The sequence below is a fragment of the Aegilops tauschii genome, chromosome 1 (genome assembly GCF_002575655.3).
Source record: "Aegilops tauschii subsp. strangulata cultivar AL8/78 chromosome 1, Aet v6.0, whole genome shotgun sequence".
NCBI lineage: Eukaryota > Viridiplantae > Streptophyta > Magnoliopsida > Poales > Poaceae > Aegilops > Aegilops tauschii.
The window spans coordinates 497,951,940-498,021,406 of NC_053035.3; the positions used below are offsets into that span (position 1 = coordinate 497,951,940).

General features: G+C 46.8%; 7 protein-coding genes and 1 pseudogene across 10 annotated transcripts; 5 read left to right on the forward strand and 3 right to left on the reverse strand.

The window, feature by feature from the left end:
* Positions 1–3,944: 3,944 nt before the first annotated feature.
* On the reverse strand, positions 3,945–8,074 carry LOC109742682 (uncharacterized). Its single transcript, XM_020301776.4, has 9 exons — positions 7,757–8,074; positions 6,251–6,365; positions 6,054–6,160; positions 5,581–5,706; positions 5,346–5,466; positions 5,157–5,241; positions 4,932–5,045; positions 4,800–4,839; positions 3,945–4,461 (listed from the first exon to the last, which is right to left on the reverse strand). Exons 1-9 carry the CDS (start codon positions 7,958–7,960, stop codon positions 4,309–4,311), a joined length of 1,065 nt encoding a protein of 354 aa, XP_020157365.1. The 5' UTR covers positions 7,961–8,074; the 3' UTR covers positions 3,945–4,308.
* Positions 8,075–14,197: 6,123 nt separating this feature from the next.
* LOC109742676 (protein HYPER-SENSITIVITY-RELATED 4-like) lies at positions 14,198–17,893 on the forward strand (annotated as a pseudogene).
* Positions 15,207–19,553, reverse strand: LOC120966449 (uncharacterized). 2 transcript variants are annotated; one of them, XR_005760191.3, is made up of 6 exons: positions 18,867–19,553; positions 18,212–18,339; positions 17,900–17,977; positions 16,784–16,924; positions 16,074–16,207; positions 15,207–15,982 (listed from the first exon to the last, which is right to left on the reverse strand). XR_005760191.3 is itself a non-coding variant. In XM_045229957.2 (5 exons), the coding sequence occupies exons 2-5, from the start codon at positions 18,216–18,218 to the stop codon at positions 15,884–15,886; spliced, it is 318 nt and encodes a 105-aa protein (XP_045085892.1). In that variant the 5' UTR covers positions 18,219–18,339; positions 18,867–19,553; the 3' UTR covers positions 15,207–15,883. The 2 variants fall into 2 exon arrangements, 1 of the variants encoding a protein (XP_045085892.1); XM_045229957.2 differs by lacking the exon at positions 16,784–16,924.
* A 157-nt stretch (positions 19,554–19,710) lies between these two features.
* Positions 19,711–21,476, forward strand: LOC120972905 (AAA-ATPase At3g50940). The gene has a single exon (XM_040398459.3). It carries the CDS (start codon positions 19,759–19,761, stop codon positions 21,283–21,285), a length of 1,527 nt encoding a protein of 508 aa, XP_040254393.2. The 5' UTR covers positions 19,711–19,758; the 3' UTR covers positions 21,286–21,476.
* A 1,394-nt stretch (positions 21,477–22,870) lies between these two features.
* Positions 22,871–24,814, forward strand: LOC120961825 (AAA-ATPase At3g50940). The gene is made up of 2 exons (XM_020301787.4): positions 22,871–23,991; positions 24,105–24,814. The coding sequence occupies exons 1-2, from the start codon at positions 23,014–23,016 to the stop codon at positions 24,648–24,650; spliced, it is 1,524 nt and encodes a 507-aa protein (XP_020157376.3). The 5' UTR covers positions 22,871–23,013; the 3' UTR covers positions 24,651–24,814.
* A 1,588-nt stretch (positions 24,815–26,402) lies between these two features.
* On the forward strand, positions 26,403–31,921 carry LOC109742677 (uncharacterized). Its single transcript, XM_040398434.3, has 7 exons — positions 26,403–27,393; positions 27,510–28,052; positions 28,593–28,649; positions 28,737–28,883; positions 28,978–29,136; positions 29,797–31,047; positions 31,173–31,921. The coding sequence occupies exons 1-7, from the start codon at positions 26,419–26,421 to the stop codon at positions 31,707–31,709; spliced, it is 3,669 nt and encodes a 1,222-aa protein (XP_040254368.3). The 5' UTR covers positions 26,403–26,418; the 3' UTR covers positions 31,710–31,921.
* Positions 31,922–32,919: 998 nt separating this feature from the next.
* LOC109742693 (lysine-specific demethylase JMJ703) lies at positions 32,920–40,613 on the reverse strand. Of its 3 annotated transcripts, none has more exons than XM_020301792.3 (12): positions 40,248–40,613; positions 38,640–39,001; positions 38,453–38,536; positions 38,304–38,381; positions 37,755–38,186; positions 37,217–37,441; positions 36,923–37,084; positions 36,139–36,507; positions 34,500–36,060; positions 34,195–34,298; positions 33,916–34,113; positions 32,920–33,386 (listed from the first exon to the last, which is right to left on the reverse strand). In XM_020301792.3, exons 2-12 carry the CDS (start codon positions 38,997–38,999, stop codon positions 33,132–33,134), a joined length of 3,828 nt encoding a protein of 1,275 aa, XP_020157381.1. In that variant the 5' UTR covers positions 39,000–39,001; positions 40,248–40,613; the 3' UTR covers positions 32,920–33,131. The 3 variants fall into 3 exon arrangements, with proteins under 3 accessions (XP_020157381.1, XP_073358861.1, XP_073358854.1); XM_073502760.1 differs by having other exon boundaries at positions 40,244–40,530; XM_073502753.1 differs by lacking the exon at positions 40,248–40,613 and adding an exon at positions 39,698–40,106.
* Positions 40,614–57,043: 16,430 nt separating this feature from the next.
* On the forward strand, positions 57,044–58,677 carry LOC120969689 (protein neprosin-like). The gene is made up of 6 exons (XM_040396926.2): positions 57,044–57,167; positions 57,361–57,411; positions 57,503–57,670; positions 57,833–57,886; positions 57,989–58,123; positions 58,249–58,677. The coding sequence occupies exons 1-6, from the start codon at positions 57,045–57,047 to the stop codon at positions 58,606–58,608; spliced, it is 891 nt and encodes a 296-aa protein (XP_040252860.2). The 5' UTR covers position 57,044; the 3' UTR covers positions 58,609–58,677.
* Positions 58,678–69,467: the final 10,790 nt, after the last annotated feature.

Sequence of the window (69,467 nt, forward strand, 5' to 3'; positions counted from 1 at the left end):
CTAACTGTCCATGTTTATAAGCCCTTCCGTGGGATCGGCTACAGATGCTCTAATCGTATTTTTTTTTCTTTTTCTTCTCTCTTCTCAACATCACTCAAATACCCATCAACATGAAAGAGTTCCCTAAAAAAACATGAAAGAGTTGACCACACACCTGCCATATGGCGCTCATCTCTTTTCTGACTAGTACGTTACTAATGGCATTGGAGATTATTCTTTCCTTACAAGAGGTTTTGAAGTTTATTTCGCAAAAGCTTCATCGTTCTCAGAATAGAGTGGCAGATTGTTCAGCAGGTATGGCCGTACCGAATGTAGCACTGTTGTTTGGCTACACGGAGGGCCTCCATGTACGGAGAAGTTCTCGCCTCTGCACTGTAACTCTATAATTTTAGAAGAAGAAAAACTCTTGTCATCCGGCAAAAAAAGAAAATTTAAGAAAACAGAAACAACGCAATAAAAAACATATTCCACTATAATAACATTATATTAGTCTGAATATCCATCCATGATGCTGCGGAGCAAAATTGTAAATTGGAGCGTGCGATCGAGGTCAGCAGTAGCAGTGGCAGTAGTGCAGTTTGTCGCGCCTCTTGCACTCGCCGCCGCGGCAGGCCGACTGGCACCATGCGTCGCACTCGTCCTCCTTCTCCTCCCGCTTGCACCCCTTGTTCTCCAGCGCCTTGCCCCACACGTGGTGGTCCACGCAGCAATGCGGCTCCCCCGACGACGCTGCAGCACGCACAATCAACAGCATGCATCATCAAGCGTTCGTCAGTCCAAAAGGCAGGCGGCGTGTGCGTGTAATGCAACAAGAATCGATCGATGGAAGTAGAACTTACTCGCGGAGGAGGAGGCGACCAGCGAAACGAGGAGAAGAAGGGCCACCCATCGTGCGGCGATACGAGCCATGACGATGATCGTCCGATCCTTTCTTTCGATCTCAAGGTGCGTTTCTCTCTCGGTGCCGATTGTTCTCGTACCATCCATCTGCTGAGTATTTATATTCTCCCGATCGATTCATGCATGCCCTCGTTTTGGATTTTCCTTTCCTTAAATAAAGGAAGTCGATTCGATTTGGTACATGCATGATTTGCTACTGTTTCCATCCATTGATATAGAGATGCTGCAATATATTACCATGTATTTGAAATATCAAAAGTTTTCCAAATATTTAATGTGTGCGTTAAAAATGTACATTGGGTACTGAGAAAAATTAGGCATGTGTAAAAATGAAAAAAGAAAAGAAAACATAAAAGAAAAAACAAATTAGCGCGCGCACGTGAGCGACTGCGCTACTGGGCCGGCCCAATTCAGCAAATACCGGCGAAGTCCTCTCAAGGTTTAAAATAGACCGCGATTAGAGAGTTTGGTGTGCTGATTTCAGGGATTGAGAGTTCGGGGTTCGGTTTAGTTTTCGCCTACAAATTCAAGGTTTGTTTTGGACTTTTCCCTCAACTTTCTCGATAGTATAGAAATGATCCCTCAACCCCAAAACCGGCAAATCTAGATCCCTCAACCTATCAAACCAGATAAGTTTAGTCCCTCATGCCGCTTTTTACGGTTTTCATCCTAGTGAACACGGTTTTGACTAAAACTTGACAAGTCAATGAGGTTTGCCTGCCACGTTACGGAGCTGCGATGGCACCCCACGCTGTGTAAGTGCTCGGCTGTGGTGGCACTACATGCAGGGCACGGTGGCCTGGCTAATGGGATGCTGGACTTTCGCCATGCTCGCTGTTCAAGTCATGCGGCCGGCAGCGGCAGGGGTGCAGGCGCCGTGGCGGTTTTGGGTTGACGTACGTACACAGCAAACTGGCTTTGGATTCTCACGTGAAAAGCTAGCTAACTCATCTGGCTAGACACGAACGTACTTGACGCTGCTGTTCCCTTTGATTTGTACCGGCTAGAACACGCGAACAATACACGTGTTCATGGTGCACGGAGTTGCGGTTGAGCCACGGCGGTGACCCTCGACACGCTTGCTGAAGGAGTTAGAATGAAGGCCCCATGAGTCCGCACGGACTAGCGGTGAGAAGGCAACGGGCAGCAGCAAGAGCACGCGCGAATGGCGCTGCCGGTGCTTGCTCGGGCGTTCTCGCACGCATAGAGGTGCAGCACGTGCACGACGGGCTTGTGCCGTGCATGCAGGCGAGCATCCGTAGCTCCGACTTCTGATCATCGGGGACAAGAGGTGTTCCACCATCCTGTGGCCGCTGCATAGGTACGCCTCCTTCTCCATGCGCGCGGTACACGACGGCGAACATCGGACGGACAATGACGGTCCTGGTCATGCTCCACACGGGGCATGGTGGCATGGTGCTGAAGTGGAAAGTGATGTGGCAGTCAAACCCGAATGACATGTCAATTTTTTAGTCAAAACCATGTCCACATCGGATGAAAACCATCAAAAGTGGTATGAGGGACTAAACTTATCTGGTTTGAGAAGTTGAGGGATCAAGGTTTACCGGTTTTGAAGTTTAGGGACCATTTCTATACTTTGGAAAGAGTAGAGGGACAAAAAAAAATATACTTATCCCTATTTCAGGATTGCTAAATCTCGGTCGACTGACTGAAGGCCTAGTCGATGTCATATCCGTGCGGTTTTACGTGTAGTTCCGTGCGAAATTTCATCTAGTTTTTTTTTCTTTATTTATTTTTATACGTTGTGTCACTTGACTGAGACTTGGTCGATTGAGATCTAGCCACACTCATAATATTTTGTCGGCTAAGCGGCCGGCCATTTGCTCCCACCATAAATATGCCTTTTTGCAATGGAGGTAAAATGTTTTATCTTGTCTGGGCGTACTCATGCAAATCTTTTCTTGTATACCTATTTGCTGTCGATATTAGACTTTGCGTCATATCAACTATTATTGAAGAAATACCCTTTGGCTCCTGCATGTATATACACCCTATATGGGATTTTTTAATAATTAAACAAAAAGTCAAAATAGTTCAAAAGTATTTTTAGATTAAACTTGACTTACTTGCGCATCCGATCCTAAATATAAGTCTTTGTAAAGATTTCACTAGATGGACTATATACGGAGCAAAATGAATGAATCTACACTTAAAATGCATCTATATACATCTGTATGTGATTCATAGTGAAATCTCTACAAAGACTTATATTTAGGAACGGAGGGAGTAGTATATAAATTTTCACAAAAAAAAAACAACGTTGACTTCACAGCGAAAAAGGCAAAATTTATTTGCTATTATAGGTCACTATTCACGCTATTTTGACCGCAAATTTGTCTTTTTTGAAAAGAAGTCAAAGAAGAATTTTCTTTTTGTGAAACTTTTCTCACTACTACAATGAAAGGTCAAGTTTATTTCAGAAATATTTGACTTTTTGTTGAATTGCCAAATTATTTTCCCATATAGGGTACATATGTATCAGGAACCAAACGTTCCCCTCCCTATTATGCGCTTCTAAAGATTTATGTGCCCGTGTGACTTCCGGGGGAGTAGCTTTGAAGAGGCATCTACTTCTCTTCATATGGGTGAGGAATTTATATATTTCTTGTATTTTACGCTGAAGCTGAGTCGAACTTGACCATGTCTGCTGCCAGAGCGTCGTCGTCGTTCCTCCCCAGACCGGTTTGCTGGTTGATCTAACATTGATATCGCCCTTCGTCCTCGGGTCCAAGGATGAATTCTCAGCTACAACCTTCTTCCGCACTTGGCTCCTGGGGAGGATCTTGAAGCAACTATGGATCAAGTGCTTCGTCGACGAGACTCAACCGGGCGAAGGAAGATTTCTCCGCAGAGCTTAGGCCGATGTGGTGGTTGGCCGTGGATCAAGCAAGCATAAACAGTGGAGAATTCTACCAGTGATGACACGGAACCATACAAACTACACCAAATAACCATGTACTCCCTCCGTTCCGATTTACTCGTCGTGGTGGAACGGAGGAAGTATGATACAGTGAACTAAACCATTATAAGGCAAAAGTACTCGGCGTAAATCAGGGACTTCGGTGTGACAGCACCATGATTCGAGTTCAGGCTACTCCAAGGCACCTTCCGAAAGCTCGGCACGGCACAGGACCACAGAGGTACTGAGGATGCATCCGCCTGCCCAAGTCGACCAACCATCTCATTGTCAAGCCTACCGCTCCAACATGGGAATAAACCGCACAACCACGTACATGTCGTGTTTCGAGTCCCGACTTTCGAGCGTAATAGTTTGAAATCACCAGGAAAGGTCGATGCTAGTTAGTAGTAGTAGTAGTAATAGTAGATATATGTTTTTCTCCTCTCCGCCACAGGCCTCGCATGCAAGATTCCTCCGTGTCTCGCTCGCTACCTGAGCCACCACCGCTGGACCATGGAGATGGGTGTCTGGAGGAACGGAGCGTAGCGGTCGATGTAGGGGTTGACGGTCCGCCCGATCTTGGCCCACGCGCTCTGGTGGTAGCTGGATGTCACGGGCGCGCGGTACATCATCTTCAGCACCTGAATAATAACAGACGAGCAAGCCAGGAAAAACGACCAGTAAGCGACAATGCAGTGGAGAAGCAACTATCAGCATAACAAAGTTGCAGCTGCTAAAAGGAAGTGAGTGCCGCTAGCTGAAGACTGATGGTTGCTAGGTGTACAATCAACTATGGCTTGACAACATGCCGCAAAACACATCAAATTGTGCCTCACGCTATTCCCCAGCTATGTACTCCCTCCGTCCCGTAATATAAGAGTGTTGTTTACACTAGTTATATTATGGGACGGAGGGAGTGGTGAATGCATGGAAGTAGTGCAAACATATATAAAGATCAGATGTGCAGAAGACAACTTACGTTCCAGTACATGAATGTCTGGATGAAGTTGCGCCTCCACCTGCAAGATAACAAGGTGTTGCAAGTCATAAGATGCACTAACTAAGATGAAATAAAGTCTCCATGATTCCGAGGAAAGTCAGAGCAACATACGAGAACAGTGATATGATCAGAAGGAACCCCAAGGCAAGTTCGGCATTCGAGCTAAGGAGGCTGAGCGTGGTGTTGTTTGTCTCCACCCAAAGGCAAGGCTCTTCCAAGTATCCCCTAAACGAAATAACCGAAAGACGATGTTAGCCACAGCCCACAGGGCAGTGGAGATTGGTTGCGCAACAAACTACACAAATGAAATTCAGAGATAATTCGACAGGTAACTACCTGTAGAAAGATGAGCGGGAAAAGTTACGCCTTAGGAATCTGGCAACATGATCAAGGGCCCAGCAGAACACAGGTAGCGCAGCAACTGTGAAATAAAAAAGGAAGATCGGAACTTGTAAACATATATGTGAAAGTTTCGGAAAACAGATATCAGAACCACGAACTTGCAAGAGAAAAGCTGTATATTACTCTTTAAGTGCAGCTGAGATGTGACGAGCAACAAAGAGAACATTAAATGGATAAAATCCTTGGCTCCAAGTACTGACTGCAACCAACCCTGAATTGCAGCCATGTTCAATTCTCTTGGTTTCTTCATGCACAACAGAAACAAAAAAAGGTGAATTAGATCAACAGGGTCATCAGGGAAAGAAACACAACAAAAATAGGATGGACCATTCAAGGTCCAGGTAGGAAGGTATTTTACCCCATAAGTATTGTATAAAGAATATCCTGAGGAGAGGACTGTTCCCAGCAACGAAAGCTTGCAAGCTCTGTCTGCAAGATGTTTTGGCAAGATTGGAAGCATTCCCAGACCAGCAACAACCAGTACCTGATCAGATGGAAAAGTTTGGGCATGTCATGCTCAACTACAATATACCAACAAGCAAGAGATAAAGGCAAGAACAAGGGTAACATGCACAAACCATTGTTATAGAATTTATATATAAGAGATGATTTTGCAATGCAGAATGAAGGTATTGATAAGGAGAAGACTAAAAAGAGAGATGCCATGTCAGGATGTCCGCAAGGATCACCGTAATTCTAGGAGCAAACTAGGTTGTCCACAAGGTCTGCCGTAAGTGTAGGAGCAACCAGAACCAATGAATTTGTGCCTTTCAGCAAATATTACACAATTACGCATTCATACTGTGAAGAGAAAGGTGGCTTCTTCCTTACCCAGGCATTTACGGAGAAATGTATAGTCTTTGCATCGAAACGTAAAGGGCTTGCAGCCCCTGCTTGTGGTGCTGCTGGTGGCGGGGCAGCTGATCTGGAACTAGAACCTACACATGATATGCATGAACTCAGCTGTCAAACACAGTCCATGAAATCGTTGGATCTTATGTGGCTAGTAAAAGTGCAGTATATTTTACCTGAATTGCGAGCCCTGACACTCTCAGTGGATGCTGAAGGTGAAGACCTTATGTCTGGCCTGCTCGGCTGAGTGGAACCAGTGGTTGACATAGGCTCAACCACCAAATCACGATCCTATCAAGTCAAGAAGTAAACCAAACAGATTTAGACATTATCTTGCTTTGAAGGATATGGCTCATATCGGTAATTAAAAAAACAGACAAATTCAAGTGGCAAACTTCTGTTCTTCATTTTCTGAACTTTTTGACACAGAGTAACACTAACTCTCCCCGCACAGTGGAAGAAACATTTCCATCTACTTAGCAGACGGTTTGCTTGAGCAATTTAACTAAGGTTTCCCTGCTGACGAAATAATACAGGTTTGAACGAGCTTGAGCTCAAGATGCAGCAACAGAGAGCAGCAGAGGGTTGTGATATCATGTTACAGCACCTCCATCTCATTAATCGGATAGTAAGTAGCAGATGGAAACACCACTTTTCAAACCTATGACAAGGAAGCCTTAGCAATCCCCGACCCACAAATCACGATCTAATCAAGTCAACAAGGAAACCGACCAGCTTTAGACATCACCACCTTTTGCAGGATATGATTCAAACCCACAGGGGGGATTCAGAAATGGCCAGATTCAAGCGGATAACTGTGTTTGACATTTCCTAGACTCTGCGACAAATCCGACATTGGAGTAACAAATCCTAACCCCACAGGCAGAGGGGCAGCAAAAAGGAAATGTCTATATCCTGCCAAACAGCTGGTTTGTTCAAGCAAAGTAATTAGCTAGGCGCAGTCCATGTTGGAGAAAAATAACAAGCTTATCTGGAGCTGAGGCTCGAGATGCAGTAACCGGTCGACCGGGAGAACAGCAGAGGGTTCTACTGTAGCAACAAGCAACAGCAAACCACCTCCCCCTAGCTAATCAGCTAGCAAGTAGCAGCAACAGCCCTGTTCCCAAACCAAGCAACACCTGCATATCATGACTGACTAGATAGTCTGCGCCAAAGCGGTGGTAGCTGTATCTCAAGATGCAGCAAAAGGAGCTACAGCATCAAGTAGCTATTGTAGCAACAAGTGACAGCAAACCACCTCCCCCTAGCTAATCAGCTAGCAAGTAGCGGCAGTTGAAAACGCTAACAACCTGCAGATCGCAACTGAATACAGCCTGCGACCTGCCGGGAGCACTCCAATTCTGCCACCGCAATTCGGCACCAAAGCGAGCAGCCAGATCTCAAGACGCAGCGAAAGGAGCCACAGCATCTCCCTCCCTCCAGGCAATCACATCTCTGCTAGTACTCCTACTAGCAAGCAGCAGCAGCTGAAGACGCCTAGCGGTCCGGAAACGTCAAAACCAGCAGCACCAACAGATCGGCACCACCTGCGGGCGGCCTGCCGCGATCCATCCAGCAAGCAAGCCGCGGCACAAAAGGGCGGCGGCAGATTCGGGCTACTACTAGCTAGGCATATGCGGCAATGAATCGGGGCGAGGGGGGAGATAGGGGGAGATACTGACGATGAAGCGTTGGTAGAACTTGCGGCGGAAGTGGGCGATGACGTCGGGGCGGGCGGCGAGGTGCGGCGGGACGAGGACGTTGGACCAGTAGTCGGCCCACCGCGGGTCCGCCTCGTAGTCGTAGGCCGCCGCCGCCGCGCGCTTCGCCTCCTGCCCCCCCTGCTCCGCCGCCGCCGCCTCCGGGCCCGCGTCCCCGCCCCCCATCTCGGCCGCGCTGCTGCTGGTGGCGTCGGCGGCGACTTGGGACTTGGGAGACTTGGGAGTGGTGGGTGGTTGGTTGTCTTCTCTGGGGAATTTCAGGAGGGCCGCCGCATCGGAAGGCTCGGCGCACCTTTCTTTCCCCTTGGCTCTTTCGCCGTGCTGGTGCGGGCCCGCGGATGGAATCGATCTCGTTGGGCCTGGGGATGCTCCTCTCCTTGGAACCGGGGCCGTTCAGCTGCCAGGCTTGCTGAGGGGGCCTGTCTGTTGTCGTGTCGGCCCTTTGTGTGCCAACTTTTATTTTATTTTTTAACACAGTACAAACGCGACGCTCATGCATCACACACATACTACAGCTTATTCCAGAGACTGAGCCGGCATGTTATCTTGAGGTTGACGTCTCCTCCCACTGAACACACATCGCCGGAAGAGCTAAAATAAATCCAGAAAAATGCAAGCACTGGTGTCAAGTCCAGTACCTGAACACTGGTGGGCTGGGGATATCACTCTCCTCCTAACCATCCAACTACAGGTTGGTTCGATGTGTGGCAACTAGTTTTCTGATTTCCATACGTTTTTTTGTAGCGCCCTTTTTGTGTCCAGGCGATCGTGAATATTCTGAGAACAGTCGAGAACTGAATTGAATGACAAACTTCCAGGGGAGGCTGTTGCGGAACATCCTATTTTTATTTTTATTTTTGAACAAGCGAGAGGCGCCAAATTCATTCCAAAATAAGCTCAAGTACATGCTACAGCATAAATTACAACACCTTTTTGAATTGATGTATGCTTTCATTCTTAGTTTATGGAAGCAACGGCTTTTTTGCTCCCTAGCTTAGATGAGACCGGGCAAAATCAAAAAGTCCACCATAAATAGAAAAAAAAAATCTGAACTTCATCTTAAGAGACGACCGTGAGAGTGGCCTGGTCTGCATCAAGGGCTATTACAATGGCATGGATGAGCAGCTGCTCGAGCAGGCGATGGTGAAGACGAGCATCGACCCAGTGGGGGTGGCTGATGGCGGTGGGATGCCAGGGTGAACGTGAAAGCTGACGAATTCGTTGCAAAGTTCTACACGTAGATGAAACTACATCGCCAAGTATCATTGCTGCAATGCAACGACATGATGGAGAGGAGCGTCTGCTAGATAGATAGTGTTTAGATTGTATTGTTTATCTGCTCAGTTTGATTCAGTTTTGGAGAAGCCACCGGTTGTGTATTGTACCATGTAACCAACTATAATGTCCCATGAATTTAATCAACTTTTATCTCTACAATGAATTTGCCTACACCATTATCATTTATGCAAAAGGTTCAAAAGGTTCTCAGCTACATATGCACATGTCGTAACAACCAGAACAAAATCCCATAGACGGCGCGCCAGCTGCTAATGTGCCATTGCGAGTGCCGCCTAGCCAGCTCTGTCGCGAAACCAAACTCCAGCCAGGGTCTATATAAACACTGAGCCCTCCCATGCTAGTTGCAGGATCACTTGAATTAGCTATGCATTTTCTATGGGGTGGAAAGGGGGCCCATGCCCCCCCCCCACCACCAAGTTGTAATACACACGGCAATTCTAGTGTGAATAATACCTCCTGTTAGTGACAACTTTGTATCACCCTGTAAGGTACCAGGGTCTTACAATGGATACAAGCTTTGATTTAAGGTACAGGCCATGGGGACAAGAAGAACAGAGGAAAGGGAGAGAGTTGGAGGTAGGAGGAGTTGTCGTGCCGTACGGTGCCGTGATCCACTGGATGGTCTCGACGTCGCCTCCTCCCAGCCTCTTACCGCCCTGGTGGTTCCAGAACGGGCCATGGCCCCTTAGCTGGCCGAAGGGGCCAGCCCAAGCACGTGATGGTAGGAGGGCTCCTAACACACCCACAAGCCAGAACAACATGAAAGTCATTCCTTTGCGAAAAATTCTATATGATTGCAACAATAAATCAACTATGTTCCCCAAAAGTTTCAGAATTCTTTGACCTTTTTTGAAACTACTCTTTTTTATATAAAAAAATCGGGTGCAAATGCATTGGAGCCAAGATAGTGTGCTTGAGCGATTCATGGGGCCCGTCAGCTACCACCTTGTGCTTCTGCTCTTTCCTTTCGAGAAAACCGACTCCGACTTGACTCGACTCGTTTCCAAGCAAACTTGCGCCGCACGACTCTCTGTTATCTTCCCCGCGACCGCGGGGAAGGAGAAAGTTGTGCGACCCCGAAGAAGAAACTAACTTGGACGCCAAGGAAGCAAGCAGAGTATGTTTGCTTTCCCTTCCCCCGAGCAGTTTCCCGCGCTCCATCTGAAACGAATAACCCACAGATATTTTTTTACTAAATTAAGTAGGTGAATCAGATGCAAAATGCTTGTTAATTAATTAGCAGATAATCAATTGATGCCTCAGTCAGTATCAACAATCTACCTACAAGTGGAAATAACCAATGCTCAAGGTAGTAGAAGGTAGAAGTTGCCTGGTGATGTGATGCCACTACCTTTTTCTAACCAATATTTCTCTCGCTGCTATGCTAAGTGTGACTGCAACCTGGAAGACCATGCCAACCCCATTTCTTATTATTTTTTGAATTGTACATTTCTCATTATTCATTCACATCTCTTCCTTTCAAAGGAAGAAACATCACCCGGGTCAACACCACCCACCCCAATTCCATCGCCTATAAAGAAAAACTTACTCACCCCCACACCTCGCTTCATTCAAGATTCAACACAAACACCCTCGCTCACCCTTTCGGCCACCCCTATACCACGGGAAAATATCAGATGATACCACCCTTCACATGCTACCATGCTCCAACTTTTGAAAAGTGACATTTAGATGTTTAAAAAACTCTGAAAAATTCACAAGACATATGTCTATAACCCCTAAAAAATTCAGATGAAAATTCGAAATGTACATATGGATTTGTCTTTTTGTGTTTCTCAATGTGCATTTTGAATTTTGATCTGAATTTTGAGGGGTTATAGACATACGTCTTGTGAGCATCCACAATTTTTTTCAGAATTTTTTAAAACATCTAAAAATGAATTTTCAAAATCTGTATTATGGGAGCATGTAAAGAGTGGTTTTCACCTGATATCTACCCCCTATACCACATCAGGAACAGAGGAAAAGGAGCACCCAACCCAGCCTCACACACACACGCCCAAACACAGAGTCCAAGAGAGCTTCAAGAGCCACGGAACCGTCCTACGACAAGACCATCGCTACGGCAGCCTCCCTCACAGCGTCCCTCATGCTCGTCCGCAGCCTGGCCAGCGAGCTGTTGGCCACCCAGCCGCATGGATGCGTGCACGCGCTGGCGGCTAGCCGCCGAGCAGCGTACGTCCGCTGGAATGCCCGATCTGCAGCCACACAAGCAGCTCGCGCACGTCCGCCGGAGTCGTAGGCGTAGTCGCCAGGACGGCGAAGGCGTCGGAGTCGGACAGCACGCCGGTCCTGACGAGTAGCGTGCAATCCCGGAGGTTGATGTCGAGCCTGGCGCCGAGCACGTCCCCGGTGCTCTGCGTCTGCAGCTTCCCGTCCCTTGGCAAGCCCAGGCACCGCGCCGGCGAGCGTGGCGGCCATGGACTGCAGCAGCTCGCAGCAGTCCATGACAGGCGCGCCGGGAGCGTGTCCAGCTTGGCCGCGGTCACCTTACAGGCTTACACCGACCCGGGAAGCCCACCGCCGCCGGCCGGGATGCATGCAGTGTGTTTGACGAAATATTTGACATCGAAAATGGTCGCCGAGTGTTTGCAACGAGAACAAGCGCAACATGTATCATGTTGTAAACCCCTGAATGCAACATGGTTCATGCTGCATGGTGGGTCGTACGTAGTCAACATGAGCGCGACATGGGTCGTGTTGCAAATGATTGGTCCCAGCCGAATGATCGCGGAGTTCTTGCGAGCGCAATATGGATCATGTTACAAACCCCCCAAGGCCCGAACACAACATGGGATCATGTTGCAAACGTTGGGTCGCGCGGCCAGTCAGCGCGAGAAAAATGGGGCATGATGCAAATGATTTTGGTTGACCAAGAGTGTGTAACCACCCGGAAAAAAAGTGTTTGATAGCGAGCGTAACATAGATCATGTTACAAACCTCTGATCGCAACATGGATCATGTTTGCAAATGGTGCGTCGCAGCTTAGTGACGTCAGATCAGATAGGATGGAAGGGTCAGGAGCCGACTGATTTTCTCCAGAAATCAGTCGGATGAATCCTAGTAGTGGCCGGCTCTGGTGGTGCTGGAGGTCGCGCGTGGATGATGCACACCCGATGTGCACGGTTGGCAGGAGCGGCGCCCACCATTGGAGACGCGCTGGTGCCGTCGTGCGTTGGGAAGTAGCTCGCCGGTTTCTCGTATAGCCAACCAAACACAATATCAACTCAACCAGTCACGCGGCATACAAGCAAGCAAACCAAACACACGTCTCTGTTTCTCATTGCATCAGTAGTACCCAGCTTCTTGGCTTAGCCCTTGATGTTGTTTAAGAACACAGTACATCGGAGGAGGGGTGACCTTGACTGCACGTTTTCTTGGATCAGAGAGCCCTCGATCGAAAATAAACAAGAAAGTGCATTGCTTTGCTCAGAGTGAATGCAGCTTGAAAACTCACCTGGATCGGATCGACACTCTGCTAAACTAGTCAGATGAGTCACGCATGCATGTACAGACAGCCGCAGCGACGTACGTACGGTAGAGTGAAGCCGCATGCGTTTCCTTCGTCTGCTGCTTCTGCGTCTCTCCAGAAATGAAAACACAACCAGCTGCTGTGCTCTTGTCTTGTTTTTCGTCGGAGAAGGAATGAATAAACTGCTGTGCTGCCGACAGCGACGCTTGACGAACCGCCCGTCGAATCGCGTCAGCCGTTCAACGATACCATCTATCACTTTCCATGTCAAGATGAGCATGCATGCTGAAATTCCATTCCACGCTCATCTTTTTTGGCCAAGATGCTAGCCTAGCCTTGACGCTTTCATAAACTAACCGATGGGATGCAAGCAGCAGCACAGTCCACCAGGTGTACAAGCTACAGAGAATTAAATGGTACTAGGAGTAACAAAGAGATATCCATCAGGGCATGCAGTCGACGTACTACAAGACAAAGAGACGACGGCAACGTAGCCTCATCATCAATCATCGCTTCCCACAACAGCAGCCATCGCCCATGGATATGATCCAGCAACTGGGGATCGATAGCCATCCATCCATCCATCCATCGGCCATCTAGTACAGTATTTGGCAATTCTCATTTCAGTTGCATGTACGACGTCCACCATGCATTGCATGCCTTGGTCCGTGCGCCTGACCTTAGCTGGCTACCGTGGAACGGAATTTCAGCACGCACGCATTGACGGTGGGTGCAACGGAAAGCCATTTTCGACCAACCAAAACAGAAAAAAAGGCACAAAACCTGCATGCATTTTCGGCGCCTGTCTTCTGCTCCTTTTGAGAAAGTAAACCGACTCTTGACTCGACTCGTTTCCAAGCAAACTTGCGCCGCACAACTCTCTGCTGTTATCTTCCCGGCGACCGACCGCGAGGGAGGTGAAAGATGTGCGATCCCGAGCAAGAAACTAGACAACTTGGATGCCAAGGAAAAGCCAGCAGAGTTTCCTAACTTCTCCCGAGTGCTTTTCCGCGGTCCATCTAAAATGAATAATCCAGAGAGAAAAAAAATACTAACTAAATTCATTTGATGATTCAGATGCAAAATGCTCGTTAATTTAAGGGTGATGTGGGCTGGTTTGATTCACAACCAATTGGTGCCCCAGTCAGAATATATATACAATACAAATCAGAACATAGTCCACACATGGGCTTTGCTAGACCTACGAAAATTTGGTACGAAAGCTTACGTAAAGGGTGATGTGGGCTGGTTTGATTGGATTGCACCAGACCCCACCCTGAAAATCGGGGGGGGGGGGGGGGGGGGGGGGAGATTAGTGGAATGAGGGAAGGAGACTTCCTTTTCGTAACTAATTTACGTAGTTATTCGTAGGTGTAGCATTTTTTGGTCTACACATTGATAAGTGAAACTTGCAGGCAGCATCAACAATCTTCCTACAAGTGCAAATAATAACCACTGCTCAAGATACTCCCTCCATCCTATAATGTAAGAAAAACACGTCCTGTATTATGGGATGGACGGACGGACGGGCCTATATTATGGGACGGATGGAGTAGTAGATACAAGTTGCGTGATTGGTCATGTGTTGCTACTACAGCAACTTTTTCTAACCAACATCTCTCTCGCTGCTATAAGTGCTACGAGCCCATTTCTTATTACACTCTTATTATTCCTTCACACCTCTTCCTTTCAAAGCAAAAAACATCACCCCGTCAACACCACCCACCCCACACTCCACTCCAATCCATCGCCTATAAAGAAAAACTCACTCACCCCCCACGCCTCACTTCATTCAGCACAAGCACCCAACCCAGCCTCACACACACGCCCAAAACAGAGCCCAAGAGAGCTTCAGGACCCATGGCGCCGTCCTACGACAAGACCATCGCGACGGCGGCCTCCCTCACAGCGTCCCTCATGCTGGTCCGCAGCCTGGCGAGCGAGCTCCTGCCGTCCGAGGCCCGCGACGCACTGTCCTCAGCCCTCGCCAGCCTCCGCTCACGCATGACTTGGCAGCACACCATCGTCATCGAGGAGACGGAGGGGTGGTCCGGCAACCGCGTCTACGGGGCCGTCAAGGCGTACCTGGCCACACGAACCAGCGCCACCCTCTCCATGCAGCGCCGACGAGGAGGGCCCCGACAGCAAAATGGTGGTCGGCATGGAGGCCGGCGAGGAGATGGCGGACGTGTACGAGGGGACGGAGTTCCGAAATCATTCAAGAGAGCTTATGCACCCCGGTACCCTTATCCTGAGCGTCCATGCTGCTAGGGATCTGAGACAGCCTGGTCCGTAAAATGCCACTGCCCGTTACTTTTCCAGGGGATTACAGGGTTAGGCACTCGTGGCCCGCCGCGAGGCCGCTAGGGGCACTGTTCATACTCACGGCACTGTTTCCTCTGACCGCTGCGCACACCAGATAAGACCAAATGCATGTGGACGTTTTCACCTCTTCCCGGCGTACTCACATGGGATCTACATGTAGGGCTCCTTTGATTCAAAGGAATTGCATAGGATTTTTTGAGGATTTGAACCCTTAGGAATTTTTCATGTGATGCTCGTTTGATTCGTAGGATTGGCATTCATAGGAATTTTTCCATAGGATCCATTTGTACTACATTTTGGAGGAAAATTTCCATCCACTCAAACCTCTTTGTAGAATTCCTTTGTTTTTCCTGCGCTATCAAACATCCTTTCAAATCCTGTGGGACATGCCATTCTATTCCTGCATTTTTTCTATTCCTTTATTTTGACAATCCTGCGAATCAAAGAGGCCCGTACTGTTTCAAACTACACATATCCATCATCTTTGACTTGTAGTAATTTGTATGCGTCATGTACGAGGTCCGTGTTTTGTTTTGGGAGAGGAAGGAGCCTGTCGCCCACCTGCAAACAATGAACAGAAACGAACATATACCAACCATTTTGCAGAACCATTCGACCGGCATTCTCCCTCAGCTGAACCTTGCATGTGTAATCACCGCCAGTGCTGATACGGACGACTCGTGGGGCCTTCCCAGGCACGATCTGAGACAGATTGGGAGGAACGACGAGCTTGCTAAGGCCGTCGCCGCAAAGCACGACACTGAACTGACTGAAGTCGTCACGAACGCGCTCGCCACGGAAGAAGCCAACACCTGGCTTTCTCCCTCTCTTCTTTGGCCTTGACGAGGAAGCAGCACCAATATCGGCACCTCCAGCTCCCACGGAATCACGGCGTGCGCCGCTGCCGTTCAGATCGGTCGTGCCATGTCCTGGTACGTCGTTGGCGTTGTCCCATGGATCCTCGTAGCCGTTCAGGACAGGTACACGCGCTCGTCTTTGACCAGCATGTACCTCTCGGACCTCGGCAGGCTGTCCCCAATCTGGCATCTCAGGAAGCCATCACGATGAAGCTGCGAGGAGGAAGAGAAGGCCAGGCGAAAATTTTAGATAAGCTCGAAACAGGAAGGGTACGGTGTACATGTTGCAAAAGCGGGTCAGTACCTGATCTTGCGACGCCGTGGCCGGGCGAGATGCTATGTCGTTTCCCATAGCACGAGTCGAGGAGGGGATGAGGTATGGTGGCTTGGGAGGAAGAAGTGTTTCTGCGGCGTCAGTCACGGGTGTGTGTCCATATTCTGGTGGCAGAAAAGAACAAACATACAAAGAGCCTATGCTCGATTAGAACCCACACGCGAGCCTACGAGCCTAGCGACGGTAACACATTCTGCCACGGTAATCGGTCCAGAACAGCAGGCCTAACTGCTGCACATCTCGAGGTACAGTGCCATGAGCCAAGAGCCAGGATAGGGGGACCCGGGTGCGTAAGCTCAAAAAATCTGCATCCGACGGAGTTCAGGTGGTGCCTGGTCACCCGGGAGGTCAAGGGCGACCCCAACGGCAACGGCGGGGCGCGGGAGGTCAGGTCCTACGAGCTGAGCTTCCACAAGAGGCACAAGGAGAAGGCGCTGAAAGAGTACCCGCCCTTCATCGTCGCCGCCGCCAAGGCCATCAAGGACCAAGAGCGGACCCTCGACATCTACATGAACCAGTACGGCGACGAGTGGTCCTCCATCGAGTTCCAGCACCCCTCCACCTTCGACACGCTCGCCATGGACATGACGCAGAAGCGGGCCATTGTCGATGACCTCGACAGGTTCATCAAGAGGAAGGACTACTACACGAGGATCGGCAAGGCGTGGAAGCGTGGGTACCTGCTCTATGGCCCGCCGGGCACCGGCAAGTCCAGCCTCATCGCCACCATCACCAACCACCTCAGGATCGACATCTACGACCTCGAGCTCATCAGGAGCGACGACGACGCTGATGTTGCCCTCCATGATCTTGTCGAGCTTCTGAAGTTAAAGAAGAGAGATGCCACTGAGATGAAGACTGAAAGTAAGCAGGCGGAGGAGCAGAAAGACCAAGACTGAAAGTAAGCAGGCAGAAGAGAAGAAAGATGGCGATGAGATCAAGACTGAAAGTGTGCAGGTGGAGGAGAAAAAAGATGACAACGAGGTGGTGCTGAAGAATGAATTCGTAGAAAACGAAAGCAGCTAGGTGTGCGGAAACTGACGGTGACCAGCGACTATGCACGTATCATGTAGATAGGTCACACAGGAGATCCATTGGAACATATGTTGATCATTTTGACAGCTAATAGCATTACTTTTTTTTGGAGTAGTTCGGTGCACCTATATTTAACTTAACACAGTGTGCTTCTATAAATAACTATGTAAGTGCTGTTGCAACAAGTTATATCGATCCAAACTTGACATCTTGCATAAGATATTGGCAAGATGATGCTAGCTACTGACAAGCAATGATCGACACTCTACTTAATTAGCCAGATAGATAAAGCAGTATGAGTAGTAGTAATTTCATCACTTCTCCCCAAACCAAAAGGACACGCGTAGCTGTTGACGTATAATGTGTTGCCTAGTCTCTTTCATCAGATCGATCTTTTGGTTGCATTGGCTAGAGCATGCACTTCTACATGATATCGGAGCCAAGAGGTCTTGAGTTCAAGACCCGGCTGACGCAATTAAATTGCAGCCCACTTTAGGTCTTGAGTTCAAGACCTGGGAGTGTTGACGTATAAGCCACCAGAGTCACGAAGCATATAGCTGCGACGGCGTACCTCGGTCGGTCTTTGGTCAGAGCAGGCCGTGCGTGGAATTCCAGCATGCACGCGGAGTTGAATGACGGTTGAATGAAGTTTGACAAACTAAAGTGCGCATAATGTATACATAATACACTGCAGCACACGCACCGACTCACCCCAGCACAAGTATAGTCTATAGAAAGAGCAGGACGCAAGGAGGACGCACCTGCATATTCTTCTTCGGCTTGACCAAGCAAGAAACTTGGATGCCAAGGGAGCAAAGTAGCTTTCCATTCCACGGGCGCTTTACGAATCACCCCAGCCAGCAAAAGAAAAAGGAAAGAATCAATGAATGACTAGCTCAAAATATTGTCATTGACAAGAAAATACAAGTGAGTGCTTGCTAATTTAGCCAAGAAACAATCAATCGAATGCTCTGCCAGGAGGGCGATTTACCATATGGAGATTATTGCAGAGGAATTAATGAAATAATTAATCACTACATCTATTATGTACTTATATATATATACGATGTTACCTTTCATGTAGTGGTTTCAAGTTTGAACAACATGCCTGATCTATCCAATATTATTCAGACATCTTCCTTTGATCAGCCAGTCAACCAAACACCCAGACCCAGTGCGCAACACGAATTCGGCCATCTACCTGAAACGAGACGTCAGAATTCTTTTTATATCAAAAGTTAGCTCGGACACAATCTAATTACTGGTAATTTGGCAAAAGAATCAAGACGCAAAAGAACACGTGCTCCGACGTGGACGGTCAGCATGATGGCAACGTAGCCTTGTCAGTTTCCCCAAACAGACAGCAGTAGCCATCCATCACCCATATATGTGGCACCTACATATACTCCATGCATCATCATGATGCAGAGGCCGGGGTATACCTCCATTTCAAAAATAAAATAAAATAAATACTTCATTTTTTCATTTGCACGACGTTGACCCGTCTTGGTCCGTGCGCGTGACCTAGCTAGCGCGGAATGGAATTCCAGCACGCGCGCAAGCACGCGGCAGCCAACGCGGATGGACGGTGAAGTGGTTTTTTTTTTTGACAAACAAAAGGCATAGTGCTACCAACCGCAGCACAAGTAGACAGACACAAGAGAAAAATGGCAAGTGGTAGTAGAAGAAGCAGTAGGCCAAAAGGAAGATATGGACACAGCACAGCACCTGCGTTTTCGGCTCTGTCATCTTCCCCGCGGCCGCGAGGGAGGAAAAAGTTACGCAATCCCGATCAAGAAAACGAGCACAGTACGTTACACACCGCTCGCTCGCTTTATGATGAATTCCGTGGTCCATCTGAAACGAATCGAAGAAAAATACCACAGTACTCCCTCTGTCCCATAATATAAGAACGTTTTTGGCACTACACTAGTATCAAAAACGTTCTTATATTATGGGACGGAGGCAGTAGTATTCAGTAGGTTATTCAGATGCAAAATGCTCGTGAATCATCAAAGAACCAATTTTGATGCCTAAAAATATACTATATACTAATACTTCCCTCCGTTTTTATTTACTCTACATATTAGAGTTGACTGAAGTCAAACTTCGTAAAGTTTGACCAAGTTTATAGAAAAAAAATATAAACATTTACAGTAACAAATCTATATGATGTGAAAGTACATTCAATAATAAATCTAATATGCGGACTAAATAAAAACGGAGGGAGTACAACCATAACATCAACAATCTACCTTTCTAGGTGGGATTAATTAATTGATGTGGAAGGAAGCCAGTCCAGATTTGCTTAGTGATGTTGATGCTACTAACATTTTCTAACAAAGACCTCTCTTCTTCTCTGTTAGGTGTGATTTGGAACCTGGAAGACCATGCCAAGTCCATTTCTTATTCCTTCATAAAAGGAAGAAACACCTCAACTGTCAATCCCACCCACCCCGCACCCCAATCCATCTTGCACTCCCTATAAAAACACCACCCATCCCCAAACCTCAATTCATTCAACACACATCAGGAACAGAGAGGAAACAGAGCCCCCAACCCAACCCACCCTCACACAGAAAAGAACAAACATACAAGAGAGGAGGAGCAACAGGGAGCCATGGCGCCGTCCTACGATAAGACCATTGCCACTGCGGCCTCCCTCGCGGCATCCCTGATGCTCGTCCGCAGCCTCGCGAACGAGCTGCTGCCGTCCGAGCTGCGTGACGCGCTGTCTTCAGCCCTCGCCAGCCTCCGCTCGCGCATGACGTGGCAGCACACCATCGTCATCAAGGAGATCGAGGGCTGGTGCAGAAATTGTGTCTACGATGCCGTCAATGCCTACCTTGCCACGCGAACCAGCGCCAGCCTCTCCATGCAGCGCCTGCGCGTCAGCAGCGCCGGCGAATCTGAGAAGATGGTTGTCAGCATGGAGGCAGGCGAGGAGATGGCAGATGTGTATCAAGGAGCGGAGTTCAAGTGGTGCCTGGTCACTCGCGAGGTCAAGGGCGACTCGGACAGCGTTGGCGACGGGGCCCATGAGGTCAGGTCCTATGAGGTGAGCTTCCACAAGAGGCACAAGGAGAAGGCGCTCAAGGAGTACCTGCCCTTCATCGTCGCCGCCGCCAAGGCCATCAACCACCAGGAGCGGAGCCTCGACATCTACATGAACGAGCACGGCAACGAGTGGTCCTCCATCGTCCTCCAGCACCCCTCCACCTTCGACACGCTCGCCATGGACATGAAGCAGAAGCGGGCCATTGTCGATGACCTCGACAGGTTCACCAAGAGGAAGGACTACTACAGGAGGATCGGCAAGGCGTGGAAGCGCGGGTACCTCCTATATGGCCCTCCAGGCACCGGCAAGTCCAGCCTCATCGCCGCCATCGCCAACCACCTCAGGTTCGACATCTACGACCTCGAGCTCACTGGGGTCAACTCCAACTCCGACCTCAGGAAGCTTCTCGTCGGGATGACCAACCGGTCCATTCTCGTAGTTGAGGACATTGACTGCGCCATCGAGCTGAAGCAGCGGGAGGAAGACGATGAGGAGCACTCCAAGTCCAACTCTGCAGCAAAGAAGAAGGCAGAAGACAAGGTAACATTGTCTGGGCTGCTCAATTTTGTCGATGGCTTGTGGTCGACGAGTGGGGAGGAAAGGATCATCATCTTCACCACCAACTACAAGGAGCGTCTCGACCCGGCACTCCTGCGGCCTGGCAGGATGGACATGCACATACACATGGGGTACTGCACCACGGAGGCCTTCCGGATCCTTGCCAACAACTACCATTCCGTCGACTACCATGCCACCTATCCAGAGATCGAGGCGCTGATCCAGGAGGTGACGGTGACGCCTGCAGAGGTCGCCGAGGTTCTGATGAGGAACGACGACACTGATGTTGCCCTCCATGATCTTGTCAAGCTCCTAGAGTTAAAGAAGAAAGAGGCCACTGAGATCAAGACTGAAAGTAAGCAGGCGGAGGAGCAGAAAGACGGCACTGAGAAGATCAATACTGAAAGTAAGCAGGCGGAAGAGAAGAAAGATGGCGATGAGATCAAGACTGAAAGTGTGCAGGTGGAGGAGAAAAAAGATGACAACGAGGTGGTGCTGAAGAATGAGTTGACAGAAAACGGAAGCGGCTAGGAGTGCGGAAACTGATTGTGACAAGAGACTGAGCATAGTACTACGTAGATAGGTCCTACAGGAGATACATATGTTGTGATCATTTTGACAACTAACAACATTGCATTTTTTGGATTTGTTCGGCGCACTTGTATTTAACTTAAACACAGTGCTTCTAAATAATTGTGCAAGTGCTGTTACATACATGCAAATTTGACATCTTGCATAAGATATTGGCCAACAGAGCCATGATGATGAACAAACGAGGCATGTGGGTTGTGGCCCATACCTGTCCACCAGAACAGAACGATCTTCATCTTCACAGAACAAGATGGTGTTACTGATAAGGAATGATCGACATTCTACTTGATTAGCCAGATAGATAAAGTAGTATGAGTCGTAGTAATCTCATCACTAGCCCCAAGAGGATACGAGTAGCCAGCCACTGGAGTCAGGACGCATATAGTTGCGACGACATCACCTCGGCCCTCGGCGTACGTCGACCGGTCTTTGGTCAGAGCAGGCCGTGCGTGGAATTCCAGCATGCACGCGGAACTGAATGACCGTGGAATGAAGTTTGACAAACTAAAGCTAGGCGTAATGCATACATGATACAGCGCAGCACACGCACCGACCATAGCACAAGTGGCAGTAGTAAGGCGGCTAGCTAGAGAAAGAGTAGGCCGCAAGGAGGACGCACCTGCATATTTTCTTCTTCTTCTGCTGCTGCTGCTCTCGAGAAGCCAAGTGAAAAAGCTTGGATGCCAAGAAAGCAAAGTAGCTTTCCACACGCGCTTTGCGAATCTGGCAAAAAGGGAACCCTGGCCAGGCAGCAGCACTTGTACTTGGCAAAAGAAAAAGAAAAGAATCAATGAGTGACTAGCTCAAAACATTGTCATTCGCAAGATGCAAGCGAGTGCTCGCTAATTTAGCCAAGAATCAATCAACCGAATGCTCTGCCAGGATGACAAATAATTAATAATGAATGAAATAATTAACCAATACATCTATATGTATGTATATATGCAAGTTGTGTAGCAATGTGATGTTACCTTTTGCTTTTGGTAAGGTTGAACAACATGCCTGGTCTATGCATCATTCAGACATCTTCCATTCGTCAGCCAGTCAACCACGCACCCAGTGCACAACACGAATTTGGCCATCTACCGGGAACGAGTCGACAGAAAAAATAAAAAATAGCTCGGACACATGCTAATTACTCACTCTGTAAGAAAGAAATATAAGAGCGTTTAAATCAAGTGATCAGTTGTAATTTAGCAAAACAACATGTTATAACTGCCAACTACAGACAAATTCCAGAAGATTTATGTACTACGTGTGTAAGCAAGTTGCCAAGTAATGCCAATGTGATGCTACAGTTTACTAAGTAGGGCCACATGATGCCACCATTTTCCTAAGCAACAGGCCATGCGATGCCTACCTTTTTGCTAAGCAAGGCCTCACTGGTGAAGACCAAGCCAAATCTCTTGTTCAGACCTCTTCCTTCCACACCAAGACATCACTCAGTCGGTTCACCACCCACCCCATCCCACCCCACACTCCTATAAAAAGCTTACCCCCAGCTCCCCACCCAATTCAACATACACCATTATTTCCTCACACCCCTGTTCCACATCAGGAACAGAGAGGAGGAAAACAGGAACAGAGAGGAGGAAGACAGCCCCCAACCAAACCAAGCACTCCATCCACCCCCTTCACACACACACAGAAAAAGAGTACAGGAAGGCCATGGCGCCGTCGTACGACAAGACCATCGCCACGGCAGCCTCGCTCGCGGCGTCCCTGATGCTCGTCCGCAGCCTCGCAAACGAGCTGCTGCCGTCCGAGGTGCGCGACGCGCTGTCCTCCGCCCTCGCCAGCCTCCGCTCGCGCATGACGTGGCAGCACACCATCGTCATCGAGGAGACCGAGGGCTGGTCCAGCAACCGCGTCTACAACGCCGTCAAGGCCTACCTGGCCACGCGCATCAACGCCAACATCAACATGCAGCGCCTGCGCGTCAGCAGCGGCGAGGACGCTGAGAAGATGGTCGTCAGCATGGAGGCCGGGGAGGAGATGGCAGATGTGTACGAAGGAGCGGAGTTCAAGTGGTGCCTGGTCACCCGCGAGGTTAGTGGTGACCCGAACAACGGCGGCGGCGGGGCCCGGGAGATCAGGTCCTACGAGGTGAGCTTCAACAAGAGGCACAAGGAGAAGGCACTTAAGGAGTACCTCCCGTTCATCGTCGCCACGGCCAAGGCCATCAAGGACCAGGAGAGGAGCCTTAGCATCTACATGAACGAGCGCTACGACGAGTGGTCCCCGATTGGCCTCCAGCACCCCTCCACCTTCGACACCCTTGCCATGGACCACAAGCAGAAACAGTCGATTGTCGACGACCTTAACAGGTTCATCAAGAGGAAGGACTACTACAGGAGGATCGGCAAGGCGTGGAAGCGCGGGTACCTGCTGTACGGCCCTCCGGGCACTGGCAAGTCCAGCCTCATCGCCGCCATCGCCAACCACCTCAGGTTCGACATCTACGATCTCGAGCTCACCGGGGTCGACTCCAACTCCGATCTTAGGAGGCTTCTTGTCGGAATGACCAACCGGTCCATTCTCGTGGTTGAGGACATCGACTGCACCATTGAACTGAAGCAGCGGGAGGAAGAAGACGAGGAGCAATCCAAGTCCAGTTCTACAGAAAAGAAGAAGGCAGAAGACAAGGTAAACTTTGCAGTCAGAATGAATACCTATCTCTGCTTCTCCTTCAATTTTTGACAGCTTTCTTCCTTACCTATGCTGATGACAAACTAATTTGGTTGGTGTCTGCTCAACAGGTCACACTGTCTGGGCTGCTCAATTTTGTCGATGGCTTGTGGTCGACAAGTGGGGAGGAAAGGATCATCATCTTCACGACCAACTACAAGGAGCGTCTTGACCCGGCACTTCTGCGGCCTGGCAGGATGGACATGCACATCCACATGGGGTACTGCACAACGGAGGCTTTCCGAATTCTTGCCAACAACTACCATTCCATCGACTACCATGCCACCTATCCAGAGATCGAGAAGCTGATCGAGGAGGTGATGGTGACGCCTGCAGAGGTTGCCGAAGTCCTGATGAGGAACGACAACACTGATGTTGCGCTCCATGATCTTGTCAAGCTCCTAAAGTTAAAGAAGAAAGATGCCTCTGAGATCAAGACTGAAAGTAAGAAGACGGAGAAGAAAGATGCCACTGATGACATCAAGATTGAGGGTACGCAGGTGGATGGGAAGAAAGATGGTGGTGAGATCAAGACTGGAAGTGTGCAGGTGGAGGAGAAGAAAGATGACAAAGAGGTGGTGGTAAAGAATGTTCTTACAGAAAACGGAAGTAGTTAAGAGTGCGGAAGTTAACGGTGACGAAAGAGTGCGCTTACCATGTAGATAGATCCTACAGGAGATCCATTGCAGCATACATATGTTGTGACCATTTTGACAACTAAAAACATTGCATTTTTGTAGTTCGATGCATCTGTACTTTTTAACAGTGTGTTTCTAAATAATTTGTATGTACAGTTGCAACAAGTTACATATATGCAACGTAGACGTTCTGCCTAAGATATTAGCCAACAGAGCCATGTGACCCTACACACAGCCACCCCTTGCTGAATGCGGAGGAGGAAAGACACAGGCATAATCACTTGATGCAGAGGCTGGGTGTAATCCTCCTTTTCAAAAAAAAAAATTACCAGCTAGACTACAAGATGATGGAGAACAAGCTAGAATATATTTTTCTGGGACTAGAATTGATGTGCCTGTGAAAACAAAGAACACCGTTGTAGATACCCAACTAATTGGTAGTGCTTAGCCAGAGACTGGTTGCAGGACGGACATAAACCCAATAATATATACTTGATGACATGCAGAAAATTAGCATATAGTGCTCTTAGATTATCCCCCTAGCTATGAAGTGAATTGAGCAGACTAATATGAGGAAAATGGAAGTATTCTCTTGGAATATAGGAACTGACTGACGTTCACTACGAACCATCGGGTGACGCAAAAAAGAAGAAGAAAAAAACACGTGCTCCGATCTGGACGGTCGACACGATGGTAACGTAATTTCATCGTCACTTTCTCCACAGACACCAGTAGCCATCCATCCAGCCACTGGAGTCATCCATGAGGCATATAATTGGCACTTATTGTTTCAGTTACACGACGTGGATGGGCTAGCGTGGACTGGAAAGTAGTAATTGACAAACAAAAGCATAGCACGGAGTGGAAAGTAATGACATGCAAAAATCACAGCACTACATACAAGAAAATGACAGGTAGTAGAAGGAGTAGGCAGCAAGGATGATATATGCAACAGCACCTGCGTTTTCTGTCATGTTGTGTCTCGTGTCTCGTCCACCCTCCATCCAGGAAGGAGCACAGCATCCTCTGCTTCTTTCGAGAAAACTGAATACACTGCAGGAAAAAGACTTGCGCGACACAACTTGAATGCCAAGGAAGCAGATTACATAGCACACACCACTCGCTGTACGACTTCCCGCGGTCCATCTGAAAAGAATCCACGGAAAAAAATATCACATTCAGTAGGTGATTCAGATGCAAATGCTCGTTAACTACCAAAGAACCAATTGATGCCTCAGAGCATATACCACTAGCCTAGTGCACTCGGAATAGTAAGTGCCAGTTTCAGAGTGCATCAACAATCTACCGTGTATGCACACAAGGGGAATTAATTAATATGGAAGGAAGCTACTCCAGTTGCTTACTGATGTGATGCTACTCTGCTACCTTTTCCAGCACCCACGCATACGGCAGCCAACACGCATTGACGGTGGAACGGAATGTAGTAATCACAAACAAAGGCACAGTTCCGTGTATTCATTCACACCTCTTCCTTTCAGAGGAAGAAACACAAGTCAGTCAGTCAGTCAACCCCACCCCACACTCCACTCCATCCATTGTTGCCTATAAAAGCACCACTCATCCCCTCAGCTCATTCAACACACTCTTCCACACCAGGAACACGGAAGAACAGCCTCATTTCCCCACACCACTCTCCCACATCAACAACAGACAGAACCAGAGCCCCCAACCCACCCACCCACCGTAACACAAGGAAAAACAGAGCGTAAGAGACCTTAAGAGAGGCATGGCGCCGTCCTACGACAAGACCATCGCCACGGCGGCCTCCCTCGCGGCGTCCCTCATGCTCGTCCGCAGCCTCGCGAGCGAGCTGCTGCCGGCCGAGGTGCGCGGGGCCCTCTCCGCGGCGATCGCCGGCCTCCGCTCGCGCATGACATGGCAGCACACCATCGTCATCGAGGAGACCGAGGGCTGGTCCAGCAACCGCGTCTACAACGCCGTCAAGGCCTACCTGGCCACGCGCATCAACGCCAATATCAACATGCAGCGCCTGCGCGTCAGCAGCGCCGGCGAACCTGAGAAGATGGTCGTCAGCATGGAGGCGGGCGAGGAGATGACAGATGTGTATCAAGGAGCGGAGTTCAAGTGGTGCCTGGTCACCCGCGAGGTCAGTGGCGACCCGAACAACGGCGGTGTCGGTGCCCGGGAGATCAGGTCCTACGAGGTGAGCTTCAACAAGAGGCACAAGGAGAAGGCCCTGAAAGAGTATCTCCCATTCATCGTCACCACGGCTAAGGCCATCAAGGACCAGGAGAGGAGCCTCAGCATCTACATGAACGAACGCTACGACGAGTGGTCCCCAATTGACCTCCAACATCCCTCCACGTTTGACACGCTAGCCATGGACCAGAAGCAGAAGCAGTCAATTGTCGACGACCTCGACAGGTTCATCAAGAGGAAAGAGTACTACAGGAAGATCGGCAAGGCGTGGAAGCGCGGGTACCTGTTGTACGGCCCGCCGGGCACCGGCAAGTCCAGCCTCATCGCCGCCATTGCCAACCACCTCAGGTTTGACATTTACGACCTCGAGCTGACCGGGGTCAATTCCAACTCGGACCTCAGGAGGCTTCTCGTCGGGATGACCAACCGGTCCATTCTCGTTGTTGAGGACATCGACTGCACCATTGAACTGGAGCAGCGGGAGGAAGATGACGAGGAGGATACCAAATCCAATTCTACAGAAAAGAAGGCACAAGACAAGGTAAACTTTGCAGTCAGAATGAACACCTTATGAGAAACCTCTCTGCTTCTCCTTATTATTCGACAGCTTTCTTTCTTACCATATGCTGATGACAATTTTGGTTGTTGTCTGCACAGGTCACATTGTCTGGGCTGCTCAATTTTGTAGATGGCTTGTGGTCGACAAGTGGGGAGGAAAGGATCCTCATCTTCACGACCAATTACAAGGAGCGTCTCGACCCAGCACTTCTGCGGCCTGGCAGGATGGACATGCACATCCACATGGGGTACTGCACCACAGAGGCCTTCCAGATCCTTGCCAATAACTACCATTCCATTGACTACCATGTCACCTATCCTGAGATTGAGGCGTTGATCGAGGAGGTCACGGTGACGCCTGCAGAGGTCGCCGAGGTTCTGATGAGGAGCGATGACACTGATGTTGCCCTCCATGATCTTGTCGAGCTCCTGAAATTGAAGAAGAAAGATGCCATTGAGATCAAGACTGGAAGTAAGCAGGCAGAGGAGAAGAAAGGGGCCAATGAGATCAAGACAGAGAGTTTGGAGGTGGACGGGAAGAAAGATGGCGATGAGATCAAGACTGAAAGTGTGCAGGTAGAGGGGAAGAAAGATGACAAAGAAGTGGTGGTGAAGAATGAGTTTACAGAAAACGGAAGCGGTTAGGAGTGCGGAAGCTGACGGTGACCAGCGACTATGCACGTATCATGTACATAGGTCTCCCTAAAGGAGACCCATTGTAACGTATATGTTGATCATTTTGACAACTATATAATAGTAGTAGTGAGGCGCACCTGGGCTTGAGACAGTGTGCTTCTAAATAATTTTGTACTGTAAGTACTGTTGCAGAAAGTTAAATATATGCACCTTAACATCTTGCAAAAGATATTGCCCAACAGAGCTATGCGACGCAGAGATTACGGAGAGAACAAGCCAGGATAAAATTTGAGATTGCTAGAACTGATATGCCAGAGTAAACAAAGAGCACCGTTGCATATACCCAACTAGTCGGTAGTGCTTAGCCAGAGACTGGCTGCAGGATGGACAAACCCAACGATTTTCTTGATGACATGCAGAATATTAGCATTTCACATTATCCCCCAAGGCCCAAGCTGTGTGGTGGAAGGAGCAGAGTAATCTGAGCAAAAAGGAAGCATTCTCTTGGAATATACTAACTGACTGACGTTAACGACGATCCATCAGGTGACGCAGAAAGAAAAAAACACGTGCACCGACCTGGACGGTCGACACGATGGTAACGTAATCTCATCATCACTTTCTCCAGACACCAGTAGCCATCGATCCAGCCAGCCACTGGAGTCATCGATTTGGCACCTATTGTTTCAGTTGCACGACGTGGACGGGTCTTGGTCCGTGCGCGTCAGCTGGCGTGGAACGGAAAGCAATGACAAACAAAAGCATGATAGCACGGAGTGGAAAGTAATGACAAGCAAAATCATGGCGCCATATCAAGAATGGACAGCACAGGAAACGGTACACACAGCAGAAAATGACAGGTAGGAGAAGGAGTAGGCGGCAAGGATGATATGCACAGCACCTGCATTTTGTTTTGTTGTGTTGTGTCCAGTCTACGTCCACCTTCCTTCCAGAAAACTTTCCAGGAAAACTGAATAATACTTTCCAGGAAAACCTGCGCCGCACAAGCATCTCTGTATCTTCTTCCCTGGCGAAAAAGCGCAATCCCACAGAAGAAACCAACTTGGATGCCAAGGAAGCAGAGTTCATGGCACACGCCGCTCGCTTTACGACTTCCCGCGGTCGATCTGAAACGAATCCACGGAAAAACACTAAATTCAGTAGGTGATTCAGATGCAAAATGCACATCCATTAGGAAATGATCAGTTGATGCCTCGGAATATATACTACTACTACTACACTCCGAATGGTAAGTGCCAGTGTTCAGACTGCATTAATAGTCTACCATATGCACAGAACGGTGATTAATTAATGCTGAAGGAAGTTACTCGGTTGCTTAGTGATGTGATGCTACCAGTACCTTTTCCAGCAATCACGCGGACGGCATCCAACGCGCAGTGACAAACAAAGGCACAGTACCATATATATAAAGGTAGCAGTAGAAGAAATAGGCAGCAAGTATGATGCATGCACACAGCAACTGAATTTCGGCTGTGTCTACCTCAGCAAGTTTACGTGATTCAGATGCAAATGCTCATTAACTAACAAAGAATTAAAAAACAATGAAAAAGAGCAAAGAATCAATTGATGCTTCCAAATATATACTACTCCTATACTCCCCAGAACAGCACATGGTTAGTAGGCGCCGGTAATTACAGGATGCATGATTAATCTGCCTTAAGCAGGAGATTCCCTTCCGGGGAAATAATTAGTGTCCAAGGAAGCTAGTTGCTGATTAGTCATGTGACCTCTCTCTCTCTCTCTCTCTCTGCCAAGTCCATTAATTATTCACACCTCTTCCTTTCAGAGGAAGACGCCACACACACCTCTGCCAAGTCGGTCAGTCAACCCCACCCACCCCACACTCCAATCCAATCCATCGCCTATAAAAACCACCACTCATCCCACCCCCAGATCCCCATCTCATTCAACACACCACTGTTCCACATCAAGAACATACAGAACCAGAGCCCCAAACCCACCCACCCTCACACAACAAAAAAGCAGAGCTTCAAGAGCCATGGCACCGTCCTACGACAAGACCATCGCCACGGCGGCCTCGCTGGCGGCCTCCCTGATGCTCGTCCGCAGCCTGGCGAGCGAGCTGCTGCCGTCCGAGGTGCGCGACGCGCTCTCCGCAGCCCTCAACAGCCTGCGCTCCCGCATGACGTGGCAGCACACCATCGTCATCGAGGAGACGGAGGGGTGGTCGGGCAACCGCGTCTACGGCGCCGTCAAGGCCTACCTCGCCACGCGCATCAACGCCAACATCGACATGCAGCGCCTACGCGTCAGCAGCACCGAGGAGGACGCCAAGAAGATGGTCGTTAGCATGGAGGCGGGGGAGGAGATGGTGGATTTGTACGAGGGGGTCGAGTTCAGGTGGTTCCTCGTGACCCGGGAGGTGAAGGGGGACCTGAACAACGGCGGCGGCGGGGCACGGGAGATCAGGTCATATGAGGTGCGCTTCCACAAGAGGCACAAGGAGAAGGCCCTGAAAGAGTACCTCCCGTTCATCGTCGCCACCGCCAAGGCCATCAAGGACCAGGAGAGGAGCCTCAGCATCTACATGAACGAGTACGGCGACGAGTGGTCCCCCATCGACCTCCAGCACCCCTCCACGTTCGACACCCTCGCCATGGACCAGAAGCAGAAACAGTCAATTGTGGACGACCTCGACCGGTTCATCAAGAGGAAGGACTACTACAGGAGGATTGGCAAGGCGTGGAAGCGCGGGTACCTGCTGTACGGCCCGCCGGGCACCGGCAAGTCCAGCCTCATCGCCGCCATCGCCAACCACCTCAGGTTCAACATTTACGACCTCGAGCTCACCGGGGTCGACTCCAACTCCGACCTCAGGAGGCTTCTCGTCGGGATGACCAACCGGTCCATTCTCGTGGTCGAGGACATCGACTGCACCATCGAACTGAAGCAGCGCGAGGAAGATGACAAGGAGCATGCCAAGTCCAATTCTACAGAAAAGAAGAAGGCAGAAGACAAGGTAAACTTTGATGTCAGAATGAATACCTTATATGTATACATAAACGTCTCTGCTTCTCCTCAATTTTCAACAGCTTTCTTTCTTACCTATGCTGATGACAATTTTGTGGCTGCCTGCACACACAGGTCACATTGTCTGGGCTGCTCAATTTTGTAGATGGCTTGTGGTCGACAAGTGGGGAGGAAAGGATCCTCATCTTCACGACCAATTACAAGGAGCGTCTCGACCCAGCACTTCTGCGGCCTGGCAGGATGGACATGCACATCCACATGGGGTACTGCACCACAGAGGCCTTCCGGATCCTTGCCAATAACTACCATTCCATTGACTACCATGTCACCTATCCGGAGATCGAGGCGCTGATCGAGGAGGTGACGGTGACGCCTGCAGAGGTCGCCGAGGTTCTGATGAGGAACGACAACACTGATGTTGCGCTCCATGATCTTGTCGAGCTCCTGAAGTTAAAGAAGAAAGATGCCATTGAGATCGAAGGTAAGCAGGCAGAGGAGAAGAAAGACGCCAATGAGATCAAGACCCAGAGTATGCAGGTGGACGAGAAGAAAATTGTTGATGAGATCAAGACTGAAAGTGTGCAGGTGGAGAAGAAAGATGACAAAAAGGTAGTGGTGAAGAATGATTTCACAGAAAACGGAAGCGGCTAGGAGTGCGGAAGCTGACGGTGACCAGAGACTCTGCGTACCCTGTAGATAGGTCCTACAGGAGATCCATTGGAACATCTGTCGATCATTTTGACAACTACAAATATTCCCTTTTTTAGTAGTTCAACACACCTGTACTTAACAGTGTGCTTCTAAATAACTTTGTAAGTACTGTCGCAACAAGTTACATATATGCAACTTGACATCTTACATAAGATCCGACGTCTTGCCATGTCACCCTACACACAGCCAACCCTCAGACACAAGCAGAGGCTGCATAGTTACCTGCTTGTGACCATGAGATGATGGAGAGAACAAGCCAGGATAAATTTGGGACTAGAATTAATATGCCAGACCCAACTAGTTAGTAGTGCTTAGCAAAAATTGGTTGCAGGATGGATACACCCAATAATGTTCTTGATGACTGCAGAAAATTAGCTTACAGTGCCCTTGCATTATCCCCCAGCTATGAAGTGAATAGAGCAGAGTAATATGAGCACATATATGTAAAGATAACTTACATGCCAATACATAAACAGCTGAGTTAGATTGCCAGATTAGATCATAAGCTGCCAACACAAAAGTATAGCTCATAAGCTGCAACTACTCAAACAAGATTAGATCTTCATAATTCTGAGAAAAGATGGGCGGTGATACCAGAAACCAGGACAAGTTGCAGCATTTAAGCTAAGTTGGCCGAGTGTAGTGTTATTTGTCTCCATTCTTAAGACAAGATCCTTCCAAGTATCCCTGAACAAGACATCAGAAAGATAGTATTAACCACAGCGAGTGGAAAACCTCTTGTGGAACAAAATTTAAAGACAAACTTCAAGATAACGAAACATGCAGTTACATATAGAAAGATGAGCTGGCAAAATTACCCTTGGGAAATTGGTGACATAATTAAGCGCCCAGCGGAGCACAAGTAGTGCAGCAACAACTACAAAAAGGGAAACCAGATCTTGTATGTAAAGGTATAAAAGCAGCAAACGGGCATACAAAAGAGAAACTGCAAGAGATCAGAATCATAAAGGAAACATTAAGCGGATAAAATCCGATGGTTCAAGCCTTCAAGGTACAGACTGGAACCAGCCCTGAATTGTTTACAGGTATGGTCCATGCTGTTGGTTTCTTTACGAAGAACAGAGAATTAGATCGATGTCATCAGGAAAGGCAATGCAAGCGAAAAAAGATGAACGGGCAACAGAAAAAATAAATAGAAAGAATTCTCATGCCATTTCAACTTCGAAAGATGGCCAGTACAGAATGATCTTATACATCAGGAAGAGGCAAAGAGATATGCCATGTCCAGTTGTCCACAAGGAGCAACATGCTCATAGAAATAAAAGAAGAAAGAAATTTGCTCTGCCTTCTAGAAAAAATCATGCCATCTACAATACAACACTCTGTTAATATCTACTCTTGTCAGCGCCATTGCTTCGCAATCTCCTCATCAAGCATATGGGTGGCCTGCTGCCTGGACCTATCATCCAGATTGGTATTGCTTGCCAATAAACTTCGTAGGGCTCGCAGTTCATCCGGGCTAGCTCTCTGGAAGAGCCCCCTCAGGACAATACTTGGTGGATTCTGAGGTAGGGTATGTTGATTACTAGTGGCAGCATGAGGCCTGTATCTCCAGTACTCTGTACAGATGCGATCTCTATCCCGAGCCTCAATTGCCTGTAAAGGATTAGAAAATAAGTTTACTGCAAAAATACCAGTGACCTATGGCTCCAACAAACTAACATAACTGGAAAAATCGTCAGCAGTGAATGCCAACTGAACCACTGAGTGCCATTCATGCAAATTAAGCCATCATGAAAGATTAGCACCTGAATTGGGTTTATAGTTTTGACCATTAACTGCAAACTTTTGCATTATCATAGAAGAGCCTGAGATATCACCTACACTGTTTGTTAAGACATTTGTTTTTACGGAGAACCCCGATAGGATTGTTTTATTAATAATAAAATATCATTTTATAAGAATATGTACAAAAAATTAAGGGATTAGCAAGTACAAGGTCAAGCCCCAAAGAAAGACACTACTGACAGGATTAGTGTTGAACTCATCCCTAATTATATGTGACTGCAGGAGCAAGCCTTTCTTAAAACCGGTCTACCAGGATAGGAAGCTGGGGATGACATTTTCAAAATACTGGTATTGGTCCTGAAATTAGTCAAGTGAATGCCAAGCACCAATGTCTCACCCGAACTATTTCTGGTGATAAGAGCCCAAACATTTCAAGACCATCGATAGATCCTGGAGGCTGCAGAGTAGTAACATTAGGCCTTCCCATACTGAGTTGCCTCCGTATTTCCATGTTCAGCCTCTCTCTGACCATGTTCCAGCACTTGGTAGGCGACTCATTAATGAAAACTTCACCTGGGCAGTTCTCTACAGTAACCTGAAAATGCATCAAGTAGTAAGATATCAACGATGCTGAAGAAGAGGTACATAGTATAGTAGGAACAAAACTGGAATTTACCATAAATAGAGGTCCTTGCAACCCAGCGTCTAATATTTCGGAAAAGTAGTATGCCATTTGAATTGGATCCACGATGCTCCAGTATTTTACTCTGCTCCTAAATCCTGCATTTACAAAGAGATGGCATGTTAACAAAAAGCACCAAAACAGATGAAACTGCCTAAGAAAGAAATCATATACAAAGAAATAATATGGATAATCCGTAACATTAATGGGTAAAGGCAGTAGTATATTCAAGAATAATAATAGAAATCCTCCAGCATCGACCAAAACTGAAAGAAGTATCAAACTATTAGCCAACGAACCTTTGGGGAAGATTGCTTGGCCTGAAGACCACATTCTCCCTGATAACACAGTACCAATTTCCAGAGGTTCAACAGAGCATTTGAATCGATGCACGACATTTGCTATGCGAGGACCCCTCTGTGGACCTCCATTCCTGTTGTGCATTTCCAGAGCAGGGTGTGCTATGGCGGGTGGATGGGCATGTTGTGCTACGGCAGATGGATGGGCATGTTGTGGTGCAACAGATGGATGGGCATGTTGTGGTGAGACAGATGGATGGGCATGTTGTGGTGAGACAGATGGATGGGCATGTTGTGCTGCGACAGATGGATGCCCCCTGGCTCTAACCTCTACAGCAGATTGAGATTCAGGTTTTCTTTGAAACCATCCATTGTTTGGTTGCTGATTGAAAGTTAAATTTCCATGATGGGCACTGGCTGAAGGAAAACGCCCGTGTGGATCTTGAACACTAGAAGGGTCTATAGGAACAAAGACGCTGCTTGATGTTTCCTGAGACACACTTGGTGTCCGTGAAACATTTTGGTTAAACTGCTGACTCGACACAGTACGGAGCTGGCTGTTGCCTTTCTCAAGCATTATTGAGGCATTAGTCTCTGGTGTTATAAGTGCATGATCCTTGTCCGAGTGACAGAGAGTTGCATTAGAGTCGGATGCAATCAACCTGTGCGAAGTGTTTGAGCTATCTAAACTGGGCTTCATGTTGGTTCCGTCATGAATCATAGAAGGTGACCTGTTATGATGCTCAACAAGTGATGATCTATATTCTCCAGCTTGCAAAGAAGATTCTCTACTCGCCTTCAATACTGCCAAGCCATGCACACTTTTCGTGGATTCACTTGAAGTATTGAAGGGTCTTGTCACAACATTCGAAGAAAATGATTGGCTGGAAGAAACTGGTAAGACGGGTGCAGAGCTTTTCTGGTCTCCAAGCCCTCCATTATATTGCAATCTGTTGGTGTCATTGTTTGTTGGACAGGATGGCTCATCCTTCATGGAGGACTGCTTTGATGGTGAAACATTTCCCAGTTTCATCTGCTCCACAGAAGGGCAGGCATTGCTAGCCTCTGGGCTAGCTAAGCTCGGCATCTTATTTCCTTTATCTTTCTGTTCATTGCAAACAAGGGAAGGTACCAAGGATACTGTTGACGCCTGTGACATGTAGGACCTTCTTGGGCCATCAGTTGCTCTGCGAACAGTCTTGGAATCCTGGACCTTTTCTCTTTTGACACATGAGCTCAAACTTAAGCCAAGATCAGAGACACCCCATCTGTGAACAGCACTCAACTTGCCCCCCAAAGCATCAGCCAAGATATTAAGCTCATTGACATCATAGCGAAATAGGAAGAATCTTTTGTCCCAGTCACATGAGCAAAGTTGCTTTGCGTGTAACAGGCAAGCATACTTCTCTGGGCAGCATGGACAGCCAGAAGCAGAAAGATGCAAATCATAGTAGCAAAAAGCACACTCCCTATCAGTGGAATCAAACTCAGCATCCATTTTCCTAGATTGAGATGGAGAACATAGATTTTGCCTTTGCGCCAACTCCGTCTCAATTCGTGCCTAGATAGAGAAGTTGTAAAAATATAAGATTCCATTGAGTTTAACAAATTATAAATTATTATTGTCACTGTCATTTACCTTAAGTGATTTGCATATAGTGCTATCAGGTCCACATACACTTTTCCATCTCAAATTATCAGCAGTATTCCTCTTGAGGAATAGGATATCCCACTGAGCTCTGATTGCTTCTCTTGCAGCCCCCAACAACAACTTATCATGGGAAACAGTTATTTTCCGAGCTTGTTCACGATAAAGCTCTACAGCATTCTGTCCAACTGGCAACCAATCAATAGGTGCCACATTAACAGCTTCTGCACAGTTGAAGCCACAATTGAACCCAGCATGGTACGCTCGCGGGAATGTCAGGACAAAGTCACCCTCACGCTGAACACAACGATAGGCTTGTACTCCTTCAGATTTTAGCAGCGATGGTGAAAATTGAGTAACCTGCATGAGAAGGTGCAACTGTCACTAAAAGATCACCTTACTTAAAGCAAAGGATACCTAGGACTAGGAGGGACTAGGTACCGGACTTTAAAGTAGTGGGGGTTCTAACATGAGCTGGCTAGCCAACTATCTGTAGTGCTGCCTAAGCCCCTAGAATCTAGATGACTTCTCAAAGAAACTACCTTACATGCATGTTCTATTGATGTGAGCACGTTTTAGTGTTTTACACAAGGAACGAATGCAAAGCAGAAAGATTCTAGAGAATCATGTAAGTTGGACGCGATTCCTTGATAAGTAGTGATAGCAAGTTTGAAACATAGTCAGAAAAGGATGGATACAATAAAGATCACAGACCTTCTTGTACAGCATAGGAAAAATATTTAACTAATAATTTCCAGTCAAGAGAAGCACTCACCAGGTTGTGAAGCAAATCAGGTTGCTCCTCAAACAAGTCAGGTAGATGTTTCCTCATTGCAGACTCCAGATTCACAGCATCCTTTCCTGGAACTCCATACCACATCTTTGGGGCACCCCAATGCAAGTAGTTTAACGAGTATAAATGATGATCTTCGACATGCTGTTTAAAACACAACATGGCAGAGTAGATCTCAGGGTACAATCATATAGAACCAGCATAGTCTAAACAACAAGCACAACTAGAATACGGTGATGAATTCACGATAAGCAAGCAACATCACAAGCTTCTTACCCAGCAGAATGATGAAAAGCACATGCCAACATACACCCAAGGCACCAGAACACCAGAAATGTCACCGCCCTCAAAAGAAAGAACTGAGCCTTGTAGTCGAGGCAAGTTGTTTAGATTCCAACCAGATTGTGCATACTTATCCTCAACACCTGATTTTGTCTCGGGAGGTAACTTTGGAAAGCCGCTGCCAAAAGACCCTGTCTCCAAATCAGCGCCGTAGATCACCTACACGAAAACACACCTTCCAATAAGTTAAAAAGCAAAATGCAGGGCAAATAGCTCTAAGAACACTTGAGCACTTACAGCGGCTGAAAAGCAAGTGATGCGAATATGTAAGACTACATGCAATGATGCAAACCATGAAACATATACAGCACCACAACACACAACTTAAGTTGGAACTCTGAATAGCCATAATCCATGACACATATATCACACACTTATGATTTACAGCATGCAAATTTTCTGAAGTTTGAGTTGAGCAATGAACTGAAATTCTGAAAAGAACATGTGTGCTTTGGTAAACAAAATCCAATACCTCTATCTCTTCTGTGGGACTTTCAACTATACGCCAATACTCGCCTTCAATATCTTCCACTGATGGTGGTGAATTCATAGATGCATCTTTCTTAAAATACTGCTCGCTGAAGTAATCTGCATACTTCTGAAATTTCTGCAATGTGAGCTCTGGTCCAGGTTCAAATCCAAATCTCTTGCTGTTTTCTTCTGGCTCTGAAAGCTTTCTCCGCTTCTTCATCATTCCACCTCTTGTGCTCTTTTTGGATGATGTACGGTTTTGAAGCTTGTCAACCTTCTGTACCCGTGTAGAAAATGTTGAGTTTTCCCACGTACTCTTCTCTTTAAGAAGGCACGGCGGCTTCCACGAAGGTGGTGGAACAATACGGCAAATCCCATATGGTTCTGCTGTTGGCCGTATGCTCTCAATATATTTAAGGGTATCTTTGAATTCCTGATACACCAGAGGATATTATATCATATAAGACTGGAGTATGCAAATAATAAATTTAGTAAAGCAACAGTACTAGCTAAAGCACGATACAGCAGTTAGCAACAAGATGTAAAGTACCTCCTCAGTAGGATGAAAGACAGGAGCCTCATCAAGAACAGGTCTCCGTGCACCAGCTGGATTCCAACTTGCAACAACCTGCATAATGTGATATCACATAAGCCACAATTTCATAAAAGTAACACAAGAATTTGGCAATGAATATGAACCTTTTGACAGTCACTGCATGCCGCACATCCTCGAAAAACTCCTTTGGGTAACTGCTGTCTGCGTCTCACTAAACTCGTAGCCGCCTGCCAAAAGAATATTATGAGACTGTGAGAACGCGTTAAAATCATAGCAAACTTCAGTTGATTGGGCAACAAGGGTTTTTAATAAAACATTAGCAAGTGCAACCTTTTCTACTACTTCGACATCGGAATCTTCATCCGACATATTATCAAAGCGGCTGTAATCGACTGGAGGCCTGTTCCGCAGCGACTGCCTACACGTATGGCTCCCGGAAGTACTACAGTGCGTGTCGTTTCGGCTCTGAGCTGAATGGGGCTGGCCTTCCAGGGATTCAACATGTTTCTTCTCATTCTGAAACACTTGAGCAGGACTAGGACGAGCATCAGCAAGTTTGGCATCCTTCTGGGTTCCTTGCAATGCATACGCAGCAAACGGCCCAAATCCAGGTGGCGGTCCAAATCCAGGCGGGACTGAGGGTTCAGGATCGTCGCCGAGTGAGGCGGTTATGCACTCTGTTCCCATCATCACTGCATCAAAAGAAATACACTTGAGTCAGGACATATGTTATCTCAGAAGGATCACAAATGTTTGAGCTGACCATACAAACAATGCCCACCAAGAACAACCCAAGGCAATAACCACACAAGAACCTCGCAGCTTTTAATAAACTAAGCAAATCAGGGGTGGTGCACATCTATACGCTCGCATCAAGTTGCTGTTCAGCGAGAAGCCCAGTTAAGGTGTCAAGCACTGAACCAACCACAGCCAAATGAAAAATCAGTACTCATATCCAACAATAAGCCATCAGAGTTGCAGCTGCTGGCCACAGCCAGCATTGCCGACGAGCAGGGAGACACAGGGCTGTTAACCCAGATCGGCCGCCGCAACAGACACGCAACATAGACCATAACGACCCCTACCATAAGAACAACTAAAACTGAATCTATGGCTACTGATGGCTACACACAGAGAGAGATCCTGGTGCATACTGCAAGCATGCATCGGTTCAAACCATCAACAGGCTAGGCAGATTTACTTTCCACAAAGCAATGGAAGCAGGGTTAGTGTCTGGAGGAGGGATGGGATCTGCCATCTGCCCCCTCCAATCCAATTTCCAGCAGAAACAATATAGAAACATGAAGCAAAAGCTAAAGCAGCTTGGAATCGAACAAACCCTAGGGAATCACCCAGATGGAGCAGCGGCCAGTGTGGGTTGGATGTACCTGCCGGATTCGTCCGGAAGGGGCCCGATCCACCCCCACCCACCCCCCTTCAATCCAGATCGGGGGAAACTGGCCGGCCCGATTCGCTGAGAGGCTCCGGCAAAGCCGGACCGGGCAGGGGGCCGCCGGCCGGCGTGGCGGGCGGCACGGCGCGGCGCGCGGTGGAGGCCGGGCGGGGCGAGGCGGCGTGGGGCGGGGACAGGGGGGAGGGGGGATGAGGTGGGTAGTTGACAGGTGAGGGGGCGGTTCTCCCTGCCTGCCTTACCTCAACTCTGTACGAAAAAAGATAATACGTGGGTATATACTTGGACACCACCACCACCACCATGGAACCCCGAGCGAGCTCCGAGAAATTTCCATGGCGGATTCCGGCAGCGAATCTACGCTCCAGATCTACTGCAGAGGATCCCTAATCCAGGCAGGGGAAGATAATATAACCGTAATAAAGAAAATACGCATAAAAGCAAAAGGGGAAGATCCATCCCCAAATCCACCCAAGAAACTGAGATTAAGCATCAGGACAAGTAGGGGATGGGGTCGATTTACCTACCAGTTCGTTCTTGCTGTCTGTCAGGCCGGGTTCAGTGCTCGTTCATGGAGGTTCTTAGGTTTTGGGCTGGCACCAGAACCAGATCGATGGGTGGATCGATGAGGATGATGATGCCGAGTCCGGGGAGGAAAGGGGAGGAAACCCACCCCAGAGCAGAGCAGACCAGAGTAGTTGTAATCAATTACCAGTTGTTTGTTAGTTTTGTTGTGTTCTTTGCTTCGGTTTGGTTTGCTTTCCCCGGCCACAAATCCGCTTGCTTGCTTGTTGCATGCTTGTTCCTCTGGGAGATGGGCAGAGAGGGGTCATTTATGGCAACAGGGAGGGGCTATCCTCTCCCCCTTGGTGGATTCCACCCACACAGCCCACAGGAAAGCCCACAGAAACAGAGACAAATAGGGTTAGGCATTGTTCTAAAAAAAGAAGGTAGGGTTGGGCATTGTCCTGTATAAAAAATGTAGGGTTGGGCCGATCAAAAAAAAATGTAGGGTTGAGCATGTGCCGTGGTTGAGACTAGAACTCGACATGGATAGCCCGGCCCGTTGGCCTGAGTTGGGTCGGTCTTCACATTTGGGCTGGGCTTTTAGGTCTCATTTTTTTTGCCTGAAAAGGTGGTTTGGGGTCGGACTTGTGCTTCTCTTTTTCATGATTTCGGGTCATGCTTACACGTGGAGGCATCGGAGAGTGTCGTTCTGAATAGGCTTTTTGGCTTCGGGCTTGTGTCCGGGCCGGCCTCGAGCTCGAAAAAGGAGTGACTTTTGGGCTTGGGCCAAGATCGGGCTTGGGTTTGAAGGTCGGTCTTTTGCAACCCTGACCTGATACCCGGTCGGACCAATGAAAAGGTTTAATTTTGACTGTAATTCTAATTTGAGTTAACCGTTGCAAAACCACGTGTTCTCAGGATAGGGCTTTTCACGTAAGCACATGTTTTTGAAATAAATTCACAAAATCATGGGTTCTTGCCTAGTTTCTCAGAGAGAACTCGATCAACCGCTGCGTTTGCCACACGGCTAGATCAACATGGTCAGTTGAGTGCCGCATCAGTTTGCTTCTCCTTACTCCTCCTATATCTCTTCATTGTTCATGTGGACAAATGTCGTCTAGGTATAATTGTCGGCGGTTGGGCTCCTGTCGTTCTGACTGGCTTCCCATAACGCTTCCTAGACCCTTTGTTGTTCTCCCTGCCTTTCTTCACTGTCACAAGTAGGGTTGGGCATTGTTCTGAAAAAAGGTAGGGTTGGGCATTGTTCTGAAAAAAGGTAGGGTTGGACATTGTTCTGAAAAAATGTAGGGTTGGGCATTGTTCTGAAAAGGTACTTTGGGTCGGGCTTACATGTGGAGGCATCAAAAAATTCATAAAATCATGGGCTTTTGACTAATTTTTCAGAGAGAGCTAGAACCAATGGTGTTGTTGGTCTTAACGACGAAGCTGGCATCGTGGACCCATTTTGCCACTCGGGGCAGGTCAATGTGGTCAATTGACCGCCGCATGGCCCACACCGGTTTCTTCTCCTTCGTCCTCATATATCTTACAATGTCATCAGGGTACACCAGCCGACGCTTGGCGTCCAACGTCAGGTTGCGAGTAAAGTCAATGGCTAACATCGACTTCATCTCCCAGTTCGGCAAGACATATCAATCTTGGGGGTTGTAGGCGACGTCGAGGGACACGAGGGGCATCATCCTTGGATATGCCTGTTTATCGAAGAGAGTAGCGTGCTACCACCAACAATCTCACGTCATGGAAGACGACAAGGATTCAATGGGATAACTCGAGGAAGGGGCGGGCTTGTGTTCGGTGGCATCGACGAATAATATCGATGGACAGAGCTAAGCTTGTCTACGACCATATTTGATGTGCAAAGAAGCGGGTCAAAGTAATGGTCAAAGTCGTTTGAAAATTCATAACAAATTTATATGAACTCAAGAAAATGCAAATAACATACCAGAATGTTCAAAAAACATCACCCATATTTGCGTCTCATTTTTATTCATGAAAAAAGTATTGTGCATTTTTTTAATAATGTTAATATAATTAATAACCTCGGATAGTTTAACCGGTACTTTTTCCTGAATGCAAATGACATGCACATAAGGGTAATGTTTTTCTTTTCTTTTTTTCGAAAAAGTGTAATGTTTTTCTAAATAATTTAATATCTTATCTGCATTTTTATGAATCCATATGGATTTGCTATTAATTTTTAAAGTATTGGTCAAACGGTTAAAGGGCACTCTGATATTTTTTCGTAAATTAGTCAATGTTTATAAATTTTGACTTAAGACAAAGGCAATATGGATAAATAAAAAACGATGGGTACATCATTTATAACTAGGACTGATACTGGACCCACTCGCCTGCACATTAATTATTCAGTTTTTTTAGCAACCATTAATTATTATTCAGTTTTTTAGCAACCATTAACTATTCATTTAAATGGCGTGAGCTAAGGTACAATTAGGGGTGGGCCCAGGAGAAAGGCTTATTAACTATCGGCTGAGAAACGTGTGGAGACGCCGAGGGAAAAAAAGGGGAATGTGGCGTGCACCTTTTAGTTTCTCTTTTTACATCAGCGTAGACCTTTTAGTTGGGTTTTAAGGGTTTGCTTTGTTAAGCTTACAATTTCTAAAATTTGATCCTATACTATTTTTGCGAGAGCAACTAGTTAACGAGCGCTCCTTCGGGAGCCTCGCAACGATCAGCGCCACTTAGCGCGCTCTCAGCAATTCGCCACGTGTCGCGCTCTGGATGCTCTTTTTAGATTTTGTTTTTTTTTGTTTTTAGCTTTTCGATAAAAAAAATTCGAAAAAAATTATTCACGAAAAATGCGTTTTTTTTTCTTTCGCGAAAGTCACCGTTTTTCTTCTGCGAGAGGCACGGTTGTGCTTTAGCGAGAGTCATGGCTGTGCCTTTCAAAAATGGATAAAAACGCTTTTTCTGTTTTTTTCGCGAGAGTCACGGTTTTGCTTCCACGAGAGGCACGGGTGTGTCTCTTTCGGAAAGGGAAAAAACCGTGCTCCCGGTTCGGTTTTTTCGCCCGGTTTTTTCGTCCGTTTTTTTTTTGAAAAAAAAAGTTCGTCAAAACCTATCAACATGGGATCTAGTTTTGAAGATCTCGTCGCGAGGAATCCAATGGTGAAAACGGTTCGAGATTTGGACGCAGGGTTTAAGAGATAAAACGTTTTGAATAAACGGATCTACGAAAAAAGGGAAAACTTCCAGGTTGCGCGCCACTTGTCGCGACCTGGAAAAGTGAAGTGTTCTTTGCAACGAGTACTCCTTAATTAGTGATTTGGCTACTTTTGCACGTGATTTCTAAATTCTAAACTTAGTTAAAATGATGCGCGCCTGAGTTTGCACGTGTACACTTTTTTTACCAGGCATAGTACTGTTCATGGATGGGCTCTATCCGTGTACAACAATGTCGATGCTTTTGGCCCAATAGGCATTAAACGAGAACACATGAGCCCATTCAATGTTTCTCAAAAAAAAAACATGAGCCCATTCAAAATCGACGCGAACTATTCCTATCTTCAGGCTGCCACACCACCCAATTTCCCTCCGCTCAAAAAACACACACCAACTTTCCCTCTTTTTTTTCCTTTTTCTTTCATTACCACATTCCCCCACTTCTTAACTAGTTGAAGAATTCCAGCTAACAAAATAATCTATGTGGACATTTTAGAATCCTTCCAGACTAGAGATTTTATGTTCCTAATGGAGCCTCTAAATTATAGCATGATGCCACCGTTGTGTACTTATATTTATTTCTATGAGATCTTTAGAATAATACCTCCATAATTATGTTTTGAAGACTTCTTTTCTACACTACATTTTCATGCTAGTTCCTGTTGCATTGTATGCTATTTTTTTATCCACAAAATAAATGTATGCTAGTTTTTTAGTGCATTTTTATATTAAACTTTCCATAGGGAGTATACTGCATTTTTTTTCTAGTTTCTTAGGCAGCCTAGTGCATTTTTGGGCTGGCTCTACCACACTACTCCATTTTTTTTAAGAGAGTCTACCTCATTTTTGGATGGGCTCTAACTAAAATGTTTTACTTTGAGTGGAAAACATGGGACCTCCTATTCAGCGTGATACACACATATAGATGAGGAATGTCGTACGCAATCAGGGACGGAGCCAAAAAAATTGCGTGAGAGGGGCCAATGGAACATGTAGAGCATTGGAAGGGGCCAAACATATAAATTTATAGATTAACTCGACAAATCCATGTATTATATAGGGGTGGCTTGAGTAAAAAATTCAGCATTGCAGGCCAAGGCCTAAGCTAGTCCCCTTGCTCCCTCCGTACACATGGCGTTGTTGGCCGTCCTGTTTACTGTTTTTTTATGCGGTTCTTTGCTTTTTGGCATGATGCGATAGCAGAGATGGGCTCCTCTGACCCATTTTTCACTGTTTTCCCCCTAAAAGTTACTACTTCAGGAATGAAAAAATGTTCAAGAATTATTGCAAAATAATTGGATTTAAAAAATGTTCACAAGTTTAAAAAAGGTTCAAGAATTTGAAAACTTCTTCGCATAGTTTTGCAAGTATTTCAAATTATAAAATGTTCATTTAAAAATATTCCCAATTTTAAAAAAGTCAGGAATTTAAAAAATATCTGTGAATTGAAAATAATTATAATTTCTAAAAAATGTTCATGATTTTAAAAATTATTAATGACTTTAATGCTGTCCAATTTTTAAAAATCTAAATCTTGGATTTTAGTTCACAAATAAAACATAAAAAGGAACCCGGTAAAAATGACATAAAACATAAAAAATAATTTAAAAGCTGGCGAAGAATCTTCCCGAACCTAAGAAAACACTACTACAGATCAGTATACTATTGACTCCTCATCACTAACTGGCCTCTCGCCATGCGTCAGTGATAATGGTCAACATTGATCAGCCACAAAATGCAACGCATCAATTGATTGGGCCAGCAAACTATGTACACGAACGAGTCTCGCATCGATCGAGTTCAGTAAGTAGCGAAGGGATTGCTCGGGTTCAGTAGTAGTGCGAGGGATCGCTCGGGTTCAGTACATAGTGCGAGGGATCCATCGCTCGGGTTCAGTAAGAAGCGAGCTCGATCGCTCGGGTTTAGTAGTCCGAGGGATCGCTCGCCTGGGTTTAGCGTAGTGTGAGGGATCGATCAATCGGGTCCAGTAAGCGTCAGGCTCGCTCGGGTTCAGTTAGCGAAGGGATCGCACACACACGCATATGAGAGAAACATGCAAAACACCACTTCATCCCTCAGACCCGACCACCCATCGTATACCAGAAAATCCCTGAAAAATTCTCCACCTCGCTTCTACCCCAATTTTTTATGTCATGAACGGCACAAAGAATGTCAGGAAAGTGCGCCTCCGGTCCACTCAAGAAAAAAGCCTGTTTTCTGTTATAAGTTTTGGTCATAGAAGAGAGGAGCTCACCATATTTATGATGATGCTTGTTTTTGTCACAATTATCATCATGGAAGTGTCGCTTCCATGACAGAAAATTCATTTGGGCCATAATGTAATGGAGGTGTTTTTTTGTTTAGTGATGCAATTAGTCCAATGGAAACTACTACCACCCTTTCATGTATGGAACTAAGAACACTTTTTTGTAATACTACTATAATAACAAAAGTGCCATGCAAACTAATAAACCTTATGATCAAATTGAAACACAGCCTGAGATAGCTATTGCGAAGGATCTTGTGACTCAAAACCTACAAGCACAAGTTATCCGTTATCTTCAATATGCGGCGGTGTCTCGGATAATGAGACACGAAGGATGAAATCGAGATCTCGTCGCGCTCCTGGACTCGAAACACGACATGTGATTGTGCGCTATATTTTCATGTTGGGCTGGTAGGCTTGACAATGAGGTGGTTGGTCATCATTGATGGGTGGATGTATCTCGGTACCTCTGTCGTGTTGTGCCGAGCTTTTGGAAGGTGCCATGAAGTACCTTGAAGTTGAATCCGTTGTGTACTTATATTTAGTTCAATGAGATCTTTAAAATAATACCTCCATAATTATGTTTTGAAGACTTCTTTTCTACACTACATTTTCATGCTAGTTCCTGTTGCATTGTATGCTATTTTTTATTCCGCAAAATAAATGTATGCTAGTTTTTTACTGCATTTTCATATTAAACTTTCCATAGGGAGTATACTGCATTTTTTCTAGTTTTCTTAGGCAGCCTGGTGCATTTTTGGGCTGGCTCTACCACACTACTCCATTTTTTTAAGAGAGTCTACCTCATTTTTGGATGGGCTCTAACTAAAATGTTTTACTTTGAGTGGAAAACATGGGACCTCCTGTTCAGCGTGATACACACATAATAGATGAGAAATGTCGTACGCAGTCAGGGACGGAGCAAAAAAATTATGTGAGAGGGGCCAATGGAACATGTAGAGCATTGGAAGGGGCCAAACATATAAATTTACAGATTAACTCCACAAATCCATGTATTATATAGGGGTGGCTTGAGAAAAAAAATTCAGCATGGGGGGCCATGGCCTAAGCTCCGTCACTGTACGCAGGGCGTTGTTGGCCATCCTGTTTACTGTTTTTTGTGCGGTCCTTTGTTTTTTGGCATGATGCGATAGCAGAGATGGGCTTGCCTGACCCATTATTTCACTGTTTTTTCCTAAAAGTTACTACTTCAAGAATGAAAAAATGTTCAAGAATATTGCAAAATAATTGGATTTTCAAAAAATGTTCGCAAGTTTAAAAAAAAGTTCAAGAATTTGAAAACTTCTTCGCATAGTTTTTCAAGTATTTCTAATTATAAAATGTTCATTTAAAAATATTCCAAAATTTTAAAAATGTTCATGAATTTAGAAAATATTTGTGAATTAAAAATAATTAAAATTTCTAAAAAATGTTCATGTTTTTGGAAATTATTAATGACTTTAATGTTGTCGAATTTTTTAAAATCTTGGATTTTTAAAAGATCACAAATAAAAAATAAATAGGAACCCGGTAAAAATGACATAAAACATAAAAAATAATTTAAAAGCTAGCAAAGAATCTTCCCAAACCTAAGAAAACACTACTACAAATCAGTATACTATTGACTCATCACCAACTGTCCTCTCGCCATGCGTCAGTCATAATGGTCAACATTGATCAGCCACAAAAATGCAACACATCGATTGATTGGGCCAGCAAACTATGTACGTGAACGAGTCTCGCATCGATCGAGTTCAATAAGTAGCGAAGGGATTGCTTGGGTTCAGTAGTCGTGCGAGGGATCGCTCGAGTTCAGTACATAGTGCGAGGGATCCATCGCTCGGCTTTAGTAAGCAGCGAGCTCGATCGCTCGTGTTTAATAGTCCGAGGGATCGCTCACCCGGGTTTAGCGTAGTGCGAGGGATCAATCGATCGGGTTCAGTAAGCGACGGGCTCGCTCGGGTTCAGTTAGCGAAGGGATCGCACACACGCGGATATGAGAGAAACGCGCAAAACACCACTGCATCCCTCAGACCCGACCACCCACCGTATACCAGAAAATCCCCGAAAAATTCTCTACCTCGCTTCTACCCTAATTTTTTTATGTCATGGACGGCCCAAAGAATGTCAGCAAAGTGCGCCTCCGGTCAATGGAGGTGTCTTTTTGTTTAGTGATGCATTTAGTCCAATGGAAACTACTACCACCCTTTCCTTTTTTTGAAAAGTAGGATTACCCCCGGCCTCTGCATCTGGGCGATGCATGCAACCATTTTATTAATTATTCACAAGGACCTTACAAAATAGTACATCAGGTAGTTTGAAGCCACCATCTTAGCAACAACTGTCGCTACTCCTATTCACTTGATGAAGGGGTGCCGATAGTCCGAGCCTAATACCAAACATACATTGCACCAAAGCCTAACATCTAATGCCGGAGGCCCCAACCGAGCCACATACTGGGTTTGGGGTACAAATCGGTCCGACGCACTCTCATGTGTCATCGCCGCCCTCTTCCACCAATCCATCTTCACAGCAGAAACTAACGCACCGACCTTGCCAGGCCTCCCTGCCATCGACGCCACCATGACGCCAGACAGCGTCCTCCTCCTGCGCGAGTCCATCTCCGCACATCGGATGCCGAGCCTCCATTGCGAAAGATCCTGTGACTCAAAACCTAGGATAAGTTATCCGTTATCTTCAATATGCGGCGGTGTCTCAGGTAGTGACAGACGAAGGGAGAAATCGAGATCTCGCGGCGCTCCTGGACTCGAAACACGACATGTGATTGTGCGCTATATTTTCATGTTGGACTGGTAGGCTTGACAATGAGGTGGTTGGTCATCATTGATGGGTGGATGTATCTCGGTACCTCTGTCGTGCTGTGCCGAGCTTTTGGAAGGTGCCATGAAGTACCTTGAAGTTGAATCATAGCGCATTCGTGTCCACTTGCTGATTTGTGTCAGGTGCGTTTGCTTTGTGTCTTGTATTGTCTAGTCGTTTAGTTCCCTATATGTGATGAAGTTTGTAGAGATGGTTCGGTAGCCCTGGGGACACCGTCGTCAGAATTCACCGGTGTTTATGCTTATATGATCGACATACACATATCATCACCACAAAGAGGGATATTTTCATGGGGGAATCATGGAGATTGGCAACGCAGCATCACATACACATATCATCTAGTAAATGTTACTACTGAAATCTATGCTAATCAGGATGAATCTAGACGAGATTGAAAAAGAGAGAGAATGAATTAAGCGCGCGTATACCAGTACCACACCGACAATATGAAATGGAAACCCTACCTACCGGGACGGGGGTGGGGGTGGGGAGGAGAGAGACGATACCTCGCAGCGGGGGAGTTTGCGGCGGCGGGCGATCCACTGGAGCTGGCAGTCGTCGTGGACGAACCTCATGCTGCCGCGACAGCCGCAGGGGCGGCGCAGGGGTCGGTCCGCCTCGGCGGGGAGGCGGCAGATGCGGCACTCCTCCTCCTCCTCCTTGTCGGCGTCGTGCCCGGGGTCGTCCGCCGGTAGGAGCGCCGTCTCCGGCGAAGGGGTGGCGGCCGCCGCCATCAGCCTTTCCTTCGGGAAGCTTCTGTGTAGGACGGTGGGGGTGTGAGGGAGTGTGTAGGCCGGTGGAGGGCTTACGTCGGCCGTTGGATGCAGATCCAACGGCTCATCAAGTTGATTGAAGTTTATTAGTTATGCACGTGGATATGTTCATCTAGCACGATTTATAGAAGGATAATCACCAAACTGCCAGATGACTTATAGACGGATAATGACCAGATTGTCCGTGTGTTTGAAAAATGTCACGTGATAATTAAGTAATTGGTGTTTTATATTATTTTTGACAGCTCAGTAACATTTAACATTTTCATCTTTCTCGGGAGCAAATATCTTCGCACATCTTTTAACTAGCCATACATAAATTATGTTGTAGTATATATTTCATATATGAATCGAGGAGCCCTGACTTTCTTCTAGTTTCTATCCTCATGAAGGAGGCATGGTTGCTTGGTTTTCACCCAAAATTTGGCGTCCCCAGTTTATTGGCAGGTCTAACATTTAGTAGATCTCAAACTCGCAAACGTTCTGGCAAATTTGGATTTAAAGTCACCAAGACAATTGCTTTGCCAACATTTGAGGGTGTTTTGTATGTTGAGGCTTACTCCGAAAGAGGCAATCACAAATTTCATGGCAACCTCCAAAAAAATGTTTTATTTTCCAAATATAAAACTGTACGTTTTTCTTTTGCGGGAAACTTAGGACTTTATTCAACCAATATCGGCTCCAGTGCGATCAACCATAATGCTGGTCACGATGTAACCAAGGGGGAGTCCATCCAAGAATCAGTCACCTCAAGTGTGCATGCATATTTTGCACACAAGTGCACCGAATTATTGGACCAGTACATGTTGAGTAACAAAAGAAAGAAACGATGAGGCTAGTCCTTCAATTTCTACAAGTAAAGGTGCTACAAGAGAGCACGAGAAATGTCGCGAGTCCCAGAGATTTACCACCTCTAAGCAGTCAACTTCCATAACCACTCGCTAAAGACCATGGAGCTTCGCGAAGATCACCTCATCTCTCATAGCTAAAGCTTATGCAATAAGTGGATCAGTGATATCGGGGTACGGCTTGCTCCAGGCAGGGATGAATGTAGTAGGAGTTCTTGCCAATCGCTCGCATCCGTATTGATTTTAACACAGTCATGCTCAGGAGGTTGCCAACCATAGCCAAGAAGTATCCTGGTTTGTTCCAACGGGAGCTCCAGCCATGCTAAAGTCTCTCTCATACGTTTCAGAGACTGAAGTGGGTGTAGGCCTACCCTATCATGTGTAATATTATTCCTCGAAGTCCATATTGCCCACATGATTGTAACAACTTTCGCCCGGTCCACCTCTGCAATCTGTGTGTTGCATAGAATATCCTTGGACTAGGTATTTGGATATAGATCCAGTAACTTGACTCATAGACAATCTTTTGCTTCTGCCCAGAAGCTTTGGGCGTGAGAACACATGATTAAGGCGGCGGGATCTCCTTCACCCGTTCCTGGTGCAGGGGGCCGCGGGGGGCTTCTCCTTCTCCTCGACTTGACGGCGAGCTCGGTGGCCGGCGCGCCGTGATTCGGCGAGGCGCGCAGGCAGGCGGCGGAGCGGGGCGGCGGAGCCCACTGGTCGGCCTCGGCGCGCTGCGGTGGTGGGTGCTGGCGGCCAGTGCGGTGCTTCTCGTCGCGGTGAAGATCGGGCCGGGCCAGATCCAATCTGGCCGGATGTAAGGGCGTTGACTGGAGCTCGGCTGGAGGCATGGTGGAGCGGCAGGTCTGGCGGGGACAGGCAGCAGTGCGGTGGCGCGGCTATGGTGGAGCCGGTGATGTCCAGAGGCGGCGGCGTGAGCTCATGGTCAGGCAGGTGACGGCGCTGAGATGGCTTGGCCAGAATGGAGTTCTGGCGAGCAGCGAGCTGCCGGTCACCCCTGTGCAGTGCGGCGAACGGCGGTGCGCTCCGGGTAGTGCCGACACAGGAGTTCGTGGTGAGGCGGATCTGGGCTGTTGCAAGGCCGTCCCTTGGAGTGGGCGATGGCCGTCGTGGGCGGTCCTGGACTCTGCCGGAGGAGTGGGGTGGCTGTGGTTCTTTGTCCAGGATGGGTGTTGGTGGTGTGGCCGTGTTTTCCCCTTGCCATCCGTGCGGCCGGTCGTCGACCCTCGGCTTTGCGACTACGTCGACTAGGTGCTGCGGCGGCGGCGGTGTGAGGCTACTTGGACGGTGCTGCCATTCCCTGGAGGTGTGGTGAAGTGCGATGAGCGGATGAAAATCTTGCACGGCTTTTGCCGGGCCGGCGATGGTGGCACCTGTGGTTGTCATTCCTCTCCTTGGAGGCGTCGTCGAAGCGTGTTCGTCATTTCTCTCGCTCTTCTGGAATTGGTGGTTGTCTCCGGGCGAAAGCCTCGATTTGGTGGTGGATCTGCACGATGGCGGCGTCCTCGACGTCGTTCCTCCGTTGGGAGCATGGTGTTTGGAGACATGGCTGCTTCCTCGTTGTTCTCTTCCGGTGTTCGTCGCTGTCCTTCCTTGATCCTCGACGGCGCTATGTACGCCCGTCGCCGGTGTGTCCAAGACGGCGTCTTCTTCGGATTGGATCGAGTCCTGCCATTCACTTGCCACTTCCCCTTAGGCGCTCAGAGTGGATGGTGCGTCGACAAGAGAAGCTCTGCGGTAGTTGTGGTCTTTGTAGGTGACCGGCGTCGGTCGTGACGCGGTGTTGTGCTTCATCTTAGGATAGGCTCTCTGGTGTTGTAGTTTGCTTTGCGGTGGTGCCCGTCTTTGGTCTTTCCCGGGTGTGGTGTGAGCTACACTCGTTGTTCGTAGCGAGTGTTAGTTTTCTTATAATTGACTTTCTATCTTCTATAAAGCTATGGTACGTCTAGGCGTACTCTTGAAAAAAAATTAAGGCATGCACCATGTCCTCATCGGCACCTAAGCACACTTTGCACCGAGCCATGGTTCCAATATGCCTGTTTCTGAGTGTAGGTTCCACCGAGAGAATACCTCGTAGAACTCGTCACCAGAACACACGAACCTTGGGCAATACCTCGTAACGCTGTAAGTATGTTGTTGTCCCACTGCCACTGGAAGTATAATGCGACCTTTTCTCCCGAAAAATGTTTGGCATTGACGTTGCCGTAGACGTGATTGCTGAAATAAAAAGCCGCTCTGTTTCTCGTCGCTGAAAATGATGGGCTGCCACGTATCCCGAGCCTGCGCATGCACCGGCATCAGGGACGCCGCGCCCGCGTTGGTCTTGTCATAGTACGGTGACATGCATGGCCCCTTGTTGCTGTTCGGCTCACGTACAATTTCTTTTGTTCTAAGGGAAGTCCTCCTTTGGTTCTATGTGTTGGACGAGACACTGAGACTAACCCTAGGCTAACCCTCGTTTGTCTTTTTGACGTCAGAGCCGAGACTCGAATACGGGCAGGCTGGCAGCTACCCCAACTGCCCAGTCAACAAATTAACGCCCCGTTCTCTGATGGACGAGACAGTGATGGACGAGGACTGGAACGTGGGATCGGGATCGGTATGGTTGACTCAGTGATATCTTGGGCTGAAAGTCAGTGGTCTTTCAGGTTCCAATCACAATCAGTCACACTTAGCAGTGAGGTCCAAAAGGCAGTATAATCACATCAGTAAGCTACTAGCCTTCTCCCACCGCATAATAAGTGTCTCTATTCTGTTGGAACCGCTCTCTTTCTTTCACTCACACAAACGAAGGTGGAAGATGGAGCACACAATTTTTCCGGCGCACAAACGCCTCCGCCGCACGAACGGCTTCACTTTACTAGGAACATACCCGGGCGCGGCAACACACCGCAGCCTAACCAGGGGAGCTCTCTCACAGCCGACCGGGTGCATACCACGGTCCCGGCGAAGACTACCTCATCTCTGGCTCCTAGGCTCGGCTCATACCGGCGCATCTTGATCAGTACATGGAAGGGCTTTTTATACCCGGACGCACACACACCTAGCTAGCTACCACGTCTAAGGTCATCACGCACGCACGCATGACCCGGCCACCACCGGCCACTAACTCAACTAACCCACGCACGCATGCACTGGCTCTCCTACATGCACGTACGGGTAGGCCAAGCTAACAAACTCTTGACTTGATCTTCTCCTAGATCCACTCTAGGATCCAACCGACTCATCAGACATGCAGCTAGCTAACTTGGCCGACTCGCTCATCACGTCGATCGACGCAACCATGCACCGGGGCCTTGCTCGACGCGCGCACACATGCGTGGCTTAGGTCTAACATTCTCCCCCTAAGCCACGACCTCACCGCGCGGCCTGCGAGCAGGAGCCCCGACTCGTTGTCGACGTCTTGAACGCGTCCGCTCGTCGCTGTGGTGTGTCGCCTGTCGTCATCGTCGTCACGCCCGCGGACTCGACCTTGCACGCTGGCCCCGGTCACCGCCGTGCCTGCTGCACGTCCGCGGCCTCCTCGGCGCGCCGCCGTGGCTCACCGCGCCGCGTCCCTCGTGGTCGACGTTCTCGGCCGCTGCGCCACGGCCGCCGCGGCCTCCATGCCGCCGTGCAGCGCCTCCACGCCGCCGCACCATGACGCGCCGCCGCCTCCGCAGCCTCCGCGCTCGCCGCATGTATGGCGTCACCGCCCGCCGCCTCCGCCACGCGCCATGACAGCCGCAGCGCCGCCCACCTTCATAGGCCGACACACGGCCCGGAGCTCCATCGTGCAGCCGCCGGCGAGCGTCGTCATCACCGGCACGCCTCCGGCACGGCGAACTCCGCCCAAGACAACCAAGCTCATGATACCAATTGTTGGAACCGCTCTCTTTCTCTCACTCGCACAAACGAAGGTGAAAGATGGAGCACACAATTTTTCCGGCGCACAAACGCCTCGGCCGCACGAACGGCGCCTCGGCCGCACGAACGGCTTCACTTTACCAGGAACATACCCGGGCGCGGCAACACACCGCAGCCTAACCAGGGGAGCTCTCTCACAGCCGACCGGGCACATACCACGGTCCCGGCGAAGACTACCTCATCTCTGGCTCCTAGGCTCGGCTCATACCGGCGCATCTTGATCAGTACATGGAAGGGCTTTTTATACACGGACGCACACACACCTAGCTAGCTACCACGTCTAAGGTCACCACGCACGCACGCATGACCCGGCCACCACCGGCCACTAACTCAACTAACCCACGCACGCATGCACTGGCTCTCCTACATGCACGTACGGGTAGGCCAAGCTAACAAACTCTTGACTTGATCTTCTCCTAGACCCACTCCAGGATCCAACCGACTCACCAGACATGCAGCTAGCTAACTTGGCCGACTCGCTCATCACGTCGATCGACGCAGCCATGCGTGGCTTAGGTCTAACATATTCACCTTGTGATTAATCCTTAAACCTTCCCATCTCAGCCAGCCCCAGTGGTTTCCGTAACAAGAAAAGGCCTGGGAAAGTGCATGTCAAGGTGACGGCTCATGCCATGCCACCATCCACTGAGGGGAGGGCACAACTCATCAGATTTTCCTTAAGGAATTGATCCAAGGCTGGGGGAGGGGCAGCGCCCCCCCCCCCCCCTAACATAGCTCCGCCATCGGCGTCAACAACCTATACTCCATGAGTTCATCACATCACAACAGGAGCGCTCTCTCTCTCTCTCTCTCTCTCTCTCTCTCTCTCTCGTTTCAGTACATCGCAACGGCACACGCTGACTCATCAATGGCGGGCCACGACCTTCTCGCACGGGAAGCCCTTCCTCCTCCTCCTCCTCCTCCGCGGCCACCAAACCCATGGGAGGTGCTTGGGCTCGCCTTCGCCGTGATTGGGCTGGCTGCACTGATCGTGCTGCTCATTCTAGGAAGCGTCTACTTCGTCGTCTGGATAAGCCGGTGCCATAGCGACGACGACGAAGAGGCGGTGAAGACGGTGGCCGTGGAGCAGCAACTGGCAGAGCTACCCCCGGCACCGCGCCACGACCCGCACCTCACCAGGTAACCCATCCTGCACCCACCTCTTCACTCCTGTCTACGGTAGCCCATGACGGCGTCGGTCCTCACCGAGACCCCGTACGCGCGTCTAGGCCGGTGGAGGGGTTATGTCGGCCGTTGGATGCAGATCCAACGACTGATCAAGTTGATTGAAGTTTTCTGAGTTTCATTATTATTAGTTATGCAATGGACATGTTCATCTAGGATGATTTATAGAAGGATGATCACCAAACTGCCAGATGATTTATAGAAGGATAATTACCAAACTGTTTGTCTGTTTGAAAAATGTCGCGTACTGATTAAGTAATTGGTCTTTTATCTTTCTTTTTGACAGTTCAGTAACATTTTCATCGTTCTCGGGAGCAAATGTATCCACACATGTTTTTAACTAGCTGTACATAGGCTATGGTATATAGTCATATATGAGTCGAGGAACCTTGACTTCTTCTAGTTTCTATCCCCACGAAGGATGCAAGGCTGCTTGGTTTTGACCTAAAATTTGGCGTCCCCAGTTTATTGGCAGGTCTAACACTTAGCAGAACTCAAACTCGCAGACATTTTCTGGCAAATTTGGATCTAAAGTCGCCAAGATAATTGCTTTGCCAGAAGTTGAAAGTGTTTTATATGTTGAAGCTTACTCCAAAAGAGGCAATCACATAATTCATGACAACCTCCAAATTTTTTCATTTGGAGTCAGCTTTTCAGCTTGAACGGATATGCGGTACTGCTCAAAGCCCAACCGCCTTGCGTGGATCATTTTCCAGCCAACATAGTCGTAACCACTCAGATGGAGTGGACTAGATAGGTAGTTTTGTAATACTCCTTAAATAAATGTTCACACGGTACGCACGTTTTCTATCAATCTTCATTAATACTTCCTCTATAAAGAAATGTAAGAGCGTTTAGATTACTATTTTAGTGATCTAAACACCCTTATATTTCTTTACGGAGGGAGTAGATGTTTATATATTATTCTCCACATTTTATGTAGATTTTCTATCTCAATCTTCCTAATAAGTTTTCATATACTAAGAGTGCATATTAATATAGATTTTCTCTCAAATGTCACTCAATAAATGATTACTAGATATTGATATATCTAAAGAACTCATGCAAGGAGCAAACTTCTCTTTTACATTTTGTTCCATGCATTCGCTTCTATATGAGATGAATGCCTCAGATAGGCCCGTATGCTAGACGGGCCTTCCAAGATGCTTGCCAAGACGTATCTTATTCTAGGGCTGCCTAAGAAAACCTACCTTTTCGTGGTGTGTGGAGATTTCTGCCCGAAGCTTCCTAAGACATAGGCCTTCTCATCGCGGGATTTTCTAGCCCATCTTGAAAGCCTCGACTTTCTTTTGAAAGCCTTAACTTTATATAGCCCATTATGTAGTAGTTGTGTCGTGAATAGATCCTTTCTGAAGTGGGTTGATCCTAACCGTCTCCAACTATGGTGTTTGCCACAGCGTGAGGATGGTAACTTTCATAGTGAAAAGATGAAGGAACCTCACTTAATAAATGATCATATAGCTAATTTGTCCATATATATGTCCATATCTTTGCTAATGAATGATCACATGTTTCTTGCACATATTTATGCAGATTTTCCTATTCAGAATTCATTAATAAATGTTCATATAGTATTACTCTTCACATATTTATGTCGATTTTCTATTCAAAACATCCTTAATAAATGTCCATATACTATGAGCATATATGCATGCAGATTTTCTCAAAATTTCCTCAATAAATGCTTACTAGAAATCCATATCTATATAAAGAGCTTATCACATGAGCAAACTACTCTTTACACCCTGATCCATGCACTCGCTCATCTCATGCATGATGTCTTCACTTAGTCTAGGAACACATATCCTTGCTGTCTATCTCATTTTCCTAGCACCTCAAATTCAAGGAGGCCAGTTTCTTCGGACCAGCAAACAGGTGAACACTTCGATATAGAATTTAATATTCATATCTACATACACACATACACACTCGCCTTACACACATAGACATATATGTTTTTTTTCTCATGTTTTGCATATGAGATGGATTTCATCTTACTATTGATTGGCCAACTAATCAAGAACATTTCTCTTGCATACTCATTTTGGATTATTCCTTTTACCTTCAGACATGGTATGAACATGTACTTGGATCAGGATATGAGAAGGACAACCCTTATGTGAGTTCCCTAGCCTGTTGTTCTGTTTTTCGAACATTTTGCATGACCATTAATTGTAATCAAGATCTTAAATATTAATTCCTTTTTGCAGCACGCTTCACATGTAACAAATGCGGGTAGCTACTTTGGGCTTGTTGTTACTATGGACGTGTATGGATACAATCTCATTCATGGCCAAGTGAGCACAACAACAATTACTGTTGGTAACCTGGAGGGCGACTTCAAATCAAACGAGGACGCAATTTGGGTTGGATGGCAAGTATGTTGTCACTAATTTGCATATTTCCAATTTTCATTCATTTCATGCATGACGAGGCGTTAAAATAGTAAGTGTACATCTTTGTACCATTTCCCTTTATAGTTGGTCTTTAAACTTTCTAAGCAGAAGCTAACTCTCATGTGCCTCTTCATATGCATGTAGGTTTACCCAAATCACTATGGTGATTCACGTACTCGGTTCTTCACACTTTGGACCGTATGTTTTGTTTCTATGAACTCATTTATTTATTTGGCACCAAGTATTGCAACCAAGTAAATATATAGACATTCACGATGATGTGCTTCATGTATGAAACAGAGAGACGCTTATCGTACTACAGGGTGCTTTGACATGGAGTGTCCTGGTTTTGAGCAGACAAGGGGAGCGGGACTAAAACCGGCTGCAGTAATAGATCCATTGTCGCATCATAAGATTACAATCAAAGTGCTTCAAGTAATTAAATGTGCCACGCTTCATACATTTTTTTATCTCTAAAGACACATGAAACCTAATGCACTAACCAAGTGTGAGAAAAAACTGAACCTCCATGACTCAATCTTCCTTTTTCAAAATGGCAGGACAGAAGAACTAGGGACTGGTGGATACATGCCGGTTTTAATGGTTCTACACCAGTTATTGGGCGTTATCCGGCAAAGCTATTCGATAGCTTATCCAGGAAAGCAACTCACATTGGAATGGGTGGTGTTGTTGGAGTGGTTGGGAGTACCCCAACCCCTCCGATGGGCAGTGGGTACTTCCCCTCTCATAAATCTGCTACAATCACCGATATTTCATACATTGGAGAAAATGGCAAACTCACACCATTTTCTCTTAATACAAGGAAAGTAGAGACTAAGAGCAGTTGTTACTCCGTCTCACCTATTACGAATGCCAGGTTCTCTTATGGAGGGCCTGGAGGTTGCTATGCGCATGCTTAGTATATTTATCAACCAATTACATGAGGTGTCCTCCATCCATGTTGTAATAAGACAATAATATAACTTCTATTCTTGTTAGTCCAGTAACTTCATTTACATAATAGATTAGTGAATGGTGGTTACAAAATCCATATAATTTGCTTACTGAAAACATTCAACTTCGAGATTCCTCCATATGTTCCAAAAGTCGCAACTTTAAAATAAACACCCCAAGAAGTTGAAGATGAGCTAGCAAACACCCACCGACACACCGACAGATTCACACAAGAAATACTTATAAAAATAAATCTTATGTATATAACTATCTCCCATGCACGGGGAAAATATTGAGGGCATGTGAGAGTAAAAGGTACACAAATAAATGGAAGAGTAACAAACATTAATCCCGAGTGTGTGTGTGGCAGTACCAAAAACCTTCAGTAGGCTCGATAGGGTAGAGAGTGCGACCGAATGTTCTAGATGGGATCGCACATGGGGAATTCACCCAGGTTCGGGTCCGCCTTACTGTTGCTTTTGTTTTGATTGATTGTGGGAAGATGCCTCGTGCGAGGGGTTACAATATGAGTGAATTGTTGCTACCGAGACGATGTCAAGATGTTGGATGATCCTCGACTACCCCTGGCCTCGCCTTATAAGGGCAGACGAGTCCTAGGGTTACAAGTTTTCCTAACCGACCTAGAGCCCTAATCGAGTGAGGGATCCTTGGCATGCATGCATGATGATGAACCTTCTAGAAGATGGATCTGCTACGGAGCATAGGTCCCATGCTGCATCCTGGCTTCTGGGCACTGAGGCCAGCCTAATGATGGGCTTCCAGCTGAAACATACTTCTACTAGTCAGTGCAAACCTATTTCCCTGACATGCTCATATATTACTCCCTCAATATCTCAAAACAATTGCAAAGAATCCAATTCTCACATTTATAACTATAAATAGTTCATGAACAAATGTCGTGTAGGATACAATACGACCGGTACATAACGCCCACCCTCAAAGTGTCTTTTTTCGCGGGGAAAACTTTCGATCTATTCATCAAATATCATGGTAGTACAAGGAACACCAAAAGTAAAAGAAAATACATCCACGTCTGTAGACCACCTAACGATGACTTCAAGCACTGAAGCGAGCCGAAGGTGTGCCGACGTCATCGCCCCTCCCTCACCAAAGTCAGGCAAACCTTGTTGTAGTAGACAGTTGAAAAGTCGTCGTGCTAAGGCCTCAAAGGACCAACAAACCAGAACAGCAACCTTCACTGATGAAGAGAAACGTAGATCAGAAGGATCCAACCTGTAGACACACAAAGCCGACGAACGAGATTGGATCCAAGAAGATCCACCAAAGACAAACACTGACCAGACCCTGCAAGATTCGTCGGAGACACATCTCCAGTTCTCCATACGCCATCCGAAGATGCTAGACGCATCACCGGGACGGGGCTAGGCGGGGAGAACCTTATTCCATCTTCATCTTCAGAGAGCCGCCATCGTCTCGTCTTCCTTAGCAGGAAATAAACTCTAAACAAACTCAAAAAACATCTAAAACAGAAGTAGGAGCCCTCCCTCTGGCAAGGGCCGAGATCCACCGCATCTCCATGTCCCTAAGGCCACGGAAGACGAGGCAGGTCCGCGGCAGCGCCAACAGGAGGCATGGAACCCTTGTTCGCTAGAGCGCTGGTATGAGACGAGAAAACGTATTGTGAAAGGCTTACCCTCACAGTGTCTTTGTCCGGCCTATGTACGAGTTTTTCCGGTTTTGAAAGCATTCTAGATGATTCTTTGCTCGGTTTACTGTGTTTCTTTTTTCCTGCCAGGTCACCGGTTTTTCCTTTTATTTACATGTTTTTCTCGGTTTTGAAAACATTCTAGAAGGTTCTTTGCTCGGTTTACGTGTTTTTCCACACGTTTTCCATGAGCCAGTTGTGAAGAGAACCGGTTAAACTATATTTGCACCACGGGCTGGGCTATGAGGCAAAGTGTATGTATGCATTGTTTTCGAAAGTGCCCAATGTTTTTTTTACAATAAGTTACTCAGCATTTGTTTGTGGTACACATTTGTCTTTTTGTTAGTTTTTTTCGTGTTTGTTAGGCTCCTAATACATGTCTATTAGACTTCGTTGGGAACATCGGTAAGCGTTTTGTCTCTCTTTGCTTCTATGGTTTTCATTTATTTTCTTGTAGCTCACGATAGTCTTTTTTTTTCTCACGGTAGTCAACATACCTACCTTTTATTTAAAATACCGATTTCCTGTCCAACTGAAATATTCTTACGGAAATTATCATTTTAAATACCTAGATGCGAGACAGGAGAGGGGGGCAAGGGAGAAGCCGATTACAGTGGGTCTGATCTCTTGGAGCGCAATTTCTATTCCCCGCCTAGTATATGGGCCGGCCAACTGCTATTATCTGTTCGATTCTAGGAAGATTTCAGTGTTGTTTTTGTTTTCTTTACTATGGTTTTCCTACTTGTTCTCTTTGGTTTTTGTATGTTTTTCATTTTAATTTTCTTTATATTTTTAATTCATGGAAATTTATTAAAATTTCAAAATATTTTCAAATATGGAAACATTTTAAATTCATGAAAAAAATCCATGAATATTTTTTAATTATTGGACATAATTGAGGGCCAAGAAGATTTTGTGTGTGAACCATGCATGAGAATTGCATGTGTATTCATTAAGAAATAAGAAGTTAGACCGCCAAAGAAGACACGACTAAGACAAAGCCATGGTGATGCAACACAGGGCCGGGCCGGGAGAATCCGGGGCCCTGTGCGCGCACGAATAATTGAACTAACAAAAAATTCTAATGTATATGACATAATAATTGAACTAACAAAAAATTCTAATGTATATGACATAATAATTTACATAACAATCGAATATATTGAGAATCTTACATATTTAACTACAAGTTGCATAATGTTTATTTAAACATCATCGTTCCTCTTGTGTTCTTTGAAATGAAACCTTCAATGTTATCCCACGATGACTTAAATCTGTATTCTCTTGAAACAGAAGATACACACAGGAATAAAATTAGTTTGGACTATTGGAGATTAAAAAAATTGCTAATCTGTTTCAATCTTTGGCAATAAGATGAACCGTCTAACTCACCTAGTCTATACGGCGATTGTCAATCGAGTTGGCCAGAACTGATTACCGGTACCGAAATCCCTAGGTCACCATCGCCAGTGCTGGGCATTGGAAGGCGTTTTTTCTGCCGAAATCGGGAGGCAGGGACAGGAATCGCTAGTCGCTGGCGTCGTGAAATTTTTCATGCCTGGACTGGATTTGGAATCGTTGGCGCCTGGCATCAGGAATCGCAGGCGACGGGCGACGCGTTTCCGATTCACACGAGCGAGCGACGCCTCCGCTAGGATCGCGACTCACGAGGGACGTGTTCACACGACGCGAGGGAGCGAGCGACGCGTTCGCCAGTATACACGTATATAGGCCTATATAATAATTTTGGGCCCCCCAAATTTGTGGGCCCTGTGCGGGCCGCACAGTTGGCTCAACTATAGGCCCGGCCAACACGATGAAAAACGTAAATGACAAAGGTTCATCAACTGAAAAGTTGGCGAACCACATGAAGATAACCGAACCTAACCTAGACTAGAGCAAAAGGTACATCATAAGACATGTAAACGAGAACCGTTCAATTCAAAGCTTGAAACGCAACCTAAAAACAACACGACCCAAATTTCACTACCACAATGACAGCAATCAGCACAAACATCACATGAACAAATCCAATAAAAAACTTGAGTCAAACCAATTGCTCAAGTATAGGCGAGCATCACCGAGCGACGAGGCCACCTGCCTAATGCCACATGCACTACTGCAGGATGCTATTAACGCGTCACTACGATTAGTGACCCTTCGACGAAACTGTGTGCGATACCATAATCGCAAACGGTGGTATAAAAAAACCGTAAAAAAGGTGCAAAACGTTTACAATGGAGGATGCATCAAACACGGTTCAGGTTTTAGTTGCGTGTGCGATGCAGGGTGCAAAACGTTTGCGATGGAGGATGCATCAAACACGGTTCAGATTTTAGTTGCGTGTGCGACGCAGGGCATACGGTTTAGTTCAATGAACTTTTGCGATGAGGCGAAACAAAAGAAACGGGCAGCCAGATGAAGGCGTGTGCGATATACAACATACGGTTCACTCGGATGAACTGTTTGTGATGAGGAGGAACAATAGAAACGGGCAACTAGATAAAGGTGTGTGCGATTGAGGGCATACGCTTCAGAAGGATTAACTGCTTGTGATTAGGCAACAGAACAGAAACGGGTCAGCCAGATCAAAGTGTCTACGATTGATGGCATACACTTCACACGGATGAACTGTTTGCGATTAGCCACAACAAACTAAAACAGTTAGATAGATCAAAGTGTGTGCGCTAGACGGGCACACACATTCTAATTAAAAGAAGCGTGCGCATGGTTGTTAGAACAAGACATGTGCTGACATTGCCTATTGCGGTGCACCCTATGGTGCAAACGCCACGTACGCGGCCGAGAAGGCATACGTGCCCACGTTACGCCTTTCCGAAATAGTGCCGCACTTATAACCGTCAGTAAATTTTGAGCATGCGTCCCGTCACATTCCAAATTGCAAACCTGTTCACACCGATGAAAACCTAAATGGTTTCCCACTTAGGAGCGTATTACTACTCGGTTTATAAATACTACTACTCCAAGATGATTGCACATTCCTCCTCAACTCCTCATCCACAAAAACAAACAAGTCATTCATCATCGTTCCCTTGCGTCTGCCATGGCCAGCGTGAGTTCTTGGTCGAGAGATTCCCACCAGGGAGATGCGAGCATGGAAGCGGAAGCACGAGAGATGTCCCGCCTCGCCGCAAACGCAGCCGGCATGACCCGCCGCGCGGCCGTAGCAGCACAGAGGTCCCGCCGCGCCGCCGAAGCAGCACACATGTCCCGCCGCGCCGTCGATGCGGCAGACTGGTCCGGCCGCGCCGCGGAAGCAGAAGAGATGTCCCGCCGCACCGTGAATGTAGTAGAGATGTCCTCCCGCGCCGCGGCAGCCTGGGAAAATGTCTCACGGGCAGGCGAGGACTCTTACAGGCGCATGCATGCGATCGTCCATAGCCAGATAGATCAGACCTCCGGCTGGGCGAGGTTGCAGGACGACAAGAAAGCCTCTTTTGAATAGGCTACCGGCGTCATCCGGCAACTAAATGAGAGCAATGCGAAGCTCCGGGACGAGCGCGACCTACTGAGGGCGAAGACCGTCGGAAGTGCGGAGCAGCAGGAGGAGACCACTGCCTTGTTGAAGAGGACCGGCGTCATCGTCGAGAAACTTATGGACGAGAATGCCATGTTGCGCATCGAGCGCAGAAGGCTGGTGGAGGAATCCGTGGATGCTCTCAAGCAGCATCTTGAGGAGAAGAAAGAGCTCATCGCTGCACGCCGCGGAGACTACTTCCCGTGGCCTGCAGCAATGCATCAAGAAAGTAGAGATCAGCGAGCTAGATCGTTGTCTTCCTTCTTCTTTTGCCCTTGTGTATTTCGGGCATTGCCGCATGTGGCTTTTTTAATTATGTTCCTAAATATGCAAGACAACTATTATCCATTGTCATCGTCCTTATATTCATCATGCTTGCTATAAGTCGCAGTCGATGCTATATAGGTCCGTCGGATCTTACATCAAGATCCGTGCAAAACTTTCTTTTTAGATTTTCATTTTTCTTTCTTAAATCTCAGTCCAGTGAGACATATAGCCACGCTGTAGAAAAGGGGCTCGGGCGCCATTAATGGAGACGTTGGAAGGGAGGTGCGCGGTGGGTAGCGGTCAAAGGGCTCTCCTCCCGATGAGCACGCGCAGGGGTCTGATCGCACGCCTCCCGTACTCAAATAGCTACCCCGCACGGCACCTCCTAGCCAATAAAAAAAGGGACGCGTGGCGACATGTAATTGGTAAGTAGAACGCCCACGGTTTCAATAATACTTATGTTTCCGATTTGTAATGTGACAACACTTGTTCTAAAATGACTTTGTTGATTGTTAATGTGTGCGCCTTCGCAAATCGGACAGAAAAATTACGGCAACATGTTGGTGCCATGTCATGACACCATGCCAAGTTTTATGATTTTCAGGCGTGTTTTATATTTACAGGAATTAAAAAACCAATTTTCTCAATCTTTCCGGCCGAGCCACGACGCCCAGATGTTTGAATTTCATTCCCATCTCTTGCATGGGACCTACAAATTCACCCAAGGACACACATGTAATTTTCAACCAACTTTGATGCACTGGAGCATGTGCTTGTAGTTTAAATTTGAATTATGCACATTAAATGCGCAGAAACTCAATTAATGTATAAAAAGACCAAACGAACCCGGAATAATTCCAAAATTTAGCACGATACTTCTATTTGGTCTAATCTGCCTGTGTAAAAAAAATTAAGCCGGGAGAAGGCAGTGTACGTATGTCGTTTCGCACACAGAGGTGATAAGTTCCCGTTTGGAACCACGAGCCTTCTTGAGGGAAGCTCCGGTTTGCAAGAAGATTACACCAAAGCTTGTCCCAATTCGGCCAAAAAAATTACCGCAGCATGTTGGTGCCATGCCATGACATCATGCCAAGTTTCATGATTTCCAGGTGTGTTTTGGATTTACAGGTATTAAAAAACCAAGTTTCTCAATCTTTCCGGCCGAGCCATGATGCCCACATGTTTGAATTTCATTCCCATTTCTTGCATGAGACCTAGAAATTCACCCAAGGACACACATGTGAGTTTTCAACCAACTTTGGTGCATTGGAGCATGTGCTTATAGTTCAAATTTGACTTATGCACATTAAATGCCTAGAAACTCAATTAATATATAAAAAATGCCAAACGAACCCGGAATAATTCCAAAAATTAGCACGATACTTCTATTTGGTCTAATCTGCCTGTGTAAAAAAATTAAGGTGGGAGAAAGCAGTGTATGTATGTCGTTTCGCACACGGAGGTGACAAGTTCCCTCTCGGAACCACGAGCCTTCTCGAGGGAAGCTCCGGTTTGCAAGAAGCTTACACCAAAGCTTGTCCCAATTCGGCCAAAAAATTACCGCAGCATGTTGGTGCCATGTCATGACACCATACCAAGTTTCATGATTTTTAGGCGTGTTTTGGATTTACAGGAATTAAAAACCAAGTTTATCAATCTTTCCGGCCGAGCCACGATGCCCAGATGTTTGAATTTCATTCCCATTTCTTGCATGGGACCTAGAAATTTACCCAAGGACACACATGTGATTTTTCAACCAACTTTGGTGCACTCGTGCATGTGCTTGTAGTTCAAATTTGAATTATGCACATTAAATGCGCAGAGACTCAATTAATGTATAAATAAGGCCAAACGAACCCGAAATAATTCAAAAAATTAGCACGATACTTCTATTTGGTCTAATCTGCCTGTGTAAAAAAAGTAAGGTGGGAGAAGGCAGTGTACGTATGTCGTTTCGCACATGGAGGTGACACGTTCCCTCTCGGAACCACGAGCCTTCTTGAGGGAAGCTCCGGTTGAAGGAAATATGCCCTAGAGGCAATAATAAAGTTGTTATTTATATTTCCTTATATCATGATAAATGTTTATTATTCATGCTAGAATTGTATTAACCAGAAACTTAGTACATGTGTGAATACATAGACAAACAGAGTGTCCTTAGTATGCCTATACTAGACTAGCTCGTTAATCAAAGATGGTTAAGTTTCCTAGCCATAGACATGTGTTGTCATTTGATGGACGAGATCACATCATTAGAGAATGATGTGATGGAGAAGACCCATCCGTTAGCTTATCACTATGATCGTTTAGTTTAATGCTATTGCATTCTTCATGACTTATACATGTTCCTCTGACTATGAGATTTTGCAACTCCCGAATACCGGAGGAACACTTTGTGTGCTATCAAATGTCACAACGTAACTGGGTGATTATAAAGATGCTCTACAGGTGTCTCTGATTGTGTTTGTTGAGTTGGCATAGATCGAGATTAGGATTTGTCACTCCGTGTATCGGAGAGGTATCTCTAGGCCCTCTCGGTAATGCACATCACTATGAGCCTTGCAAGCAATGTGACTAATGAGTTAGTTGCGGGACGATGCATTACGGAACGAGTAAAGAGACTTGCCGGTAACGAGATTGAACTAGGTATGATGATACCGACGATCGAATCTCGGGCCAGTAACATACCGATGACAAAGGGAACAACGTATGTTGTTATGCGGTTTGACCGATAAAGATCTTCATAGAATATGTAGGAGCCAATATGAGCATCCAGGTTCCGCTATTGGTTATTGACCGGAGATATGTCTCGGTCATGTCTACATAGTTCTCGAACCCGCAGGGTCCGCACGCTTAACGTTCGATGACGATTTGTATTATGAGTTATGTGTTTTGATGACCGAAGTTTGTTCGGAGTCCCAAATATGATCACGGACATGACGAGGAGTCTCGAAATGGTCGAGACATAAAGATTGATATATTGGACCATGTTATTCGGACACTGGAAGTGTTCCGGATAGTTTCGGGTAAAAACGGAGTGCCGGAGTGGTTACCGGAACCCCCTGAGGGAACTAATGGGCCACCATGGGCCTTACTGGAGAGAGAGAGAGGAGGGCAGCGAGGGCAAGCCGCGTGATACGTCTCCATCGTATCTATAATTTTTGATTGTTCCATGCCAATATCATACAACTTTCCTATACTTTTTGGCAACTTTTTATACTAATTTTTGGGACTAACATATTGATCCAGTGCCCAGTGCCAGTTCCTGTTTGTTGCATGTTTTATGTTTCGCAGAAACCTCATATCAAACGGAATCCAAATGGGATAAAAACGGATGGAGAATATTTGGAGAATATGGGAAGAAGAATCAACGCGAGACGGTGCCCGAGGGGGGCACGAGGCAGGGGGGCGCGCCTGCCCCCCTCATGGGCCCCCCGTAAGGCGGTTGCTGCTCTTCTTCGGCCACAAGAAAGCTAATTTTCAGAAAAAAATCTCGGTGAAGGTTTCAATCCAATCGGACTTACGGATCTCCATATATATACGAAACGGTGAAAGGGCAGAACAACAGAACGCAGAAACAGAGAGAGACAGAGAGACAAATCCAATCTCGGAGGGGCTCTCGCCCCTCCCATGCCATGGAGGCCAAGGACCAGAGGGGAAACCCTTCTCCCATCTAGGCAGGAGGTCAAGGAAGAAGAATAAGAAGAAGAAGAAGGGGCCCCCTCTCCCCTTCTCTTCCGGTGGCGCCGGAACGCTGCCGTGGCCACCATCATCATCACCGTGATCTTCACCAACACCTCCGCCATCTTCACCAACATCTCCATCACCTTCCCCCCTCTATCTACAGCGGTCCACTCTCCCGCAACCCGCTGTACCCTCTACTTGAACATGGTGCTTTATGCTTCATATTATTATCCAATGATGTGCTGCCATCCTATGATGTCTGAGTAGATTTTCGTTATCCTATCGGTGGTTGATGAATTGCTATGATTGATTTAATTTGCTTATGGTTATGTTGCTGTCCTTTGGTGCCCATCATATGAGCGCGCACGTGGATCACACCATAGGGTTAGTTGTATGTTGATAGGACTATGTATTGGAGGGCAAGAGTGACAGAAGCTTCAACCTAGCATAGAAATTGATCAGACGGGATTGAAGGGGGACCAATATATCTTAATGCTATGGTTGAGTTTTACCTTAATGAACGTTAGTAGTTGCGGATGCTTGCTAATAGTTCCAACCATAAGTGCATAGAATTCCAAGTCAGGGATGACATGCTAGCAGTGGCCTCTCCCACATAAAACTTGCTATCGGTCTAGTAAAGTAGTCAATTGCTTAGGGATAATTTCGCAACTCCTACCACCACTTTTCCACACTCGCTATACTAACTTTATTGTGTCTTTATCTAAACAGCCCCTAGTTTTTATTTACGTGCTCTTTATATTCTTGCAAACCTATCCCACAACACCTACAAAGTACTTCTAGTTTCATACTTGTTCTAGGTAAAGCGAACGTTAAGTGTGCGTAGAGTTGTATCGGTGGTCGATAGAACTTGAGGGAATATTTGTTCTACCTTTAGCTCCTCGTTGGGTTCGACACTCTTACTTATCGAAAGAGGCTACAATTGATCCCCTATACTTGTGGGTTATCAAGACCTTTTTCTGGCGCCGTTGCCAGGGAGTCATAGCGTGGGGTGAATATTCTCGTGTATGCTTGTTTGCTTTATCACTAAGTAATTTTTATTTGCTGTTCTTAGTTGTTTTCTATCTTTAGTTATGGATATGGAACACGAAATATCAAAAAAAAAAAAGGTTTACTTGCTACTCATGGAGATGGGGAACCTCCTAAAACCCTCGATGCTCATTATGTGAAAGATATAATGTACTACTTTGATAATCCTGAGAAAACCCCATTCAATTATGTTATGGGAGACATGTTGGATCAACGTGAATACTTTAGGGATTATCGCTTGACTCAAAAAGGGAAACTATTATGGGATCAAATTCATATGTTGAAGTGGTACGCTAGGCAACTATGCTTGAGATATGATTATACTTGTTGCTCTAGGATGAAGTCTCCACACCTTCCCTTTTCATGCAAATTTAATGATAATGAAACCTTGGCTTCTTATGCTAGAGGTATATATGATTACTATGATGCGGAACAAATAGAAGAATTTGTTGCTTTTATGGGTGCTTATGAAATTGAATCTGTATTCAAAGAGTTTGAAAATCTTTATGATGTTGTTTACAAATCTGAAAATCTTGCTATACTTAAATATTGTTATGAGAATTATGAATACAATGCCGATATTGATGCATTTATTGAGAAAG

What these genes read in the sequence shown, in the direction of transcription:
- LOC120966449 (XM_045229957.2), bottom strand. An exon ending in AGCCGAAGAAGAATATGCAG is followed by an intron (nt 16,208 to 17,899) that starts GTGCGTCCTCCT and finishes TTCTGCCACCAG; the next exon opens with AATATGGACACACACCCGTG. An exon ending in CCACGGCGTCGCAAGATCAG is followed by an intron (nt 15,983 to 16,073) that starts GTACTGACCCGC and finishes TCCTCCTCGCAG; the next exon opens with CTTCATCGTGATGGCTTCCT.
- LOC120972905 (XM_040398459.3), top strand. Translation starts at nt 19,759, where the DNA reads ATGGCGCCGTCCTACGATAAGACCATTGCCACTGCGGCCTCCCTCGCG.
- LOC109742682 (XM_020301776.4), bottom strand. Translation starts at nt 7,960, where the DNA reads ATGGGGGGCGGGGACGCGGGCCCGGAGGCGGCGGCGGCGGAGCAGGGG. An exon ending in TCCCGCTCATCTTTCTACAG is followed by an intron (nt 5,046 to 5,156) that starts GTAGTTACCTGT and finishes TATTTCGTTTAG; the next exon opens with GGGATACTTGGAAGAGCCTT. An exon ending in AGACATTCATGTACTGGAAC is followed by an intron (nt 4,462 to 4,799) that starts GTAAGTTGTCTT and finishes GTTATTATTCAG; the next exon opens with GTGCTGAAGATGATGTACCG.
- LOC120961825 (XM_020301787.4), top strand. Translation starts at nt 23,014, where the DNA reads ATGGCGCCGTCGTACGACAAGACCATCGCCACGGCAGCCTCGCTCGCG. An exon ending in AGAAGAAGGCAGAAGACAAG is followed by an intron (nt 23,992 to 24,104) that starts GTAAACTTTGCA and finishes TCTGCTCAACAG; the next exon opens with GTCACACTGTCTGGGCTGCT.
- LOC109742677 (XM_040398434.3), top strand. Translation starts at nt 26,419, where the DNA reads ATGGCGCCGTCCTACGACAAGACCATCGCCACGGCGGCCTCCCTCGCG. An exon ending in ACGGTCGACACGATGGTAAC is followed by an intron (nt 28,650 to 28,736) that starts GTAATCTCATCA and finishes CTATTGTTTCAG; the next exon opens with TTGCACGACGTGGACGGGTC. An exon ending in AATGGACAGCACAGGAAACG is followed by an intron (nt 28,884 to 28,977) that starts GTACACACAGCA and finishes TGTTGTGTCCAG; the next exon opens with TCTACGTCCACCTTCCTTCC.
- LOC109742693 (XM_020301792.3), bottom strand. Translation starts at nt 38,999, where the DNA reads ATGATGGGAACAGAGTGCATAACCGCCTCACTCGGCGACGATCCTGAA. An exon ending in ATGTCGAAGTAGTAGAAAAG is followed by an intron (nt 38,537 to 38,639) that starts GTTGCACTTGCT and finishes TTCTTTTGGCAG; the next exon opens with GCGGCTACGAGTTTAGTGAG. An exon ending in TGCAAGGACCTCTATTTATG is followed by an intron (nt 34,114 to 34,194) that starts GTAAATTCCAGT and finishes ATGCATTTTCAG; the next exon opens with GTTACTGTAGAGAACTGCCC.
- LOC120969689 (XM_040396926.2), top strand. Translation starts at nt 57,045, where the DNA reads ATGCACTCGCTCATCTCATGCATGATGTCTTCACTTAGTCTAGGAACA. An exon ending in ATGAGAAGGACAACCCTTAT is followed by an intron (nt 57,412 to 57,502) that starts GTGAGTTCCCTA and finishes TCCTTTTTGCAG; the next exon opens with CACGCTTCACATGTAACAAA. An exon ending in TTACAATCAAAGTGCTTCAA is followed by an intron (nt 58,124 to 58,248) that starts GTAATTAAATGT and finishes TCAAAATGGCAG; the next exon opens with GACAGAAGAACTAGGGACTG.